The sequence below is a fragment of the Xenia sp. Carnegie-2017 genome, unplaced genomic scaffold (assembly GCF_021976095.1).
Source record: "Xenia sp. Carnegie-2017 unplaced genomic scaffold, XeniaSp_v1 HiC_scaffold_23, whole genome shotgun sequence".
Lineage (NCBI taxonomy): Eukaryota > Metazoa > Cnidaria > Anthozoa > Malacalcyonacea > Xeniidae > Xenia > Xenia sp. Carnegie-2017.
Window position 1 is genome coordinate 11715427 of NW_025813486.1, and position 72089 is coordinate 11787515.

The following is a 72089-nucleotide window of genomic DNA, read 5'->3' on the forward strand; positions in this document are numbered from 1 at the left end:
TAATCCTCATAGCAAGATCTTTAATCTGATACCAAATACGAGTATATTGCAGCGTGTTTACCGTATAAAAACCGTACTATCTTGAATCCTGTGGTACCTTCACAGTCCACTTTGCATGGCTGTAGATTCGCTCCACGAATTTGAGCCACAAAAGTAAAGATATATTTGAAATCCTCAGAAAACGTACTTTCGGATGTTACCAAACACAAGTATTTTCCAGCGTGTTTATTTCTTGAAAATTAGGCCTTTTTAGATGTCAACATTTATGCATTGTAAACATCGCGCAATTATTTAACGTAAAGAGACAAAAGCGGAAGTAGTCTTTAAAGGCTGTAGATTTGCTCCAAGACTTTCGACCAAAATAAAAATAGTATAATCCTTGTCTAAATAACTTGGTCTTTACAACGGCACCAAACACGTGTGCATCTTTTGCTTTTTTGTAGCAAAAAATACGGTTTTTTTCTATTTTGTTTCTGAAACTGATGTTATTTAATAATATTAAAATGAATGTGGTGTCAACTTCACACTTTATGCTAATTTTGAATGTTGTGGTGAATCCTGTGGTGAATGTGAGGATGAATGTGAGGATGAATGTGAGGATGAATGTCAGGATGAATCCTGTGGTACCTTCACAGTAGTCTGTACGATACTGCTCGAAAGAACCTATAAATTTCAAAAAGTAAACATAGACGCAGGCGCACAAAATAATATTTTTAGAATTTTCACAAAGAAAAAGGCTTACTCCTCTCTGGTCTTTTGACCATCTCGAAAAACGGTCGCATAACTGCGATGACCTTTGGTCTTTAAACCTAACGAAGCTGCTTGAAGAACAAATTCGTTCAGGCAAACTTCGTTAAAGCCAGGGTGATCCAAAATGCATTTTCTTTCATCGACTTCGAACTGATTCATTTTGCCACGGCATTGCTCTAATTCCATGCAGCATCGGCACTCTTGAGGGTTGACAACAAGATCCAACGAACAATGGCCACATTCACACCTTTAATATTGGCCAAATTGTATGTTTCCATAAAGTTATCATAGCTAACGGCAGACGATTCAGATCAAAGTAACACACTAAGAATGACATCTTACCATGAAGTAACATCAACACGGGCATCAAAACGATCTTGCAGCATGTCCTCAACCTGCCGTTCTTCTGCGACTGCAGCTTCGTACTCAGCAATTTCATCGGGCGAAGCAAGCGGTTCAATATTATCGGCAAATGGCAAAATTTCCGAATTAGATTCGTCCGAATTTGCCGTCATGAATTCCGATGAAGAAATTGATGCGTTTGTCTCGATCAAAGACTCAGAAAGCGAGCTAGATCTCGATGAATTTGACATTTTTTTGCTCTGTTTATATATTACTTTGTATACTTTCCAATGTGCGCTTCTTGCCGTGTTAAGACTATGACGTCACAGACCTTTGCTGATTGCAAATATTCAAAATGGCCGATTTTTATGGCGGACATGAAAATTAGACATTTCAAATGTTCATAACTCCCTCGTTATACTATTATATTTGCTTAAATTTTACTAAAGCAATAATTGATATGTGTTTAAACTATTGAATGCTAAAATCGATGATTTTTTAACGTTCAGTTTTCGTTTTAGTACCACTTTAAAGTTTTGATCGATTAAGAATTTTTGTCCCCATTTACCTCATTTTGGCTAAAACTTTTATTTTACATGACGTGCAAAAATCGACATAAAAGATCAGCTTTTGACATCAAAAGTAAATTCGAAATGAACTTATTGTTGACGGGATGTTTCAGGACACGATGGAGGATAAATAAGTGGGCTCAATTTAGCATCTTACGTTTTAATACAGGCCATTTTATACACAAGTGTAAGAGAATCACATGGAATGATTAATTAGTAGTTATATAGTAATACAGAAAGTTATAGATCATACTTCAACTTTTGTATAATGTCAAGAAAATTGATATTGTAAAATTTCGGGATTTCACCTTGTACATGCACATCGCCATAATGACCTTATATTTTTAACTCACGGATACTCCGTACGAGGATCTGGAGTTCTTTGCCAACAGTCTAGAACTAGCAGCTTTCTTTGCGCGCTCCGTAAATGGAGTCCCGGTTTTTTAATGAGAATTGAAAAAAAAAAAAATTTTCGTGTAGTGAATCTGGTTTCTGAGTAGTTCTGTTTCGTTATTTTTCACATGAGAAACTATAATTTTTAACGTACGTGGTATTTGATTTGCCCGAATTTACCCAAATTAAAGTAAGCACATGCCATCTCACATGTCAAATGTCAACATAGTTGGTTATATACTGCTATTATTATTATTCAAAGTTTATGTTGTTCCCCCCGTAATCAAGAAGAATGGAAACAATAAGTAACAGCAATAACACCTTCTTGCTTTACATCTAAAATAATATTAATTCTTTGTGTATCCGTGCTTTGTCTCATTGAGACATTAAAGTGGCTTTTCTAGTGGCGGATATAAACCAAAGTTAAGAAGTCCTTATGGCAAAAAGAGTACTTGACTAGAGAAAAGTCTTTGTTGAGTCTTTGCTCACAAAGAAAACTTATTTATCATAAGTAATACATAATTTAGAATATTCAGTTGCCAGTCTACAAATAACAGCATCTGCAAAGAAATTTCAGTCGAAGCGGGATAAGGCAAGAAGAAGTATCTACGAAAGGGTTTCCATGATAGCATTCACAAAGTCGTCCTTATAAGGTAAACTTGTGTCATTCTTTGGTCTACAGTGGAAAATTGTGGTCTTTACTCCTGAATGAGTTATGGTTGGTCATGTTTTTACCTAGAAAACGTGAAAGAATATAGAGCATCTCTCAATTAATTTTAAAGATTCCACATTTGTTTAGTCGATTTCCTTTAGAATTATCTAGCTACTCATTTTATACGACTTCAATTTTAATATAAATTCAAACTTCTTATTTTAACAGCGTAAACATGCACTTCAAAAGCTTGATCATCTTTTTGGCATTCTCCATAACCTTGGCATTTGCAGGTACGTTGCTAAAAATAAAAAGACTATTCTTTTATGTCCCGCTTTACAGAATCGATCTTGAAGAAAAGTCATATGGTTATACGGTCGTGCAAATCTACTGCATTTCTTAACGAATAGCTTCAGATTAAAGTACTTAAAAAAATTAAAGTGCAAGAATTTTTTCTTTATTTCTTAAATGTTGATGATAGACATTGGCTTTATATATATGATAGTTTTTGCCATACAACACAAATTTCCATTTGAGATTTTAATGAAACCAAACCTGAATTTGATATAAGTCGTTGACGCGATTGAATTCGACTGCATAAAGGAAAGTTATTGGTGGGCATTTATAGAAAATTATCTTATTAGTATAAAACACTCGTTTAATAGGATGGAAACAAGTTACTCCAAGAATTTGCGTTGGTGCCAGGAACAATAATTTTCGGTCTATTACATTCAGGGGACGTTCATTCATCATTGCAATGAAATTGACACATCTTAGTGGTAGAATTGGATGTCGTTCGAATTCCGGAACGAACTGGGGTTGTAGATATGGTGATAACAGAAGAACACTCAACATGATTGTCACAGGTGGAAAAAATATTAAAATTCTTTAGCAATCAGCGCATTAAGTCAACTATAGACATGCAAATTTTTACTGCAATAAGTAGTTACACTATTTATTGTTACGTATTGTATAAGTAGTTACGTACCGTAAGGTACGCTTGCAAAATATGCATAATATACCAGAAAAGCGACAGCTGATACTCCCTATAAGAATTCGCCCTTACCAAGATGTATGTTTCATGATATATTGGAGGGGTCACCAACGGTGATACGAAGAAAAGTTGGCTGATATAATAACTTGATAAGGTTTTACTGTATGTCTAGAGTAAAAAGTTCATCTACAGAAAGCTTTACATGGTAGTTTTACTTGGTTGCAAAAAAACAAAATGTCTCGCCATAATCAATCAATCAACGCATTTAACGTGTTTAAATTTGATTATCTTCAGACAATAGGAATAAACGCATTTTCCCATCACCTCTTTTGGTTCAAACTGTCAGAGGTAACTGGTACGAAATGCCTGGATACAACGAGAATTCCCGTTTACTCGTCTTCGCTCTTCCTGGTTATCAATATATGTATTATGGTCAGGTATTTAGGTTCTGGTACGGAGAAGATCTTTCAGGTCATACCGAAGGCGACAATCATGGACACACTTGTATGAAAGTGGAAGTTTTTACTAAATAGGGCTTTGGATTTTTTTTCTTCTGAATTTTTCATTTTCTAGTGATGACTTTGTAATAAATTCATTAGCATTTAAAAAGACGAAAATAAATTTCTTTTATTTTTTCTGATTTTGGTCGACGGCTGTAGTTGACGCAGTTATTCGGGATACCGAAAGTCACGGCATGTTACACAGAGCTAGAGTAATCCCAGCAGTCTACCGAGCAGGTGATCCTTAATTACCCTAGTCATGTTGTGAGATTACACAGGTGACCCGTGATTATGAGAAAATCCTTGAACCAATCAATGTCGATATATCGATTAACGCATTTAGTAATAGAACATTATAGTCAACTTGCTACTATTTGCTGGTTGCCATTAATTTGGCCGCGCAACTAAGACTGGTACCGATTTTACAGTGGGACCTTAAGCTCTATAATACACCGGAAGGGCTATATAAACTGGGGCGATGTTGTCAAAAACATTGATGTCAATTGGCCTATTTCCCCTAAAATGTTCGCTTTGCAGAACAAAATTACTCTCGTCCTCCCCCTTATGTCTATAGTAAATTATATATGATTTTTTAAAAACAAACGCGATATATTTTTGGCATTTCTTTTATGGATGTCGCGATGTGCACAAAATGAAACATCTCGCTTTCGCAGGTGAGAAAAAAAGTCTCCCGCTTAGTGGATATATAACATGAAGAAATGCCCCATACAGTAATCATAAAATGGAGAAGAAGTTGTTCTGATTTACTTACAGACAACATGAAGGAATGATCAGGTAGCAAAGTGTTTCTGGAATATGATGCAGTATCAACACTATTTCAAGAGTTGTTTGATAATGTCTAATTTTATGGACACAATTGATTTACTAAGGAATCCTTGAATGATTTGAAAGTTAAGTAAAGGTGCAAAAGAAAGATGGCAAGGCAAGTTAGTTGTGTCTGCTGGGATGCTTAATGCAATGTCACTTAACAAAACTGTAAAATGGTCATTAAGTTTGTGTTTATGTAGATATTAATACTGAGACTGATTATTGATGACGCACTTTCTTATAACTAAATGGTAAAATCATGTCATATATTTCTGTAGAGTGTTGTTTCAATGTTAATAATATCCAGGGCATGCTATATTGAAGTATTTAAGATTCAGTGGTGAAAACGTAAAAGTTGTAGTACTATATAGTTCTTCTTAATTTCAGTTATTTCCCTCAAAAAAACATTTTCACCTTTTTGCTTATTAGAATGGACATGTGCCATTTGCTTCATTTCCTGCTTTTTTAAAAACTGGAAAATTTTTTGACTTTTCCAAGTGTTTCTTCAATTTTTTGATCAAGTCTGTTCATGATATGGATGAGATACAGGTAGTACAATTTATTAACTTCTGAAAAGCATTTAAGCCTCTAGCATAAATGTATAAAAACTCTTTTGTTTCTTTTTGCCAAACTTTCATATGTCTGTCTAGTCTACATGTACTACATCATTTTTGTATGAACAACTCCGTATGTTGAATACAAAAAGGGAAAAAATCGAAAAGCAAATGGGTCTTATAAAAGGTTAATATTGGTATATGAGATTTATTATTGAAGTGAAAACTGTATTAATGATTCAAATTGTGCACTTCGTCATTAGAAAAACCATAAATAGAGAAAAAGGAGAGTAGAAATATTAAAAACACAATTTTGTATTAGTAGTAGAGAGACTACCGGTTCTTGCGCAACCCCGGTCTTGGAGGCTGCGTACTTAAATCTGAGCGCGCCCGCCCTAGTTCTTCACAGTACTTCCTACTGTGAATACATGGGTCCCGAAAAAAAAAATCGCACCGGCTCAGGCACACTTCACTGTTTGAGAAGGAGTACACACCAATCTAAGCGCCCCAGCCCTAGTTCGCGTACGAGGTTCACATAAGTAAGCACATAGTAAGCACAAAAATCACAAGACAGCGAAGACCAATCCCCAGACAACAAAAATGAAAATTCACTGGCAAGCTTTGCATTTGACTACGCAAAGGACATGGTTACATTGGTCAAAACAGAAAGCAATAATAAAAGTATCAGTCCTCAGTGGCGGATCCAGATTACGTCAAAATAAATTACTACAGCACATTTTGGCGTATATTTACGTTTCGAAACACCTATAGACTAATCCATTGGTGAAAATATATATTCTTTAGAATTTAAAAACCCAAAGTGTTTTTCTGAATGTAATTTGAGTTTAAAATTGAGGAGCTATAATTAGAAAATTGAATGTGACTTATCTGAAGTCAAAGTTTGAAATTCTATGAGTTACTGTTCAGGAACTAGGAAGTCATTGGAGATACAGCGCGTGATATCAAGATTAGTTTTTAAAAAATTTGCATGCGCAAAGAAGAATACTTTTGAAGAACACGGTACTTACAAAATAAAGAGCAAACACAACATACTCTATACGCTATTTGTTGGCATGCAATGTTTCGTTGTTCAAACAAAATCTTTTTATCAGCCATATTGACAAGGGCGTATAATAATCATGCACATACAAGAACCATTTAAAAAACGAAGAAACTTATCACATCCGTGTAGCAATATTTCAATCCTTAAATTTATTTCAAGTTCTTAGAAATCTGCGATAAAGTTTATTTTAAGGCAGAATTATTTCTGCATACACCTAAAACGATTTTAGCTCGCCATTTTTTCATTGGGAAATCAACAATACACTTATAAATGCTTTATCCACTTGCTAAACAAACCTAAAAATTGCATTTCATGAACAAAATAAGGCTATGCTCTATTTCTTTGCATCATTTATGGCTGTTTCAAACTTTAAAAGACTGTGTTATTACTGAGCATATTTTGCGATACTTCCTGCCTTATGTATATAGTTCAACTTGTATCCCATTCGGCGATGCGCAACGATGGCTAAGAATGCTAACACGAAGGTTTGATATAACTGCTCTATTTATAACACTAACCACCTTAATTGAAGTTTGTTGGTTTACCAAATTTTAGCAAATATTATTAAAAAAGTACGTTTTTCCTTAGATATGAATTGTAAAACGGACGAGGATTGCTTTAACAATGGACATTGTGTTCGTGGAACGGGCACCTGCAGTTCAGATTACACTGGAGTCTTTTGTGAAGGTAAATTGATGTAAATATCATCTGAAGTAATGAATTAAAAAGTGCTGAAGGTCGGTTCACTTTATAAAAATGAGGCTTCCTCGCAGAATGGAAAATAATCAGACAGACACCACTTTCAATTGTAGTCGCACAGAAAAATGCTGGAGACGGGCAGTGTTTTGCAATGTTATTTTAAAGTTTTCGCTATGTTTTCGAGCTGTATGAAGAGAAAATTTTAGCCCGTACACTAAAAGCTCACTCACACTCATTGAATGCGACATACAATTCACATAATCATTGACAAAGTCATTTCTTCATCTCTGGCAAGATATTCTCCCTGGATCTTTTAAATCAAGCAATTAGTTGAGTGAAACTCCAGTCTTCGAATATTTATATGAAGTGATTTTGAAGCCCCATTTAATGCACCCGTTTCGCTCATTCTAAATGGGTATTACTCAGAGTTCTAAATTTTAGAATGCGGAAGATAGCCAATTTAGATTGCTTTCTGTGCTATCTAAAGGCTATGTTTGTCTCTCCTGACCTCAATATCTCTGGACACTGTTAGTGTGAGACAGACAGAAAATGGCGCTTAGTAGGAGCGGCAATCGCATGGTAAAACCATACACTTTGACTATGAAGACATACTCTGTTTTTGTTGTTGTTGACTGACGTTTCGACAACCTTAGCGGTAGTCATCTTTAGAGTCAAATGAGGAGTAAACGTCAGGTTAGCCGTATTTGTTATCTGGTTCTTACGTCATTGTATTGTGTGTACAGGAAATGTGTATTGTCATTGTGGATTAGTGTGAAGTGAAATATTTTATTTTTAGTTGTGATGTTTGATTTAGGTGTGACGTTTTTAGTTGTAATGTGTCGGTGTCAATTGTGTATTGTCATTGTGAATTAGTTTGAAGTGTAGTGTTTTTAGTTGATCGTTTGTTTGTATTGTGAATAAGTCATTTGTAAGGTGCCGGTAATTGCTGTGATCTTTTCTGGGGGGTTTGTTCCAAGTTGGTATACCAACTTTTTAATGTAAGCCGTTGTCTATAGTCAGTACTGTAAGTAATGCATTTTGTCGAATCCCAGTCAATGTTGTGCTTTGTGATTCGGTGATGTTCGGCAATGTGATTAGTTTTGTCTTGTTTCTTAGTAGCTCGTTTGTGCTCAGTAAGTCTTATGTTTAAGTTCCTGCCAGTTTCCCCGATATAGGAGTCGTGGCAGTCGGAGCAGTTTATTTTGTAAACTGCACCTTGTCGTTCGTTGGGTTGTTCTTTGTCCTTTATGTTCGTTAGTACTTTTCGTAACGTTGTGATTGGTTTATGTGCGACACGTATGTTGTATGGTCGTAAGATACGCGAGACAGTCTCAGACGTACCTTTGATGTAAGGCATCGTTGCTGTTGTCACTGAGTTGTTCGATTCGTTGGGTTCGTTGGGTTTGTAAGTGTTGCGTTTGATAAAGTCAGAGTTATAGTTGTTTTTGTCAAAAACACGTTTGAGATAGTTGTTTTCGTTTTGTAGAGCGTCCGGTGAATCACATATGATTTGTGCACGTCTTGTTAATGTTCTGATTGTGGTGGCTTTGTGTGATGTAGGGTTGTAAGATGATTGGTCTAGTAGTCAGTCAGTATGTGTTGGATTGCGTTAAACTGTTGTTCGTAGTTTTTGATTGTCATGTTTTACCAAACAGTCGAGAAAAGTAAGAGTTCCGTTTTCTTCGACATCTTTAGTAAATGGTATGTGGCTGTTCTGTTTGTTGATGTGAGTATGAAAATCATTAATGTCGTCTGCATGTAGTGCTGTGATTGTGTCATCTACGTAGCGAAACCAAAAAGGTAGTGCATATTTGGTAGTCGTAAGCGCCCGTTCATCTATAGATTGCATTACAATTTCAGCAACTACAACAGAAACGGGCGAGCCCATTGCTGTCCCATGTAATTGTTTGTAGTGTGTTCCTTAGTATTGGAAGTAAGTCGAGGTGAGGCAGAGCTCAAGTAACTCCATAATGCCTTCTGTCGGTAATGGCAGTACGTCCGTGGTGTTTGTAATGAGGGTTTTTGTACAAGTAAGTGCCAGATTAAGTGGAATACTGGTGAACAGTGATTTCACATCAAAAGACACTAGTATATATGTTATATGTTTTTTTGTCACATATATTATCAGAACATTTAAAGTTGTTGTGAAATATGAAGTGTTAAATGTTTACCATAAAATTCGTTTCATTTTATTAAAGAACTTTGTTTGCTTTAGACTGGTGAGTTAGGTGTGGCCATTCATTCCATGGATGCTTGCTTTGGTCTAACTCGTAAAAAGTTGGCAGGGAATAGTTTTGCTGTCCAAAACCATGGCTGCCTTATATTTGCTGATCAGGATGAAGTAGATGATTTTGTTGATCATTATAGCAAGTCTAATAACAAAGTAGTAGAGGTAATTATTGCATGATGAAGGACTTTGAAGCCTATTCAAAAGTATTCTGAAGGAGGGGAGTGAATAGTTTGAAAACAAACTTTATATGTAGTCCAATGAAAAGAAATGGCAAAGCCAGCACTTTTTTACTTTTACATTGCAAATATTTTTGTATTCAATCACTGGAAAAACAATGAACGGATTTGTTTTCTAAAGAAATTATTAACAATTTTGCTGACAAATTTGCATCGTAACAGTAAAAGATTGGGCAGGCTTCGCCCCTGACAAAAGTGGGTCTATGCTTCATGCAGGTCCATGGGCCCTCATACATACGTAAGTAGCTACGTGGATTTAAAATCAAAATTACAAACAGCCAATTTTTTTCTTTTCCTTTAATTTATCATGTTTATACATGGTCAATGTCTCGATTGTGTAAACTGTCATGTTTATTTTTACAGTAATAAAACAATTGTTATGTATGCGCTAATCTATAATGTGCTCCACCTTATTTTAGAGTTGTCAGATATTTAAGGCAGGAGAAGTTACAGAAGCACTTCACTCCAAAGGAAAAAATCAACTGTTTGATGAGGTTTTAGTTACATTGTAAATAAGTCAGTTTTAGTTGGATTGAACAAGTTTTTTTAAAAGGTAATATTCTTTTATTCACATATAAGCCATGCAGAATGTCTAATTCTATAATTAAAATTTCGAAGATTAAAGTCCAAAAGTAAAAACTACATTATATAGAATAATAATTTTTTTGAGGGGGGGTTCTACCTTTCACCTACACAAAGACATGCACTATTCACTGGATGGGCAAATAAGATATCATATTTGTAAAAATAACTGTAATAGTTGAGATACTTATGCATTAGTAAAATATTTATGTTTGTGCAATATGTTTTAAACGTCTTGCTATTGACTATGCATTGCAACCAGAAGAAATAGCTTTGGACAATTGAGTTAATTTCTCTTGCTGGCGTAACGCACATGTTTCTTTTATTGCAGGGGAGTAGTTACTTTATGTAGCAAGATGCCAAAGTCTAAGCAGTCTTGCTGACTTAAGTTGTTGTCAATACTTCCACATAAAGCTTTGACTTCATTAAGATTCAGAAATACTGGCACCCAAACTTTTTTCTTTTTATTTCACAACAATAATAATATTTTGAACTGCAAGAACTCCATGAGCAAATCCACAAGAATGCAACAACTCTATGCCTTCCCATATCTTAATTAATAAAGATATCCACTCGGCAAAAGCGATTCCATGAGTATAGCACAATCCTTCCAAGGACATGTACACTCCAGTTCCTACATGACCAAACAATTTTGCTATTAAAATGAATGGCTTTTTACACAATTAACACCAAAAATTAAGCCTTTCCTCAAATTATTCTTATCGTGTGCCTCTGAAATTAATGTTAATTAGGGACTGCGCTAGCTATTTTAAACCATACCATTTTCCGTATGACATTGGATAACATTTTCAATGGCGTCGATGTGGCTAATGCCAGAATAAAAGTAGACATGATTGCTATGAATTCGCTTCACCGTAGGAAAACACTTTCGTACAATGAACCCATACTCTCGAACAGATATACTCTTATATTTATTTCTCAACACTTTTAGAACATCTGAGCATTTTACGCGACATAAGCAATCTTGATGAAACATAGTTGACAACCTATAATAAAGTCATATATAACAATTAAGGACACAAGCGACTGCGTTCACGGATTCCGGTTGACAAAAAACACCACAAGTGGAGACATTCTCACCAATTTGCACGAGCTTCTCGAAAGTGAGACGGTTTACGTTTTCTTCTTGATGCATCTTTTTTCGGCATTGCTTCAACTCAAATGACATAAATGGGCTTTAATATGGACGGGCAGTACAGTATATAAGAGTATGCAACATATGTGATTAATGTCCATTGTCCATTTATAAAATAAAAACAATAGTACCCGCTCGGTGATTGGTCTATAGCCGTGTGTGCATTTGCCTGTGCAAACCGATTTCAACTCAACCAATCAAATCAATCTATTAATCAAAAAAAAATTTGCATATCGATGTAAATTTGTCTGTTTCAATTATTGTTTCGTATCATTGTATACAAGAGGTAAAACTGTTTTTTGTGTTTGCACCATTGCACTGGCTTATGCAAACTTTGAAGCCGTTTGTGGGAACTCGAGCAGATGCAATCGTGCAACCCAAGACCTTCGGTCTCCTGCTTGCACTGATCTCCTATAAAAGTTTTCCTAAAAGTCTCATTGGTTTGCATAAGCCAAATTGTATTTCTCAGATGATATATGGGTATATGTGACGTAACCGATCTAATAAATGCCCTATATTAAATTAACACCTTATACATATTAAACGCCCCACCCCTCTCCTTGCAACGCCACTTACTAATAAAGGCCCGTCCTCGATAGACACCCACCACCTTCACAAAATTACCTTTATGATATATTAATTATAGTGGTACAATTTGGCTTATAAGAAGTTTAGTTTGTCTTAGTTTTGTTTTATTTGTTCACACAAACAACTAATATACACGTCTCTCTTTTCATTTCGCTGCACCACAACATCTAGAATTGATTAAACGCCCTGGCCGTTAATAAGTTCATTTACGGTACCAACGGACACTCAAAGTAAAGCAACATATATATCATAAATGAATTCCACTTTTAACATTTCGAAATTCGAATTCCGCTGCGTCGACATTTTCACTTTACGGTGCTTTTTGTGAAATAAACAGCACCGCATAATCCAATATCATCGAGCATATGTGATTGTTACACAAAAGCATGCAGCAGCCAGTAGCAATGTTTTGTTACAGCAAATAGTTGACAGTTGTGGCTTTAAATTTTTTTAACAAATTATGTTTCAAATAAAATATTGATTTTTTTATTTAGTACAACGACCCTTATAGCATGGACCTTATAAGTCGCAGAGTATGTAGCATCTTATAACAAAAAAAAAACCCCAAAAACGATCACGTTCTTTTCTTAACATCAGAATGTTAGTTTAGATTGTGAGTGTAGGGAGGGTTGGTATTGCGTAGAGAATATTTGAAGCTCACAGCAAGAATGCGTGATACGTAATACGTGCAATGATTACGGTAGGCGTGCAACATGACAAGAGTGTTCGATCTGTAAAATGGCTTAAGTGTTCTGTGAAATGTGCAACAGTGCTCAGTAACGTAGATTAATAATTTTGAGTTTTATATTATTTCAATCCAAACACGTATTCGGTTTCATTTCTCATTTTCCTCTTACAGCGGCAGTGCCATCAAGGGTGCCGAACCAAATCGCACTCTCTCGTCAGCATCGTTTCGTTAGCTCGAACATCGGTAAAGTTAGTCATCTGTTTTGAGTTAATCTCGAGCAAAATATGAAACATGGGAAGGCTTATAACGTTAAAAAGCAAATTGGATGATTTAGACGGACAAATCATGAAATTTGGTGTTTTCAAAAACTCGCCCCAGACCCCATTGATCAACTGACCAAGCTTTGGATACGTCTCGGCTATTTTATATATGATATGAATGCTCACAATTTTAGATGAATTGGTTTGGGCAGACAGAGCTAATGGGTTGGGATTTATGTCGCATATAAACTCTTACTTGTAAGACATTGATAAATAATAAAAAACATATTTCTCTCACAATTCAACGACGGGCCAAAACTTCCGGTGTTGTACAGAAGAAGAGAAAATGACTGTGCAGTAACATGACGTCACAAAACCAAATGTTTGCATGATATCAGTTATTATACTAGATACGTGAACAACTAAATTACATAATAAGTACATAAAAAGTAGCTATTAGTTTACGAATAGTAGCTATGTCGTATTTCAATGTCACTGTCCACTTCTGAGAGCTCTTCGATGTCTTCATCTTCAGTATCGGATTCCTCATAGGGTGAGCTTTCAGATTCATTGGGAATGTTGACATCATTGGTTAAGTTGGAAAAGAAAAGTTTCTCCAAGTGGAAGCTCAAAACTTTTCTTCAAGCTGAACAACTCATTCCGCAATTTGGTTTTAAATCTTATCAGTTCATGCTTTGAACGAAGCATGAATTCATCGCTCCTCAAATCACCATGATCAGCAAGTGCTTCCTCAATTTTTGAGCTAAGATTGGTGTAATACAATAGAAGCCTTTATCTTTCCAAGTTTAAAAGTTTCTCTTCCTCGTCACATCGTTTTAGGATTAAGTACATTTCAATAGCCTTCCTCTTTGTGTATACTGGGACCGAGGCTTCCCCTAAAATGTCATCCTCACCAGACTCAAATCCCTCATAAAGGTCTGATGTAGGATCTTTCGCTTTGTCAAATGTCAGACGATCGGGTAAATGGTTTATAAAATCACTAAGAGAATCAATGGCAGCATTGTGTTTCTCAATTGTTAAATTCATCTTGTTCGTGATCTTGGTGATTTGCCTGGACAAGCGAGTGGCAATTTTCTGACCATCTAAACAAGTAAAAGGAATACAAAATTAACATTTACAAGAACAACAAAAGACAGATATGGTAACATAGCTTAGGTTACAAGTATTCGAAATTTACAGTGTATTACAGTACCTGCATACTTCTTTCTCTTTGTTTGACTTGCAATGCAACGACGTTATAATTAGGATGACCAGGTTTCCATCTTTCTTTTACAGAATGCTTTCGTTCAATATCTTTTAAAATCTTTCGAAACCTGTTTACATAAATTTTGCGCGTATGTAAAAAAAACTTTAAAGCAAAATATTGCTTTGACACATTTATACACACTGGTATAGTTCTTTCGACATCTGATCAATTGAGTAATCTTCAGATGTTATCTGATGTTTTTCTTCAAAACATCCGAATGATGTAGCACTAAGAATTTAATAATTCACCAATTAGGCTCAAAAGAAATATTAAAACGTCAATAGGCATGTATTATAGAGAAACAGCCAGTTTAGTACATTAAAAAACCTACCTTAGTTGTTTAAAATGCAGTACCTTTTGAATGTACGTCACTTTCCAGTTCTCCGTGGTTTCTTTATGTTCTGTATTTAAAAAGTACGTCTTTAAATCCTACAGACTGAATTGTTAAGAATGAAACTATTTGCCATGAATGACATTATATACCTGGGAAGACTCTTGACATAATTTCCTTCTCTCTGGCCTTCCACTGACGAACAATTTCAGGATCGTACGTCACTAACAAACAAAATAAATTCGTATTTCCTTGGATGCAAATTGAATTGAGAGTTTGGTTAGGCAAAAAGAAATCTTAAATATTTTTCGGCCACAGAAAACATAAGAAATTTCTAACCTACAACAACTACTTACCAGGTACTTCGCTAAATAAATTCTTCATTTCTTGTTGCGTTTTGATTTTATGTTGTAGACATTTTTTAAGCTTCGACGTTAATGATTTTCCTGAAACAAATCATATACAGAAAATTAAAACAATTAAGGCGCAACAAACAAACAAAAACATTTTTATTGTGTCAACACATAGTTACACATAAAGCAATGACAATATTCAAGCACCTGCATTGCTAAAATTTCTTCGAGATAAGTGAAGAAGCGCGTCTGTCAAAAGATCTACTCTTCTACTGGCAGACATCTCCTTAGTAATTGCTGAGAACCCACGAAGGTAAGCCCAGAGCCTTTCAATAGCCTCACAATCTGTAAGACCAAAACCATCGAGCCTTCTAGGACTGAACTTGACCTATTTTTTTGAAGACATGAAAAAATAATATTTTACATACGGCGGCTTTTTATCAAGGAAGAAACCAGAGCAGGAAAGATTGTCTTTCTTCAATCGCTACATCATTACCCAGGGATGTACTTTTCTGGAGGGAGGGGGTGCTCTAGTTTGGATAAGATTCTAGTGGTTGCTTGTTGCCGTAACATGCAAGACATTTTTCGTTAAATTTTGTTACTTATATACAATGATTGGAAATTTTTGAAATTGTGCTCCATAAACCCCAATTACGATCGCTTGATGGTTTGATATACATAAATTTCTTAGGGAAACTGCCACTCGTCATCCATCTCTACTAATCAAGGTTGGAGGAGAGCACATTCCTCCGTTATCTCGCCTCTTAATCCATCCCTGTCATTACCAGGTACAAAGCTTTATTCATTACCTGGCATGAAGCCTTGTGTCCATAACAATGAAATATCGGCACCGAAAATGACACTTTTGACAAAATGTCATGCCTCTTGTTTGCCTAGAACGGTACCAATTTATTCAAAGTTTAGTTGGTGAATGAACTTGTCCCACATCATACATGCCAACATTAAGATACCTTTAAATGTGATGATAATACACATCCAATATCATACATTATTTTTAAATCAACACCAGGACTTTGGTTTGGATGTGGAGGTACATGCTACACGAATTTGCCATTTACAAATTTGCATTGTTGTGACTATATACTTTGTTAAGTATTTCGACTTGTTTAATTACATTTCGTTCATTCAGTTTTAAATTAATTTAGCGTATTCATAACTTTTTTTGTCATCAGAAGATACACAAGTGCACTTAACAACATTACATTGAGAATAACCACAAAATTAGAAATTCCTGTAAATTTTCTTTTGCATTTCAACGTTGTCGCAACTGAGTATACATACGTATGTTGGCTCTCTTTTTTAATGCAACGGCATATGTTTCAGCAATTTAACTTTTTGTTATAAACATAACGAAGAACATACCCGCCGCCATCAACAAACGTCTATCATCCCTAGCATCCGACAAAGCATCATTTGACCAAATAACTGCCCCATACCAAAAAGAACTCGACGAAAACGGATACCGATACACACTAAAATTCGACTCAGACGAGAGATACCAAGTGTGGAAGTATTCACGACAAGTCTTCATATTATGCATTTAGTAGTAAGTGCATCAGTGAGATATACATTCTCACAATGCATAGTTTAATAGTAATAAAGGAAATATATTACATGCCATGTTTCGGCTTTCAGCTGAAAGATTTATCATAGTATTACCCATTTTTGTTAATATATATATATATAGGAAGTTTATATTTGATGATTTTCCGTATAAAACAGTGCTCGATGCTCGAGAGCAGAGCGTAAATATGTGTAGTGGTGTTGAGAAAAATCACAAAACTACAGATTCATCCCGACAAGCCTGTTTCGTGATTGCTCACTCTTCAGGGGATTTAATGAATAAAATACTTAAATGCTTAAAGCTTAAATGCAAGATGACGGAAGTTAGAGTATTAAATAAGGTGTATGGTTACAAATTACATAGGAGTGTTTTGCATCTATGGCGACAAGAGGAAACAAGTTCGTTGCGTTTATTAAGGAATGATTCGGATGGTTGGTAGAGGATGAAGAATTTTTCTTTGAGGCAAAGGTTGCATCTTTTACTGGGGCTGTTGTATGGTTTGCTGTGTGCGATGATGTTCCATGAGATTTCGTGGTCAATATTGCTGTCTTTAAGGGTCCAAATGTGCTTACTGAGCTCGGTAGAGTTTCGTAGATTTTTGTGGCGGAAAGAGGCAGTGTGATTTCCATGTCTAGCCTTAAATTCGTTTTCTGTAAGTCCAATGTACGTCTCAGTTGTGTTATTGTCTTTGCGTTTTACAATAGCTTGGTAAACAACGGATTACTGTAGGCAGTTTCCGTAAAGTGGGCAGTTTTGTTTTTATCGGCAGTTGCATGTTTTTGTATGTGTCTTTTTGTTCGCGGTGTTGTCGTTAGTTTTGTGTGACGTTCTCAGTATATTTTTGTTATGGTTGTTGATTATTTGTTCGATATTGTTCATGCAGCTGTAGCTGAGTTTGATGGTGTTACGGTTGAATATTTTCCTGAGTTTATGGTCTATGGGGAAGTGTTTGTCCATTAGTGAAAGGAATTTGTGGCCAATGTTCATGTAGACGTTTTTGCTAAATGGAGGGTTGTACCAAAGTATATTTTGTCGAAGTCTGTTTTTCCGTTTGGTAGTAGCGTCCGAGTCGAATTTTAGTGTGTATCGGTATCCGTTTTCGACGAGTGCTTTTTGGTATGGGGCAGTTATTTGGTCAAATGATGCTTTGTTGGATGATAGGGATGATAGACGTTTGTTGATGGCGGCGGGTATGTTCTTCGTTATGGTTGGTGGATGGTTGCTTTCGCTGTGGACGTATGGCAGAGAAGTGTTGGGTTTTGTGTAAGGTCGATATAAAAAATTGTTAAGATTGAAGGTATTGTCAAGGAAGTCGATGATTTTTTTGTTTGCTTCGATAGTTATGCGTTCTCCATTGTTGTTGAATATCCGGCATATTTCGTTTTTGATGTTCTTTGTTTCTCGAGGCAAAATCCAGTGCTTTGTTTAGTAGGTGACGAAAATGATACAATCGATAAAGTTTAAAGACGTGAACAGCACATTCCTTAATAAAATGAAAGACAACACTACTACCATGAAACACGAAACGAAGCTACTAATCGCTGCCGACAAAACAACAAATTTCTACAAACTAGACCAGCCAGCATACTACGACCTCCTTGAACAAAACATCACAAGATCATAAAAGAAATTAAATGCCGACACAATAAAAGCTATCCACACCGAAGACAAAAATATCACATCACGACTGGGTATATCTGACAGAGTAGAAGCCACTGCCAATAAAAATGCATTCAGAACACTCAAAGACCATAAACCAAACTTTACGAATAAACCAACCTGCCGACTTATCAACCCAACAAATCCGAAGTTGGTAAAATTAGCAAGAAAATACTGGACAGAATTAACAGCAACATCATAAAAACAACTTCATGCAACCAATGGAAAAAGTCATCATCTGTGATCCAGTAGTTCAAATCTATCAAACACAAAAAAAAACGTCACCTTCATATCCTTCGACATCGTAGACTTTTATCCATCCATTAATCAAGACCTACTAAACAAAGCACTGGATTTTGCCTCAACCTACTACAACATCACAAACGCCGAAATAAACATCATTATACACGCTAAGAATTCATTCCTTATACACAACGAACAACCATGGCAAAAGAAATATAACTCAACATTCGACGTCACAATGGGTAGCTTCGACGGAGCTGAGACATGCGAACTCGTTGGAAGCTACCTCCTTTCTCAACTACAAAACATCACAACAGACATAGGACTTTATCGAGACAACGGACTTGCCATTTCAAACACCACACTACGAGAAACAAAGAATATCAAAAAGGAAATATGCCGGATATTCAACAACAATGGACTACGCATAACTATCGAAGGAAACAAAAAAATCATCGACTTCCTTGACATTACCTTCAATCTTAACAATTTTTCATATTGACCTCACACAAAACCCAACACTTCTCTGCAATACGTCCACAGCGAAAGCAACCATCCACCAACCATAACGAAGAGCATACCCGCTGCCATCAACAAACGTCTATCATCCCTATCATCCGGCAAAGCATCATTTGACGAAATAACTGCCCCATACCAAAAAGCACTCGACGAAAACGGATACCGATACACACTAAAATTCGACTCAGACGCTACTACCAAACGGAAAAACAGACTTCGACAAAATATATTTTGGTACAACCCTCCATTTAGCAAAAACGTCTACACGAGCATTGGCCACAAATTCCTTTCTTTAATCGACAAACACTTCCCCATAGACCATGAACTCAGGAAAATATTCAACCGTAACACCATCAAACTCAGCTACAGCTGCATGAACAATATCGAACAAATAATCAACAACCATAACAAACATATACTGAGAACATCAGACAAAGCTAACGACAACACCGCGAACAAAAAGACACATACAAAAACATGCAAATGCCGACAAAAACAAAACTTACCACTTAACGGAAACTGCTTACAGTCATCCGTTGTTTACCAAGCTACTGTAAAACGCAAAGACAATAGCCCAACTGAGACGTACATTGGACTTACAGAAAACGAATTTCAGACTAGACATGGAAATCACACTGCCTCTTTCCGCCACAAAAAACTACGAAACTCGACCGAGCTCAGTAAGCACACTTGTACCCTTAAAGACAGCAATATTGACCACGAAATCTCATGGAACATCATCGCACACAGCAAACCATACAACAGCACCAGTAAAAGATGCAACCTATGCCTTAAAGAAAAATTCTTCATCCTCTACCAACCATCCGAATCATTCCTTAATAAACGCAACGAACTTGTTTCCTCTTGTCGCCATAGATGCAAAACACTCCTATGTAATTTGTAACCATACACCTTATTTAATACTCTAACTTCCGTCATCTTGCATTTAAGTGTTTTATTCATTAAATCCCCTGAAGAGTGAGCAATCACGAAACAGGCTTGTCAGGATGAATCTGTAGTTTTGTGATTTTTCTCAACACCACTACACATATTTACGCTCTGCTCTCGAGCATCGAGCACTGTTTTATACGGAAAATCATCAAATATAAACTTCTTATATATACATATGTATATTAACAAAAATGGGTAATACTATGATAAATCTTTCAGTTGAAAGCCGAAACATGGCATGTAATATATTTCATTTATTACTATTAAACTATGCATTGTGGGAATGTATCTCTCACTGATGCACTTGTGAACAGTGATTTCACATCAAAAGACACTTGTACATAATTGTCACGATGTTTAAAAGATGAATTTATTTGTTTTAATATCATCTTCTTTATGCGCAAGATGCAACTTTTTCATGCACAAGACTTCACTCTCGCAAAAATCTCGCGGGTTACGTTGTTTCGCGGGAAATCCCAATGGCTAAATTATGCTATTAAAAACGACGAATTTACCATTTTAATGTTGGTTTTAAAAGGTTATTTGGTAAACAAAACAGAAAACATAATTACATCTTTCTGTTTAGTAATACAGAAAGATCACAAAAGATTTTGGAAAACTCAAAATTGCTTGGAAGTACTTGCACTTTGTGCTCGTGCTTGCCCCGTAGTTTCTGATTTCTCACAAAATTTCTTGCGCGTTTCTAGAATAGCTATAACTCTATAGAAACTCGAGAGATGTTTTCTATTTCTTAATTATAATAGGCAACTTATAAGGCTACTTAGCTTTAAACGATTCTCGCGAAATTTAGAGAATAATTTAGAAAACAAATGAAGAGTAATTAAAGAAAGATATATGCCTTGAAAAATTTGCTATTTTTGTCAGGTGAATCTTCATTTCACTTAAAAAAATTAGCCATCAGATTTCTGCATTAAGTGCTTTTAACTTGATCTATGTACAATTTTCTTGTAACAACGAGCAATTTTTTCTATACTTTTATAGAGCGCTTACGATCACATTAACCATTTTGATGTAGAAGAAATCAAGGTAAAAATGCCTTACATTTAGGAAGTATGGACATGTAAATATGGGAGACCATTTAACAGTTTGATAAGAAGCAGAACCTAATTTAGATTCCATTTTTCTGCGTCTATTGTGAACATTTTATTAAAAAAAATACGATTGATTTGGTGTTTTTAGTTGTGCGATATTGATGTACTAGCCCTAACCTTATCCTAACTTCTAACCTTTTTCTTCCCAATTTTTTTTGGCCTATGAGTTTTGGATTGTTTCATTGATGCTGTTCTATGGCAACGCTGAGAGACAAAGGATTAAAAGACTGACTCCATGGCAAAATCTTTAGTTATTTTCAGTCATAGAAATGTTGGCCAAAAATTTGTTGCAACCACCCGTTTCGCTCATTCTAAATGGGTATTACTCAGAGTTCTAAATTTTAGAATGCGGAAGATAGCCAATTTAGATTGCTTTCTATGCTATCTAAAGGCTATTTTTGTCTGTCCTGACCTCAATATCTCTGGACACTGTTAGTGTAAGACAGACAGAAAATGGCCCTTAGTAGGAGCGGCAATCGCAGGGTAAAACCATACTCTTTGACTATGAAGACATACTCTGCGGCTGGGAAACTTAGTAGGAAAAATATTTCTCTCTCTCCTAATGTTGTTCTTCCAGTTCGTACGATCGATACATTTGAAGGCTTTCAAGAAAACCTTAACGAACGTACAAATAATTTACGTGGAATTGGATCTCGATATGACAGGAGGAGAGTGAATGAAAGCGAATCCTGGAAGTGTTTGTAAAATAATTTAGTAAAGTCGTACATCGAAAATTGTGCCATGTTACCAGGACAACTCTGCGTAAAATGTGTAGAAGATGGGATACCAGCAAAAAAAGCCGAAATTAGATGTCGTGATTGCGGTCACGGATAGTTCCACTGTTTTGAGTATGCGGAATCCCTTCATCGAACAAGAAATGTTTTCCAGTGGAAGGTAAGTTTAATTCTTTCTGGTGGCACAGATGAATCCCTATAAAATTTTCCTGCCAGCAAAACATAAACAAGTTAAGTCGTCTATTAGAAGGCAATTATAGGTGATTATTTCCAAAAGTCAATTCTTCAGATGAAATATTTTTGCTTTTTACATTTGGAATTTAGCTTGTTAAGCTCTAGTATTCATCAAATGCTGGCAATTTTTTACAACCATGTCTTAACTCTAAAGTAACTTAATCTGTAGTATTTTGTTAAAACTATCAATCATTTTCAAGAAGGATATGCTGCTATATGCTGTGCATGGTGCCTTATGTAATGTATACATGTTCTGATGCTTAAATAACTACTCTTTAGACTGATTGTGAAATGTTTGTTCCATTAATTTTTGGTGGTATATTACGTGAGAGTCAGCATGCTAACTGCTCTTCAACACAATCACGTACTATAATATGTGTGGATGGAAAAGGTACAGTATGGCAACAATGACAGTTATTTTGACTTTGACTACATGTAAATGTGTATATGTTAGTAATACTGTTAAGTATTAGCTTCATTTAGGCCAATAATTTCTATTTAATTATTTGCATATCAATTAATCCAATTTTAATCTCATACAAAATTTAGGTTGGCAGCATTTAAAATTGTTGAATTCTGTCAGTGTATTAAGGATGCTGAAAAACTAATTAAACTCCAGCTGTTTCCAGGCTCATCTTCTAAACCCAAAATTGCATTTCACTTTGACTTCATGGATTTTGCTGAAAATTCTTGCTCGAGCCATGTATCCTTGCACAAATTTTGCAGCACTGTTGAAATTGAATATCCTGAAATGCTACCTGACTGGTATGTATTTCTCATAAACCTGAATTGTGCACCCATATGATAGTCTACCCATCAAATAGTGGAAATAGATGGGTTGTACTTTGCAAAAATTTTATTGAATCACTGTTATTTACAAACAACATAAATAATGCGTATTTGCCTCAAATAAAGTAAGAGCACATTCAAATTGTACATGAAGTTTCCTTTGCTGTTATGACTTTGTGTATTCAACCTTATTTTATTTTTGAAACAAATGCACAAGTTTACTAGGTGTTCATTTTATTCTTGTTAAGGTCAAAAACATGTATGTGTTAAACAATGGATCATTCGATGAATACAGGAATGTTATGTGTTATAAAACAAAATTCTATTTACAGTTATTGTAGACCTAATAGTTAGATTATATGTGTAGATTAGTACAGTCTAACCTGTTTTAAGCACACACCATTGGACAACAGACTAGTGTCAGCTTAATGAAAGTGTCAGCTTGATTGAGGTTTCATCATTATACTTTCATCATTATTAGCTATATGAGATTAAGTTTTGGATTTTAGACAGTATCTGCTTAGTACAGGGTCATTTGATACAAGAGGTTTGACTGTATATATTATATCATTTAAAAATTTGATTTTTATGTCAGATCTTTTAAACACCAAGTCAGATCATTAAAGTGGCCATTCATTCCATAGATGCTTGCTTTGGTCTAACTCGCAAAAAGTTGGCAGGGAATAGTTTTGCTGTCCAAAACCATGGCTGCCTTATATTTGCTGATCAGGATGAAGTAGATGATTTTGTTGATCATTATAGCAAATCTAATAACAAAGTAGTAGAGGTAATTATTGCATGATGAAGGACTTTGAAGCCTATTCAAAAGTATTCTGTGAAGGGGGAGTGAATAGTTTGAAAACAAACTTTATATGTAGTCCAATGAAAAGAAATGACAAAGCCAGCACTTTTTTACTTTTACATTGCAAATAGTTTTGTATTCAATCACTGGAAAAACAATGAATGGATTTGATTTTGTAAAGAAATTATTAACAATTTTGCTGACAAATTTGCATCGTAACAGTAAAAGATTGGGCAGGCTTCGCCCCTGAGAAAAGTGGGTCTATGCTTCATGCAGGTCCATGGGCCCTCATACATACGTAAGTAGCTACGTGGATTTAAAATCAAAATTACAAACAGCTAATTTTTTTCTTTTCCTTTAATTTATCATGTTTATACATGGTCTATGTCTCGATTGTGTAAACTGTCATATTTATTTTTACAGTAATAAAACAATTGTTATGTATGCGCTAATGTATAATGTGCTCCACCTTATTTTAGAGTTGTCAGATATTTAAGGCAGGAGAAGTTACAGAAGCACTTCACTCCAAAGGAAAAAGTCAACTGTTTGATGAAAAAGGAGTGTTTGGTAGTTGTTGCATTAGGCATTCACACGCTGGACGATTTTTCAGCACTAAATATGGGGAAAGGTTAGTGTCTTAGCCTTTGTTTGCACGTAATTATCAATATTGTTGATCTTTGATGAGGTGGTATGGACAACAAATCGTCGGGTTATAATTTCTTTTCCTGTGTCAATTTTAAAATAAAGGGACAAAGGACAAAACGATTCTGTGCTAACGAGATCTATTATTATTCTTTAATAATATTTAGTGTCTTATTATTAATATTCAGAATTTCGTATTCGCTGTTCCTAATCCAAAGCATTTTAAAAGATGCTGACCAAAGTCCTGGTGTTGATTTAAAAATAATGTATGATATTGGATGTGTATTATCATCACATTTAAAGGTATCTTAATGTTGGCATGTATGATGTGGGACAAGTTCATTCACCAACTAAACTTTGAATAAATTGGTACCATTCTAGGCAAACAAGAGGCATGACATTTTGTCAAAAGTGTCATTTTCGGTGCCGATATTTTATTGTTATGGACACAAGGCTTCATGCCAGGTAATGAATAAAGCTTTGTACCTGGTAATGACAGGGATGGATTAAGAGGCGGGATAACGGAGGAATGTGCTCTCCTCCAACCTTGATTAGTAGAGATGGATGACGAGTGGCAGTTTCCCTAAGAAATTTATGTATATCAAACCATCAAGCGATCGTAATTGGGGTTTATGGAGCACAATTTCAAAAATTTCCAATCATTGTATATAAGTAACAAAATTTAACGAAAAATGTCTTGCATGTTACGGCAACAAGCAACCACTAGAATCTTATCCAAACTAGAGCACCCCCTCCCTCCAGAAAAGTACATCCCTGGGTAATGTTGTAGCGATTGAAGAAAGACAATCTTTCCTGCTCTGGCGTCTTCCTTGATAAAAAGCCGCCGTATGTAAAATATTATTTTTTAATGTCTTCAAAAAAACAGGTCAAGTTCAGTCCTAGAAGGCTCGATGGTTTTGGTCTTACAGATTGTGAGGCTATTGAAAGGCTCTGGGCTTACCTTCGTGGGTTCTCAGCAATTACTAAGGAGATGTCTGCCAGTAGAAGAGTAGATCTTTTGAAAGACGCGCTTCTTCACTTATCTCGAAGAAATTTTAGCAATGCAGGTGCTTGAATATTGTCATTGCTTTATGTGTAACTATATGTTGACACAATGAAAATATTTTTATTTGTTTGTTGCGCCTTAATTGTTTTAATTTTTTGTATATGATTTGTTTCAGGAAAATCATTAACGTCGAAGCTTAAAAAATGTCTACAACATAAAATCAAAACGCAACAAGAAATGAAGAATTTATTTAGCGAACTACCTGGTAAGTAGTTGTTGTGGGTTAGAAATTTCTTATGTTTTCTGTGGCCGAAAAATATTTAAGATTTCTTTTTGCCTAACCAAACTCTCAATTCAATTTGCATCCAAGGAAATACGAATTTATTTTGTTTGTTAGTGACGTACGATCCTGAAATTGTTCGTCAGTGGAAGGCCAGAGAGAAGGAAATTATGTCAAGAGTCTACCCAGGTATATAATGTCATTCATGGCAAATAGTTTCATTCTTGACAATTCAGTCTGTAGGATTTAAAGACGTACTTTTTAAATACAGAACATAAAGAAACCACGGAGAACTGGAAAGTGACGTACGTTCAAAAGGTACTGCATTTTAAACAACTAAGGTAGGTTTTTTAATGTACTAAACTGGCTGTTTCTCTATAATACATGCCTATTGACGTTTTAATATTTCTTTTGAGCCTAATTGGTGAATTATTAAATTCTTAGTGCTACATCATTCGGATGTTTTGAAGAAAAACATCAGATAACATCTGAAGATTACTCAATTGATCAGATGTCGAAAGAACTATACCAGTATTTATAAATGTGTCAAAGCAATATTTTGCTTTAAAGTTTTTTTTACATACGCGCAAAATTTATGTAAACAGGTTTCGAAAGATTTTAAAAGATATTGAACGAAAGCATTCTGTAAAAGAAAGATGGAAACCTGGTCATCCTAATTTTAACGTCGTTGCATTGCAAGTCATACAAAGAGAAAGAAGTATGCAGGTATTGTAATACACTGTAAATTTCGAATACTTGTAACCTAAGCTATGTTACCATATCTGTCTTCTGTTGTTCTTGTAAATGTTAATTTTGTATTCCTTTTACTTGTTTAGATGGTCAGAAAATTGCCAATCGCTTGTCCAGGCAAATCACCAAAATCACGAACAAGATGAATTTAACAATTGAGAAACACAATGCTGCCATTGATTCTCTTAGTGATTTTATAAACCATTTACCCGATCGTCTGACATTTGACAAAGCGAAAGATCCTACATCAGACGTTTATGAGGGATTTGAGTCTGGTGATGATGACATTCTAGGGGAAGCCTCGATCCCAGTATACACAAAGAGGAAGGCTATTGAAATGTACTTAATCCTAAAACGATGTGACGAGGAAGAGAAACTTTTAAACTTGGAAAGATAAAGGCTTCTTTTGTATTACACCAATCTTAGCTCAAAAATTGAGGAAGCACTTGCTGATCATGGTGATTTGAGGAGCGATGAATTCATGCTTGGTTCAAAGCATGAACTGATAAGATTTAAAACCAAATTGCGGAATGAGTTGTTCAGCTTGAAGAAAAGTTTTGAGCTTCCACTTGGAGAAACTTTTCTTCTCCAGGCTGAGATTGTCAACCTAACCAATGATGTCAACATTCCCAATGAATTTGAAAGCTCACCGTATGAGGAATCCGATACTGAAGATGAAAACATCGAAGAGCTCTCAGAAGTGGACAGTGATATTGAATAGACGACATAGCTACTATTCGTAAACTAATAGCTACTTTTTATGTACTTATTATGTAATTTAGTTGTTCACGCATCTAGTATAATAACTGATATCACGCAAACATTTGGTTTTTTGACGTCATGTTAGTGCACAGTCATTTTCTCTTCTTCTGAACAACACCGGAAGTTTTGGCCCGTCGTTGAATTGTAAGAGAAATATGTTTTTTATTATTTATCAATGTCTTACAAGTAAGAGTTTATATGCGACATATATCCCAAACCATTAGCTCTGTCTGCCCAAACCAATTCATCTAAAATTGTGAGCATTCATATCATATATAAAATAGCCGAGACGTATCCAAAGCTTGGTCAGTTGATCAACGGGGTCTGGGGCGAGTTTTTGAAAACACCGAATTTCATGATTTGTCCGTCTAAATCATCCAATTTGTTTTTTAACGTAATAAGCCTTCCCATGTTTCATATTTTGCTCGAGATTAACTCAAAACAGATGACTAACTTTACCGATGTTCAAGCTAACGAAACGATGCTGACGAGAGAGTGCGATTTGGTTCGGCACCCTTGATGGCACTGCCGCTGTAAGAGGAAAATGAGAAATGAAACCGAATACGTGTTTGGATTGAAATAATATAAAACTCAAAATTATTAATCTACGTTACTGAGCACTGTTGCACATTTCACAGAACACTTAAGCCATTTTACAGATCGAACACTCTTGTCATGTTGCACGCCTACCGTAATCATTGCACGTATTACGTATCACGCATTCTTGCTGTGAGCTTCAAATATTCTCTACGCAATACCAACCCTCCCTACACTCACAATCTAAACTAACATTCTGATGTTAAGAAAAGAGCATGATCGGTTTTGGGGTTTTTTTTTTATTATAAGATGCTACATACTCTGCTACTTATAAGGTCCATGCTATAAGGGTCGTTGTACTAAATAAAAAAATCAATATTTTATTTGAAACATAATTTGTTAAAAAAATTTAAAGCCACAACTGTCAACTATTTGCTGTAACAAAACATTGCTACTGGCTACTGCATGCTTTTGTGTAACAATCACATATGCTCGATGATATTGGATCATGCGGTGCTGTTTATTTCACAAAAAGCACCGTAAAGTGAAAATGTCGACGCAGCGGAATTCGAATTTCGAAATGTTAAAAGTGGAATTCATTTATGATATATATGTTGCTTTACTTTGAGTGTTCGTTGGTACCGTAAATGAACTTATTAACGGCCAGGGCGTTTAATCAATTCTAGATGTTGTGGTGCAGCGAAATGAAAAGAGAGACGTGTATATTAGTTGTTTGTGTGAACAAATATGACAAAACTAAGACAAACTAAACTTCTTATAAGCCAAATTGTACCACTATAATTAATATATCATAAAGGTAATGTTATGAAGGTGGTGGGTGTCTATCGAGGACGGGACTTTATTAGTAAGTGGCGTTGCAAGGAGAGGGGTGGGGCGTTTAATATGTATAAGGTGTTAATTTAATATAAGGCATTTATTAGATCGTTTACGTCACATATGCCCTTATATCATCTGAGAAATACAATTTGGCTTATGCAAACCAATGAGACCTTTAGGAAAACTTTTATAGGAGATCAGTGCAAGCAGGAGACCGAAGGTCTTGGGTTGCACGATTGCATCTGCTCGAGTTCCCACAAACGGCTTCAAAGTTTGCATAAGCCAGTGCAATGGTGCAAACACAAAAAACAGTTTTACCTCTTGTATACAATGATACGAAACAATAATTCGAAACAGACAAATTTACATCGATATGCAAATTTTTTTTTGATTAATAGATTGATTTGATTGGTTGAGTTGAAATCGGTTTGCACAGGCAAATGCACACACGGCTATAGACCAATCACCGAGCGGGTACTATTGTTTTTATTTTATAAATGGACAATGGACATTAATCACATATGTTGCATACTCTTATATACTGTACTGCCCGTCCATATTAAAGCCCATTTATGTCATTTGAGTTGAAGCAATGCCGAAAAAAGATGCATCAAGAAGAAAACGTAAACCGTCTCACTTTCGAGAAGCTCGTGCAAATTGGTGAGAATGTCTCCACTTGTGGTGTTTTTTGTCAACCGGAATCCGTGAACGCAGTCGCTTGTGTCCTTAATTGTTATATATGACTTTATTATAGGTTGTCAACTATGTTTCATCAAGATTGCTTATGTCGCGTAAAATGCTCAGATGTTCTAAAAGTGTTGAGAAATAAATATAAGAGTATATCTGTTCGAGAGTATGGGTTCATTGTACGAAAGTGTTTTCCTACGGTGAAGCGAATTCATAGCAATCATGTCTACTTTTATTCTGGCATTAGCCACATCGACGCCATTGAAAATGTTATCCAATGTCATACGGAAAATGGTATGGTTTAAAATAGCTAGCGCAGTCCTTAATTAACATTAATTTCAGAGGCACACGATAAGAATAATTTGAGGAAAGGCTTAATTTTTGGTGTTAATTGTATATAATATTGAGAACCATTTTTTGGTGGGGAATGATTTTCCATCTTGAGAAGAACTATCTTGGACATGGAGCAAACTTTATTTTCTTGTCTCATTTCATAGATTGCTCAACTGAGAATAAAATGCTATGTGGATTACCTGATTGCGTGAGTATCAATCGTTCGGAATTGCTACGTTCCTTATCAAAGAAGCCTACATATTCATTCCCAATTGGGAATTTTGATAGCATGGAGTTCTGTTGGTTTAGAGGAATGGCAGTTGCAGTGAGGAAATCTGAGTTTGATGTCATTGATGAAGCAAGAACTGTTCTTAGCTTACCATCTCATTCATGTTTTCCAATCTTAATTTGTATTTGTCGGGATAAAAAGCCATTCATTTTAATAGCAAAATTGTATGGTCATGTAGGAACTGGAGTGTACATGTCCTTGGAAGGATTGTGCTATACTCATGGAATCACTTTTGCCGAGTGGATATCTTTATTAATTAAGATATGGGAAGGCATAGAGTTGTTGCATTCTTGTGGATTTGCTCATGGAGGTCTTGGAGTTCAAAACATTATTGTTGTGAAACAAAAAGAAAAAAGTTTTGGTGCCAGTATTTCTGAATCTTAATGAAGTCAAAGCTTTATGTGGAAGTATTGACAACAACTTAAGTCAGCAAGACTGCTTAGACTTTGGCATCTTGCTACATAAAGTAACTACTCTCCCTGCAATAAAAGAAACATGTGCGTTACGCCAGCAAGAGAAATTAACTCAATTGTCCAAAGCTATTTCTTCTGGTTGCAATGCATAGTCAATAGCAAGACGTTTAAAACATATTGCACAAACATAAATATTTTTTACTAATGCATAAGTATCTCAATTATTACAGTTATTTTTACAAGTATGATATTTTATTTGCCCATCCAGTGAATAGTGCATGTCTTTGTGTAGGTGAAAGGTAGAACCCCCCCTCAAAAAAAATTATTATTCTATATAATGTAGTTTTTACTTTTGGGCTTTAATCTTCGAAATTTTAATTATAGAATTAAACATTCTGCATGGCTTATATGTGAATAAAAGAATATTACTTTTTAAAAAAACATGTTCAATCCAACTAAAACTGACTTGTTTACAATCTAACTAAAACTTCATCAAACAGTTGATTTTTACCTTTGGAGTGAAGTGCTTCTGTAACTTCTCCTGCCTTAAATATCTGACAACTATAAAATAAGGTGGAGCACATTATAGATTAGCGCATACATAGCAATTGTTTTATTACTGTAAAAATAAACATGACAGTTTACACAATATAGACATTGACCATGTATAAACATGATAAATTAAAGGAAAAAAAAAAATTGGCTGTTTGTAATTTTGATTTTAAATCCACGTAGTTACTTACGTATGTATGAGGGCCCATGGACCTGCATGACGCATAGACCCACTTTTCTCAGGGGCGAAGCCTGCTCAATCTTTTACTGTTACGATGCAAATTTGTCATCAAAATTGTTAATAATTTCTTTAGAAAATCAAATCCGTTCATTGTTTTTCCAGTGATTGAATACAAAACTATTTGCAATGTAAAAGTAAAAAAGTGCTGGCTTTGCCATTTCTTTTCATTGGACTACATATAAAGTTTGTTTTCAAACTATTCACTCCCCCCCCTCCCTCCCATAACACAGAATACTTTTGAATAGGCTTCAAAGTCCTTCATCATGCAATAATTACCTCTACTACTTTGTTATTAGACTTGCTATAATGATCAAAAAAATCATCTACTTCATCCTGATCAGCAAATATAAGGCAGCCATGGTTTTGGACAGCAAAACTATTATCTGCCAACTTTTTGCGAGTTAGACCAAAGCAAGCATCCATGGAATGAATGGCCACACCTAACTCCCCAGTCTAAAGCAAACAAAGCTCTTTAATAAAATGAAACGAATTTTATGGTAAACATGTAACACTTCATATTTCACAACAACTTTAAATGTTCTGATAATATATGTGACAAAAAAACATATAACATATATACTAGTGTCTTTTGATGTGAAATCACTGTTCACCAGTATTCCACTTAATCTGGCACATACTTGTACAAAAACCCTCATCACAAACACCACGGACGTACTGCCATTACCGACAGAAGACATTATGGAGTTACTGGAGCTCTACCTCACCTCGACTTACTTCCAATACAATGGAACACACTACAAACAATTACATGGGACAGCAATGGGCTCGCCCGTTTCTGTTGTAGTTGCTGAAATTGTAATGCAATCTATAGAGGAACGGGCGCTCACGACTTACAAACATGCACTACCTTTTTGGTTTCCCTACGTAGATGACACAATCACAGCACTACATGCAGACGACATTAATGATTTTCATACTCACATCAACAAACAGAACAGCCACATACAATTTACCAAAGATGTCGAAGAAAACGGAACTCTTCCTTTTCTCGACTGTTTGGTAAAACATGATAATCAAAAACTACGAACAACAGTTTATCGCAAGCCAACACATACTGACTACTAGATCAATCATCTTACAACCCTACATCACACAAAGCCACCACAATCAGAACATTAACAAGACGTGCACAAATCATATGTGATTCACCGGGCGGTCTACAAAACGAAAACAACTATCTCAAACGTGTTTTTGACAAAAACAACTATAACTCTGACTTTATCAAACGCAAAACTTACAAACCCAACGAACCCAACGAAACGAACAACTCAGTGACAACAGCAACGATACTTTACAAAAAAGGTACGTCTGAGACTATCTCGCGTATCTTACGACCCTACAACATACGTGTCGCACATAAACCAATCACAACGTTACGACAAGTACTAACGAACATAAAGGACAAAGAACAACCCAACGAACGACAAGGTGCAGTTTACAAAATAAACTGCTCCGACTGCCACGCCTCCTATATCGGGGAAAATGGCAGGAACTTAAACATAAGACTTACTGAACACAAACGAGCAAGTAAGAAACAAGACAAAACTAATCACATTGCCGAACATCACCGAATCACAAAGCACAACATTGACTGGGATTCGGCAAAATACATCACTTACAGTACTGACTATAGACAACGGCTTACATTAGAAAGTTCGTATACCAACTTGGAACAAACCCCCCTGAACAGATCACAGCAATTACCGGCACCTTACAAACGACTTATTCACAATACAAACAAACGATCAACAAAAAACTTTACACTTCAAACTAATTCACAATGACAATACACAATTGACACCCACACATTACAACTAAAAACGTCACACCTAAATCACACGTCACAACTTAGGGCCTGTTCATATGGGGTGGGATAGCCCACCTAGCCGGGATAATGACGATGTAGCGAGATCCGACCTTGTAGAGTATTTTATAGGTTTTGCATCTTGTGTTCATATGGAAAGTGAGCCAGCCCGGTTAGGTGACATCTCGGTATGAGGAAGCCGAGATCTCTGTCAAGTGGGATGAAAATATTCCATATGAACACAAATTAGTTAGCGTAGCCCAGTGAGCCGGGATAAAAACAACACTTTGGAAAACACGTGACACGAGGCACGAGTCCTATAAACAAAAATGGCGGAAAATAGTGAGCTTGCTGTGAGTAAACAGACGAAGAAAAGAGCATTTCGTTGGAATTCTGAAATGATTCACAACTTTATATCATGCTTAAATGCTTACAAATCGCGGATGGAATATCAAGCGATTAATTTTGACACGGACAGACCGGCTCAATATAAAAAATTAAGGAAAGAAATGGCTAAATTGTACGAGGTCGAAGACATTTCGTTGTTTGGTCCAGTGTCGTTAACCTCTCCAATTAATCCATCTGAACACAACGAAAAGAATAGAAAGGAGTTTTTCGCGATGCAAAAGAAGGAGAATTCTCAAATACAAAAGGGTCATCAAAGGATCCAAGAGAAAGTTAAAGAAATTCGACAAAACTTCGCAAAAGCTGTAACTGCTGGCACGAGGAGTGGAAGCGGAAAAATTGTATTTGAGTTTTACGATGAATTGGCTCGTATTTGGGGAGGATATCCCTCCACAGAACCTCTTCCTTTTGGTATCGATGCCGAAAGTTTTATTGACGAGGAAACATCAGAAAATGTTACCTTGTCAGAACCATTGGAGAATTTAACCAGTCCATCTACCCAAGATATTTGCTTAGAAAATGAAAATAACGGAGACAAAGAACCCCCAAATATTTTGAAAAGAAAAGCAGAGAGTCATGTTCCAAAATTAATCGACAACAAGCGGAAACATCTTGAAAAGACATTGTCTGCAGCCCAACGTGACAAGATGTTATTAGATGAGGCCAGAGAAGATATGAAATTCCGCAAAGATCTGGCAGCTAGTATGGAGCGTTCCACTGAATCTTTCGCCAATGCTTTGGAAGGAATAAACTCTATGATGTTGCAACTTGGCAAGAGTATATCTCAGTCAGTTGAAATGTTAGCACAAGCAATGGTACAACAGCAGTATGTGCCACAACAACAGCAATATGTGCCACAACAACAGCAGTATGTGCCACAACAACAGCAGTATGTGCCACAACAACAGCCTAGTGGTGTTAATCACAACATATTTTACCAAAACCAAAGTATGTACCAAACAATGGGGATTCCCCAACCTGTATTTCTACCAAACAACGAGACACAAAATGGAGAAGGAAATCCACAAATTCAAATGAACAACAAAGGTTTTAATAATTAATATGCACTATTTAATATTTTACAGGTCTGGTATTAAACATAAAGTTTTTTTCCTGTTTTTAAATGTCAGACTTCTGTACCAGGTAGAATGGCATGTATATAATTAGTCAATAAACGTCTGACAATTTCACCTTCTCCATTATTGCAAGAATACACATGGTCTGGGATGTTGATATTTTCTTCTTCATTTCTTTTTGCATGATCAATTTGCATGGTTACTAGGTTATCATTTATATAAGATGAGTGTTTCTCGCAATAGTTATGAGCAAGCATAAACTAATATTGGTACCTTTTCTAATTTAAGGTCAACCTTTTTTGTTAAAACTGCCCATCGTGCTTTCAGGCGGCCAAAAGCACATTCAATAGGATTCCTAGCTGATCTTAACAAATTGTTGAAAATGACTTGCTCATTATTTTCACATGAATCATATTCCTTCATACAAAAGGGGGTTAGTGAGTAGGCTGGGTCACCAATTAGATAATTCGGAACTTTCTCATACCCTTGCAAAACTGATTGAAAGACTGCTGGCAATTTTCCTTTTCGTAGTTTGTCATTTATTGATGAATTGGCAAACACTTTGGCATCATGAACACTGCCTGGCCAGCGACATTCAACATCCATGAATGTTCCTCTGTAGTCACATACTGCTTGGACGTTCAAAGAATGAAAACCATTGTAATTATGATAGTCTTGTGGATTGTTTGATGGGCAAATGATTGGTATGTGTGTGCCATCAATGCAACCAAATGCTTGTTGCATGCCAAATTTACACTCAAACTCTGCTACTTTCATTCTCATCTCATCTATGTTTTTTGGAAGATATACATAACTAGGGCCTAGCAATGTTACAATAGCTTTGCATGTTTCAAATACTATGTCTGATGTTGTATTTAATCCAATACCAAAAGCATTCGCCGTCATACGTAGAGAACCGCTGTCTTTCAAGAAGTATAACGTAACTGCTAATTTCTTTTCGGCACTTATAGCCCTTTTGTTTGGACCATTTAGATTTGGAGCAATTGATTGATGCAACACTTCGGTTAGTTCTGTAAAGGCTTCCTTGGACATTCGAAAGTTCTTTTTCCATGTCTCCTGGGGGGCTATACCATACAGCATGTTTTGCCACCATTGATCAGTACGGCCAGGCTTGAACCAGCAACTTCGCTTGGCACGTCGTATTCTTCTTTCTTTCAATCTCTTCAGTCTATTAAGGAAATAGCTCTGCCTTTGAAGATTAGCTCCACAAATTACTTCATGTTGCCGCTTTTCGTTCAATTTGTGAAGCAAAATCAAACCGCACAATTCAATAAACAAAGCTGTGAGAGATATCAATTGAGTGCAAAGGAAGAGCAATAGCTTGTTTTTGTTCGTCATTTTGAATTATTCGCGCGTTTTAGAGGCTTGGTCCCAGTCTTCAACGAGTGCTTGCTCGGTAAAAGCGGGCTTGTTAGCGGGATAGTTTTTGGGACGGTCTCATATAAAACGAATTTAACACTCAACTCAACAAGCATAGCCATCCCGGCTAGGTGGGCTATCCCACCCCATATGAACAGGCCATAAAAATAAAATATTTCACTTCACACTAATCCACAATGACAATACACATTTCCTGTACACACAATACAATGACGTAAGAACCAGATAACAAATACGGCTAACCCGACATTTACTCCTCATTTGACTCTGAAGATGACTACCGCTAAGGTTGTCAAAACGTCGGTCAACAACAACAAAAACAGAGTATGTCTTCATAGTCAAAGAGTATGGTTTTACCATGCGATTGCCGCTCCTACTAAGCGCCATTTTCTGTCTGTCTCACACTAACAGTGTCCAGAGATATTGAGGTCAGGAGAGACAAACATAGCCTTTAGATAGCACAGAAAGCAATCTAAATTGGCTATCTTCCGCATTCTAAAATTTAGAACTCTGAGTAATACCCATTTAGAATGAGCGAAACGGGTGCATTAAATGGGGCTTCAAAATCACTTCATATAAATATTCGAAGACTGGAGTTTCACTCAACTAATTGCTTGATTTAAAAGATCCAGGGAGAATATCTTGCCAGAGATGAAGAAATGACTTTGTCAATGATTATGTGAATTGTATGTCGCATTCAATGAGTGTGAGTGAGCTTTTAGTGTACGGGCTAAAATTTTCTCTCCATACAGCTCGAAAACATAGCGAAAACTTTAAAATAACATTGCAAAACACTGCCCGTCTCCAGCATTTTTCTGTGCGACTACAATTGAAAGTGGTGTCTGTCTGATTATTTTCCATTCTGCGAGGAAGCCTCATTTTTATAAAGTGAACCGACCTTCAGCACTTTTTAATTCATTACTTCAGATGATATTTACATCAATTTACCTTCACAAAAGACTCCAGTGTAATCTGAACTGCAGGTGCCCGTTCCACGAACACAATGTCCATTGTAAAAGCAATCGTCGTCCGTTTTACAATCAGAGGGCCACAGGTTTGTCAGCTTTTCAGCTGTTACGTGTCCCCCTCTTCAAATAAAGTCCTTATTATTATTATTATATCTAAGGAAAAACGTACTTTTTTAATAATATTTGCTAAAATTTGGTAAACCAACAAACTTCAATTAAGGTGGTTAGTGTTATAAATAGAGCAGTTATATCAAACCTTCGTGTTAGCAGTCTTAGCCATCGTTGCGCATCGCCGAATGGGATACAAGTTTAACTATATACATACGGCAGGAAGTATCGCAAAATATGCTCAGTAATAACACAGTCTTTAAAAGTTTGAAACAGCCATAAATGATGCAAAGAAATAGAGCATAGCCTTATTTTGTTGATGAAACTCAATTTTTAGGTTTGTTTAGCAAGTGGATAAAGCATTTATAAGTGTATTGTTGATTTCCTAATGAGAAAATGGCGAGCTAAAATCGTTTTAGGTGTATGCAGAAATAATTCTGCCTTAAAATAAACTTTATCGCAGATTTCTAAGAACTTGAAATAAATTTAAGGATTGAAATATTGCTACACGGATGTGATAAGTTTCTTCGTTTTTTAAATGGTTCTCTAATGTGCATGATTATTATACGCCCATGTCAATATGGCTGATAAAAAGATTTTGTTTAAACAACGAAACATTGCATGCCAACAAATAGCGTGTAGAGTATGTTGTGTTTGCTCTTTATTTTGTAAGTACCGTGTTCTTCAAAAGTATTCTTCTTTGCGCATGCAAATTTTTTAAAAACTAATCTTGATATCACGCGCTGTATCTCACAAGACTTTCTATTTCCTGAACAGCAACTCATAGAATTTCAAACTTTGACTTCAGATAAGTCACATTTAATTTTCTAATTATAGCTCCTCAATTTTAAACTCAAATTACATTCAGAAAAACACTTTGGGTTTTTAAATTCTAAAGAATATATATTTTCACCAATGGATTAGCCTATAAGGTGTTTCGAAACGTAAATATACGCCAAAATGTGCTGTAGTAATTTATTTTGACGTAGTCTGGATCCGCCACTGAGGACTGATACTTTTATTATTGCTTTCTGTTTTGACCAATGTAACCATGTCCTTTGCGTAGTCAAATGCAAAGCTTGCATTTGTCTAGTATCCTGAGCTGTCTAGATATGACTATTTTCATGACATGTTTGCAAGGTTTTGTGAAGACTGTGCCTCCGATGATTCGCGAGTCAATTGCAATTTGCAAATACGCACGGATTTAATTAGTATAACCAGTGAATTTTCATTTTTGTTGTCTGGGGATTGGCCTTCGCTATCTTGTGGTTTTTGTGCTTACTATGTGCTTACTTATGTGAACCACGTACGCGAACTAGGGCTGGGGCGCTTAGATTTGTGTATACTCCTTCTCAAACAGTGAAGTGCGCCAGAGCCGGTGCGATTTTTTTTTCGGGACCCATGTATACACAGTACGAAGTACTGTGAAGAACTAGGGCGGGGGCGCTCAGATTTATGTACGCAGCCTCTCAGACCGGGGTTGCGCGAGAACCGGTAGTCTCTTTACTACTAATACAAGATTGTGTTTTTAATATTTCTACTCTCCTTTTTCTCTATTTATGGTTTTTCTAATGACAAAGTGCACAATTTGAATCATTAATACAGTTTTCACTTCAATAATAAATCTCATATACCAATAATAACCTTTAATAAGACCCATTTGCTTTTCGATTTTTTCGCTTTGATTATTCAACATACGGAGTTGTTCATACAAAAATGATGTAGTACATGTAGACTAGACAGACATATGAAAGTTTGGCAAAAAGAAACAAATGAGTTTTTATACATTTATGCTAGAAGCTTAAATGCTTTTCAGAAGTTAATAAATTGTACTACCTGTATCTCATCCATATCATGAACAGACTTGATCAAAAAATTGAAGAAACACTTGGAAAAGTCAAAAAATTTTCCAGTTTTTAAAAAAGCAGGAAATGAAGCAAATGACACATGTCCATTCTAATAAGCAAAAAGGCGAAAATGTTTTTTTAAGGGAAATAACTAAAATTAACAAGAACTATTTAGTACTAAAACTTTTATGTTTTCACCACTGAATCTTAAGTGCTTCAATATAGCTTGCCTTGGATATTATAAACATTAAAAGAACACTCTACTGAAAAGTTTTGATAAATATATGACATGATTTTACCATTTAGTTATAAGAAAGTGCGTCATCAATAATCAATCTCAGTCTTAATATCTACATAAACAAACTTAATGACCATTTTACAGTTTTGTTAAGTGACACTGCATTAAGCATCCAAGCAGACACAACTAACTTGCCTTGCCATCTTTCTTTGCACCTTTACTTAACTTTCAAATCATTAAAGGAATCCTTGGTAAATCAATTGTGTCCATAAAATTAGACATTATCAAACAACTCTTGAAATAGTGTTGATACTGCATCATATTCCAGAAACACTTTGCTACCTGATCATTCCTTCCTGTTGTCTGTAAGTAAATCAGAACAGCTTCTGCTCCATTTTATGATTACTGTATGGGGCATTTCTTCACGTTATATATCCACTAAGCGGGAGACTTTTTTTCTCACCTGCGAAAGCGAGATGTTTCATTTTGTGCACATCGCGACATCCATAAAAGAAATGCCAAAAATATATCGCGTTTGTTTTTAAAAAATTATATATAATTTACTATAGACATAAGGGGGAGGACGAGAGTAATTTTGTTCTGCAAAGCGAACATTTTAGGGGAAATAGGCCAATTGACATCCATGTTTTTGATAACATCGCCCCAGTTCATATAGCCCTTTCGGTGTATTATAGAGCTTAAGAGTCCCACTCTAATAGAAAATCTGTAAAATCGGTACCAGTCTTAGTTGCGCGGCCAAATTAATGGCAGCCAGTAAATAGTAGCAAGTTGACTATGTTCTATTACTAAATGCGTTAATCGATATATCGACATTGGTTGGTTAAAGGATTTTCTCATAATCACGCGTGACCTGTGTAATCTCACAACATGACTAGGGTAATTAAGGATCACCTGCTCGGTAGACTGCTGGGATTACTCTAGCTCTGTGTAAAGATGCCCTGACTTTCGGTATCCCGAATAATAACTGCGTCAACTACAGCAGTCGACCAAAATCAGAAAAAATAAAAGAAATTTATTTTCGTCTTTTTAAATGCTAATGAATTTATTACAAAGTCATCACTAGAAAATGAAAAATTCAGAAGAAAAATAATCCAAAGCCCTATTTAGTAAAAACTTCCACTTTCATACAAGTGTGTCCATGATTGTCGCTTTCGGTATGACCTGAAAGATCTTCTCCGTACCAGAACCTAAATACCTGACCATGATACATATATTGATAACCAGGAAGAGCGAAGACGAGTAAACCGGAATTCTCGTTGTATCCAGGCATTTCGTACCAGTTACCTCTGACAGGTTTAACCAAAAGAGGTGAGGGGAAAATGCGTTTATTTCTATTGTCTGTAGAAAATCAAAATAAAACACGTTAAATGCGTTGATTGATTGATTATGGCGAGACATTTTATTTTTTTGCAACCAAGTAAAACTACCATGTGAAGCGTTCTGTAGATGAACTTTTTACTCTAGACATACAGTAAAACCTTATCAAGTTATTATATCAGCCAACTTTTCTTCGTATCACCGTTGGTGACCCCTCCAATATATCATGAAACATACATCTTGGTAAGGGCGAATTCTTATAGGGAGTATCAGCTGTCGCTTTTCTGGTATATTATGCATACTTTGCAAGCGTAACTTACGGTACGTAACTACTTATACAATACGTAACAATAAATAGTGTAACTACTTATTGCAGTAAAAATTTGCATGTCTATAGTTGACTTAATGCGCTGATTGCTAAAGAATTTTAATATTTTTTCCACCTGTGACAATCATGTTGAGTGTTCTTCTGTTATCACCATATCTACAACCCCAGTTCGTTCTGGAACCCGAACGACATCCAATTTTACCACTAAGATGTGTCAATTTCATTGCAATGACGAATGAATTTCCCCTCAATGTAATCGACCGAAAATGATTGTTCCTGGCACCAACGCAAATTCTTGGAGTAACTTGTTTCCATCCTATTAAACGAGTGTTTTATACTAATAAGATAATTTTCTATAAATGCCCACCAATAACTTTCCTTTATGCAGTCGAATTCAATCGCGTCAACGACTTATATCAAATTCAGGTTTGGTTTCATTAAAATCTCAAATGGAAATTTGTGTTGTATGGCAAAAACTATCATATATATAAAGCCAATGTCTATCATCAACATTTAAGAAATAAAGAAAAAATTCTTGCACTTTAATTTTTTTAAGTACTTTAATCTGAAGCTATTCGTTAAGAAATGCAGTAGATTTGCACGACCGTACAACCATATGACTTTTCTTCAAGATCGATTCTGTAAAGCGGGACATAAAAGAATAGTCTTTTTATTTTTAGCAACGTACCTGCAAATGCCAGGGTTATGGAGAATGCCAAAAAGATGATCAAGCTTTTGAAGTGCATGTTTACGCTGTTAAAATAAGAAGTTTGAATTTATATTAAAATTGAAGTCGTATAAAATGAGTAGCTAGATAATTCTAAAGGAAATCGACTAAACAAATGTGGAATCTTTAAAATTAATTGAGAGATGCTCTATATTCTTTCAGGTTTTCTAGGTAAACACATAACCAACCATAACTCATTCAGGAGTAAAGACTACAATTTTCCACTGTAGACCAAAGAATTACACAAGTTTACCTTATAAGGACGACTTTGTGAATGCTATCATGCAAAACCTTTCGTAGATACTTCTTCTTGCCTTGTCCCGCTTCGACTGAAATTTCTTTGCAGATGCTGTTATTTGTAGACTGGCAACTGAATATTTAAAATTATGTATTACTTATGATAAATAAATTTTCTTTGTGATGAAAGACTCAACAAAGACTTTTCTCTAGTCAAGTACTCTTTTTTCCATAAGGAATTCTTGACTTTGGTTTATATCCGCCACTAGAAATGTCACTTTAATGTCTCAATGAGACAAAGCACGGATACACAAAGAATTAATAATATTTTAGATGTAAAGCAAGAAGATGTTATTGCTGTTACTTATTGTTTCCATTCTTCTTGATTACGGGGGAAACAACATAAACTTTGAATAATAATAATAGCAGTATATAACTAACTATGTTGACATTTGACATGTGAGACGGCATGTGCTTACTTTAATTTGGGTAAATTCGGGCAAATCAAATACCACGTACGTTAAAAATTATAGTTTCTCATGTGAAAAATAACGAGACAGAACTACTCAGAAACCAGATTTACTACACGAAAATTTTTTTTTTTCAATTCTCATTAAAAAACCGGGACTCCATTTACGGAGCGCGCAAAGAAAGCTGCTAGTTCTAGACTGTTTGCAAAGAACTCCAGATTCTCGTCCGGAGTATCCTTGAGTTAAAAATATAAGGTCATTATGGCGATGCGCATGTACAAGGTGAAATCCCGAAATTTTCTACAAAAGTTGGAGTATGATCTATAACTTTCTGTATTACTATATAACTACTAATTAACCATTCCATGTGATTCTCTTACACTTGTCTATAAAATGGCCTGTATTAAAACGTAAGATGCTGAATTGAGCCCACTTATTTATCCTCCATCGTGTCTTGAAACGTCCCCTCAACAATAAGTTCATTTCGAATTTACTTTTGATGTCAAAAGTTGATCTTCCATCTCCATTTTTGCACGTCATGTGAAATAAACGTTTCAGCCAAAATGAGGTAAATGGGGGCAAAAATTCAAAGAAGATAAAAACATTAATGAATATAATACTAAGCTAATTTCAATTGCAGGCGTGTGCTAATGAGCATATTATCATCACAGTACATGCAAGTGCCAATTGTGGTATTTGATATTGCTTAATACGTACATCCTTCCTTAGATAACTACTTGACTTTTCAAAGATTAGCTATAAGCATGTTGTTTTATAGCAAACAGGGGAAACTATCCTTGTTTTAAAATTCATAGTTAACGTTCTGTTATATTTAACTGAGTTACGCTTGAAAGTCTGGATTTATATTCGTCTGTAAGAATAATTACAATAATACACTATATCTACTTATTGCTGCTACTTATTGTTTCCATTCTTGATTACGGGGGAAACAACAGAAACTTTGAATAATAATATCAGTATGTAATTAACTATGTTGATATTTGACATTTGAGACAGCATGTGCCTACTTTAATTTGGGTAAATTAGGGCAAATCAAATACCACGTACGTTAAAAATTATTGTTTTTTTTATGGAAAAATAGTGAGACGGAATTACTAAAAAACAATATTCACTACACGAACATTAATTATTTTTCAATTCTCGGTAAAAACCTGTACTCCATTTACGGAGCGCGCAAAGAAAGCTGCTAGTTATTCGACTAAAATTTCTTTGCAGATGCTGTTATTTGTAGACTGGCAACTGATTAATTTAAATTATGTGTTACTTATGAAAAATAAGTTTACTTTCTGAGCAGACTCTAAAAGAAGTTTTCTAATATTACTCTTATATATATTCATCACATACATAATATTCCTTATAATACTGAAGATGGCATCATGAGATGTTGAAACGTGTTTATTTAAAAAAACTTGTCGTTTTTATTAAATGCGCAAACACTTTTCTCTAGTCAAGTACTTTGTTTGTCATAAGGACTTCTTGACTTTGGTTTATATCCGCCACTAGAAATGCTACGTTAATGTCTCAACGAGACAACGCACGGATACACAAAGAATTAATAATAGTTTAGATGTAAAGCAAGAATGTAAATTTTAGAAGTTTACAAAAAAAATTTGAAGCAGAGTTAGTTTATGAAAACTATTAAAAAAATAGTATAGTTTTTTTCGCTTGTTTAGAATAATTTACTCTATCTACTTATTGCTGCTACTTAATGTTTCCATTCTTTTTTATTACGGGGGAAACAACATAAACTTTGAATAACATGAATAAATTATAATTAATTATGTTGACAATTGGCATGTGAGACGGCATGTGCTTACTTTAATTTGGGTAAATTCGGGCAAATTAAATACCACGTACGTTAAAAATTATAGTTATTCTTCTGGAAAAATAACGAGACGGAATTACTCAAAAACCAGATTCACTACACGAACATTAATTATTTTTTAAATTCTCATTAAAAACTGGGACTCCATTTACGGAGCGCGCGTAGAAAGCTGCTAGCTCTAGACCGTTTGCAAAGACCTCCAGATCCTCGTACGGAGTATCCGTAAGTCAAAAAGATAAGGTGTTAATGGCGATGTGCATGTACATGGTGAAATCCCGAAATTTTACAATTTCAATTTTCTTGACAATATACAAAAGTTGGAGTATGATCTATAACTTTCTGTATTAATATGTAACTCTTAGTTAATCATTCCATGTGATTCTCTTACATTTGTCTATAAAATAGCCTTTATTAAAACTTAAGATGCTGAATTGAGCCCACTTATTTGTCCTCCATCGTGTCCTGAAACATCCCGTCAACAATAAGTTCATTTCGAGTTTACTTTTGATTTCAAAATCTGATCTTGCATGTCGATTTTTGCACGTCATGTGAAATAAACCTTTTAGCCAAAATGAGGTAAATGGGGACAAAAATTCAAAGAAGATAAAAACATTAATGAATATAAAACTAAGCTAATTTCAATTGCAGGCGTGTGCTAATGAGCATATTATCATCACAGTAGATGCAAGTGCCAATTGTGGTATTTGATATTGTTTAATACGTACATCCTTCCTTAGATAACTACTTGACTTTTCAGTGATTCGCTATAAGCATTTTTTTTATAGCAAACAGGGGAAACTATCCTTGGTTTGAAATTCATCGTTAACGTTCTGTTATATTTAACTGAGGTGCGCTTGCAAGCCTGGATTAATATTCGTCAGTAAAGACTTTGTCTTTTTTTCTACTTAAGAGTTTTGCCAATATTTCTTATACACCTAATGGGAACCTAAATTTTGAAGAAAAGACTTTTTATTCCTTTTGGACTTGCAGTGGCTTTAGTACTCTTTCAATTTCTGAGCAACATAAGTTCATTTGTAAGCTAAGTTAGAGCTTATGTCATGAAATGATGGACGTTTTTAATATACAAGAGGCTTAAATTAGTCGTGTTTTTGAAAGCATTTTAATGATGACTCGATTTTCCTGTTTTCTTGAGTGCTTTTATAAAGAGGGCAAGAATCTCAAAGAGGAGAAATACACGTCCTGATGAGATGCAGGGAGTCCTATATGGCACAACGAACAACATTGTTATATCAGATAAAATAATTCTATGCACGCAAATAAATGGTAAAGATGCGATTTCTATTTACGATGTATAGCTGTACGTGTACAACAAATCGTTGACATCGAAAAACATAAGACAAACTATAGCTTTGGTTGGTATTATGGTCAATTGCTGAGCTGTTAAGATTAATATTCAGCGAAACCTGATATTTAAGAAGATGTAGGGCTTGTTTATGTAGTTATACTTTCACAGGCTCGGAAAACGAAAAATGCTGCAAGGGAAAGTAAATGTCAATATGAGCAAAATTGAGTACACACTGGAATTGTTTCTTAATTCTTATGGCAATGCATACAAGGCAAAATACCAAAACTTTACTATTTCGATAATTTTGGCAGTATTAGTTCATTTGTATATTTAAAGCTGATCTTGGAGCCTATGTGATGTAATTTGATAAACATTTAAGCCACAAGTACACAAATTTAACAGCATACAATGATTACTTATTGCCAGAATTTGAAGGAATTTCTTGCTTCGTTGAATATACATTTTCAACTCACAATGTTCTGCCAATTTTTACCAGACCAACATTAAAAGTTTAAACAGCTTTTAATCATAAAATTTTAAGGGGGAAATACAGAGTTAATGTTAAATCAATATCAACCACGTGTCTTCGCTGTTATTTCATGCATACCCTACGTTATGGAGGTTTACGCAATATTCGAAGATTCCACACGCAAAAGCATGAGTAGAAAATCTTTATGAATTTCAAAACTGGTTTGAGTTCCATCGTATTTTTGCAACACTGAAAGATTCTTCTGTAAAAGAAAATGTCGACTTTTCTCAGTGTTGCTTGTATTTGTTTAGTTGAAGACGTTAAACTTGTTAACTTATTGCTTATGTTTGTAAGTCATACCATTTCAATACCTTTTGAAGAAAGAGATTTGATCTGCAATATCGATCTTTCGTGCTTCGATGGTTTGATTTCACTTTTTCATTTTAACATAAGGATTAATACTTGTTTTATTTATTATCGTTTTAACGCATGGGAACCGTGTCGTTTCTGGAATCAAATACGGCAATATGGTTGGTATTGAGAAAAACTGCAAGAATTAACTTACATTTTTGTAAACGGAATCTATCCGATAAATTACTAAATGCGGTAACGCCAACCAACTATGTTACAAGACTAAACATTGGAATTAAACCAATATAGAATGCACTATAACCAAGTTGCTTTAAACAAATGAACACAAAATCCTCTGCGGTGTTAGCACTTGCACGACAGACAAAAAATCTACCGATAAAATGAATCCATTTGCAGTAAACAAAGACAATTTCAATGTTTTAATGTACCATTCTTATTGGCGTAGGAAGAACTAGGTTTGTTCAAAACAAGAGACAGCAATAATTAAGACACGCTTGAATGTAATAGCCCAATTTATTCCATTTGAAACAGATGCAAAATGTTTTGGTCGTGTTCAACAATTGTCGAATTAGTCAAATTGGATAAGATTATTTGCTTCTTTTCTGAAGGTTAATCATCTAATTTATATTTGCGAAAGTTGGCAGTTGAAATAAAACATGAGAGTCTGTGTTTTGTTAAGTTTAATCTAAAATCTACTGTGAAAGAGTAAATTTAGGTAGGAGTGTTAATGCTATCATGCGTTAAAACATGCAAACAGCGTTACATTGAAAGAAGTTTGTTTTAAAGTTTAAAGTAGGCTAAAGTCCTTGATCCTAGAGTTGATACCAAGCATAGGCTGGCAAGAGCTATACAACTACCCTATGTGTGAAGAAAATGTACTCCCCCTTCGGTCAAATTTTTGTGGGGAATGTAGCGCATGCGCGATTAACCATTTTGCTACATTAAAAAGTGTCCAAGGCGACGTCTGAGACTCGTAATCCTCGGTGATAGTCGGACTTACGAACGATGACGAAGAATACTTTTTTAGCTTTGTAGGAAAAATATCGTAAATTGTTTTGCGAACAATAAATCGTTTCACATAATCCATTGACTCAAAGCGAATCTTATGAGAAAAAATTAATTTTTTTTGTTAAAGTAAATTAAAGTGAATTTTATCATTAAATGATTAAGCTTGCTCAATATTACTTTATAATCGAACGTTTACGGTAAAATTGTACTTTGCGTATGGCCATTTTGAAAAATGACATGAATCCAAGCGCACATACATATCATATGAATGTAGTACGACTGAGTGATATAAAGACTGGATAACGCAAACTAATTATGGTGCATACAAAATTTTGAAGCCAATTTTTGACAGCGGCGGCCATATTGGACTATCCTCTTCTAGTATATATATTTGTAATGATTTTTTCTTGGAATATGTATTTTTGTAATTTTCTCTTTCCGAAATCATGTCAAATCTTTTATTATGATTTTTTAAGAACGTGAGAAAATTTGCATATGAAATTTAGCGAGCTTTAGTTTTCGCCAAAAAACCGTTCTGTTACAGTCTTTTTTTGTCCCAGGACTAAAACATATGATCCAAAATAAATGCGAAAGTAGCAGTTTGTTATATAAAACGTAAACAAAAACTAAAACAGTGCATAGTCCAATATGTCCGCCGCCCAGCTTCAAGTGAAGCACTCAGTTGCGTTATCCAGTTTTATACATATCAGTGTGTAATACGTTAGCTATGTGTCAACTGTGAAGTGTCTGTCCACGTACAAAGATAAAGCAATAGTTGTATGCACTTAGCAAAGAATCATAAGTGCCAGAATCCAATGAGCATGTTCTTGACATGAACTCGATTCATGCACTGTACAAATAAATAGTTTATTCTTCACAAAACTTCATAAAAACCAATAGATAAAAGTCAAGATACTCTTTAAATAAAGGCTCGCAAGCGATCACAAATATCAATTATATGACATTCAATCAAAAAGGTATTTGTAACTCTTTCTTTGTACTATCACTACTATAAACTGTCAGGTATATAGCCCAATTCAGTATTAATAACAATGTTTATGAATTGTTCGTTGTACTCATGCAGAATTACAGTACTCTGGCTATTTAAGTCAAACGCAGAAAAAAATGAATCCCCTACTGTAGAATCTACTCGTAAAAGCAAAGTAAGTGCTTTAGTCACGGCATGACGCAGATTGTGAAATCTTGTTGCCTCAAAACGAAGAACCTGCGACTAAGCGCAATTCTGAAGTAGAACAATTCGAAGTGGGCCCGTTGCTAGAAGAAATTTCGCAGACACTGGACGAAACTGAAAAGACTTCAGCAATCGTCAACCGAGAAGCTCACCTCAATTATCAACCAGCGTTGGCTGAATAAGCTGAGCGACGAGAAATTAAAAGAAAAGCAGGCTAAATATTTTAGGAAATTAGACCGCGCAGCTGGAGAGCGTGATTTACAATTGAGTGCCATTCAATCACCCCTGACCATGCCGGTCATATAGCAGCACACACCCCCAATGAACTGTTAGTTGCTCGCAATAACAGCAGCAAACGGAATAATGATAATCTTGTTCGTATGAACGCTGATGTTATAGCGATCCAGGGACATGTAAGTTTTGCATTTTCTCAACGACAACGTCACGCCATACGTCCCAATCTCCATCAAGAATTTGATACTTTATGCGCATCGCATATTCCCATTACGAAATATTTGTTTGGAGATGAATTGCAAACCCCAAATTAATCACATTCGCACATCCAACAAGATTGGCAACGCGACAACAAGTTCTTGTAATCGCACTTGGCAGCAACATTCCAAACAAGAGAAACAACGACAATGGTGTCCTTTTTTATCCCGTCATCAGAGAAACACCCTCTATCGGTCGAAGAGGACCGATTCCGGAAGAAACGATCGGGCACAATGAACGATCGCAAGTAGAAAACACTGAATTTTTAAGAAATTTTAAGATTTTACAGAAAAACCAGTATCCTTCTTTGGTACCCACGCTAATAGCGTATTTGAATAAAAGCTTGGAGACCTGTCAGGCTGCCAGCATATAAAATTTTTTAAGTGCATGATAAAGACTCACCTCTGATAAAGAAAACTTGGAGAGAGTGTTTTTGCAAAAAAATTTAATTTGACACAATTCCGATTCAAAGAGATTTACCCAAACAAATACAGCTACCGGAGGTTGAAATGAAAAAATTGATTTAGAAATAAATAAATTACACAAAAAAGTTTTGCAGATATCTCACCCTGATTCAGGGGAATTTGTATCTCCAATTTTCACTTGCCCCAAAAAAGGCGGCTGTTATCACACGATTCTTAATCTGAAATCCTTAAACAGGCATGTCAGATATCACCATTTTAAAATGGAGTTTGTTTGGTCAGCTATTAAGCTTATGAAACCAAATTGTTTAATGGCATCCATCGATCTCAAAGATGCTTACTTTTCGGTACCTATTCACCCAACAAATCAAAAATTCCTTAAATTTTGGTGGAGAGGGCAACTATAAAAATTTGTCTGTTTTTCTAACGGCCTAGCCATCTGCCTAAGAATATTTACAAAACTCTACAAACCTCTTTTTTCATATTTACGTCAAAAAGGACATATTTCGGTATGATTTATTGATGATACTTGGCTGACGTTCAACACATATTCTTCATGTGTTCGAAATATTTGCGATACCATCTGTTTATTTAGTGAAGTGGGCTTTTACGTACATCCAGATAAGTCAGTTTTAGTTCTCAAACATGTAATTACATTTTTGGGTTTCCGACACAACTTAGTTCTTATTCAAATATCTGTCAAGACAGAATGAGCTGAGAAAATAAAACTCATGTGTCATGAACTGCTACAAGCTTCTCAGCCAAAACTAATGGATGTTTCTCGGGTTTTGGGCTGTCTAACTTCTAGTCTCCTGGTCGTAATGTACGGTCAGTTGCATTATCGCTGGCTGAAAATGGATAAAAGCGATGCCCTTAAGTCAAACCGGGGTAAATTTTTTAGGACAATGACCTTGTCTTCAGGATGACCTGCTGCATTTTGTATGATATTTGGTTGACAGCAGCGCACTTTCGAGGAATACAAATTGTTACTGCAGATTAGAATCTCGAATATCACGCACAGAAACAGAATGGTAGTTAAACAAGACTCTGTTTACGTGTGCCATTCAAAAACTAGACTTAATCCCGAACATTGAATAATTAAGTAGAGTAATTAAGTGAAACCCCATGTTTCATACAAATATGTTTGGTACACATCCACTCGTTGCTAGGTTTGTTAAAGGTTAATTTGTTGCAAGAGCAGCTCTTCCTTGATATGCCATGGTTTGGGACGTTTCAGTGGTATACAAATATTTTCAAGATCTCCACCCTCCGAAAGATCTCAATTTGAAATCATTTACCCTGAAAACTGTAATGTTTTTAGCTTTATTATCAAATCAGCGATGCCAAACACTTCATTCATTTGATGTTTCTCATATGGAGAAGAAAGAAGATCGGATAGCTTTTCATGTGCACCAACTGCTAAAAACATCTAAGCCTGGTAAGCATGTTGCTTCTTTAGAGGTTTAGGCTTATCCACCAGAGCCTGGGTTATGTGTATTCAATTACTTGTCTCATTATCTAAATGCCACTGCACCTATACGAAATGGTTCAAGGCAACTCCCATTGAGCTAGCAAAAACCTTATCATTTGGTCACTTTAGCGACCATTTCCTGGTGTTTAAAATACGTGTTAAAGGATGCTGGTATAAATACTGAAGTTTACAGTGCACACAGTACTAGAACTGCATCAACTTCTAGGGCAAACGCATTGAATAGTTCTATGGACACTATTATGAATGCAGCTACATGGCGTAATGAACAAACTTTTCAAATCTTTTATAGTAAACCAATCGAGACGAAGAACTTTGGCAATGATCTACTTTCAGCCAACACTTTCTGTCATCAGAACAGTGACGAAATACAATTAGCAAATAAACGAGACTTAACTGAAGTCGATTCTTCTTTCGATCCAACAAACGCCTCTCCAGCTGGTTTCCTTTCAAGGACAAAGTGCCCAAAACTCTGAAATCAAATGTTGTCTACTCTTTTAAGTGTCGATGCTACTCTGCATCATACGTGGGTCAAACCACTCGCCATCTACACGCTCGAATTTCAGAGCATTTGGGCATCACCCCTTTGACTGGTAAACCTTCTAAACATCCCTGTCATTCCTCCATACTATCACATCTTAAATCCACAGGACACACCACCACCTTCGAGGTTTTTAAAATACTCTCTTCATGTTCAGACTCACAAGAACTTCTTATTCACGAAAGCCTCTTAATCAACAAAATGAAACCATCTCTTAACGTCCAAGGAAACTCCGTTGTCCTTCAGTTGCTTTAATCTAATTTAGTCCGTCCTCATGTCTGTATACTTTATGATTGTTTGTGTTTGTTTTGGTTTTTTTTGTTCGTTTTTCTTTGTTTGTTTTTTGTTTTTTTGTTTCTTTCGTGTTTCTACTCATCCCACGTCATACCATCTTATCCAATATTTACTAGCACGTTTTCATCTCACCATGTAATTTAATATTATGTAAATAGGTATTATATTTATATCCCTTAATACTTGTAATTCAATATTGTCTGATGATGTCTTGAGAGTCAAGACGAAACGTTACACTTTTAAATAAATATTTCTTTTTATGCATTAAATGGCTCTTTTAAAAGCAAATTGCTGGGCTTTGATATTTATAGCTAAAGTTTATAGTGAAATTTGTATCAAAGTCAAGAAATTTCAGAGAAGTTTATGCGTGCAAGCCGCATAAACTCATTCAAAACATTTCTTTGATCAATTTCTCTAGAACTTCGTAAAGATTGCATCAATGATGCTAAATGCAGCAAAGATCAGGGATGTTCAAATAGCGGCAACTGTGTTTGTGAGAATGGAATGAAGCTATATAACTACGAAGTTTGCCAGGAAGGTAATAATCAGAAACGTAATTTAGAAATTAAAGTGTACGAAAAAGTAATCATTGTGCTGTGTAGCGATATTTTTTACAAACAGGAATTTTCTAACAAGATGCAAATATTAAAACATAGGTTTTGGAAAAGTCAAACTATGTATTAAAAATATAGTCCTTTGAAAATAGCAACATACAACTTCAACACCGCTGTCTAAATGATATTCTTGATCAATACTACACAATACGTCTACATAAAAATATTGCATGGTTTGGACCTGTTTAGAACTGTCAATCACTTTTATCCATTTTAATTGATCGTATACACCTCTTCTCCATAATGAGAAAACAAGGCAATACAAATTTTTAAACGGCTTAACCAAGATTTGAAATTATACAGTGAATGTTGCGAATGATAATCTAAGCTTTTATGTTCCATGTAAGCAAAATGAGATCCCCAAACAAAAATATTTGTATTATCATAGATATGCCGACATTTGACATCCTATAAGTGGCAAAGTTTAATATATGAAGCAATTATTAATATATTCACAAACCTAACAGTTTTATAATCACGCATATCAAAATGCAGTCTCACTGTACGTGTTATTTAAAATTACGTATAAAAATTTATTGCGTGTGTGTGTTTTTTTAAGGAACATTTGTACTTGAGTATATTTAATTTTTAGAATGCGAGAATAACAATGATTGCAGCTCAACACTACTGGAATGTAAAAAAAGTAAATGCGTCTGCAGAAAAGACTCAAGACTTGTTTGAGACTGGAGACATCAAAAAATGTCGAGGTGAGAAAAGGCATATAATTTTCTACTACTTTGGATTTGTGGTAAACTTGTAAATTTGGGTTAAAAGCACCATACCTGGCGTTTTCTTATATTTGGTAAAGTTTTTCATTTTTACACGAACCAAACTAGCTATGGCGTAATTGTATTCATAAACTGAAAAAACACTGCCTTATGACATCGCATGACGTCACCAAAAATTACCGGCCTGGCATATATCTAGTATAGAGACGTATTCATTGATGAAAAAAACGCGTTGTAACCAGCAAGATATAAACTTTGTTCGCACTTGCTTAGTATGAATAGAGACAACCACATGAGCGTAATGCAGTGCACAGCGGTCAGAATACAGTTCCTGACACTATTTTAAAGAAAGAATGAGTATAGGGTCATGCTTTGCGCGCTTAGTGCTTATGTTTTCATACGGGACCATTCGAGCACTTTCGTGGGATAAGCAATCAGATGCGTATTCAACACGCGTTTTGTTTTGTTCGATTTATGTGATCATTTTTATTTATAGGAAGCATATGTGGTTGATAGTTTGACTGTTGCTACGATATTCACGCCGTATTTATATGCTGTGCTTATGTACTCGAATAAATTATATTACAGCTGTGATTTTCGAGATGCCTTAAAATGGCCAACCAAGCGCGCAAAGCATGGCTCTGATACTCTTTCTTTAAAGCTTCTGGTTAAGTTGCTGCACATAGATTACCAACTATTTCAATGAATCCATCTTCCAACCAGGTAGTTGATGTATGTACACTTACATAGTCATCTTAGGACACAGTTTATGAAACATGCTTTGAAGGAGAATCATTTGTTCATTGAATGTCTTTGTTACATATATCATGACATTCAGTTTGCTTTATAAACGTAATTGTCACCTTTTCTTTTCAATTGGGATGTGCACTGCTATAGAGGGACAGTTTTGTCTTCTTGGCAGGCTTTACCTTAAGAATGCTTATTTTGTAGTTGTTTAGCAACAAAATATTGTATTGCTCTCATCTCACAATCTTCGTATTACTTTATGTTTCCAAAACACTTAGGTCATCTATGTCTTTTAATACTATTAAACTTGAGTGGTGCCTCGCTTCCTTAAAGAGATTACCCATTTTCTTCACCATCATAGGCGTAGAGTTTTGTTTTTGTCTCGGAGGGCTGAAGTTTCAGACGCAAGGTCTCTTATTTACTCTTGCATTTTCTTAAAATACTCGGAATGCCTCGGAGATTACCGGTAAACATCGGATGATCTTGAAAATCGCTACTGTTTTAAAAGAATTATTGAACAATGAAGATTACCATTATCATTGTGCTATGATTTACTTATACTTTCTTTATCGTTATGATGAAAACACAAAAGTCGTAAGAATTTGAAAATTCACATGAAGTTCACAAATTTTTAATGTTCATGAATTGTTTACGAAGAGAGCATAAAGTTCGTAAATCTATGAACTTTGCTCTCGATCGGGCGACACTGTAAAAAAAAACATGTTTTCATCAGATTAATACCACGTCTAAATCGGATTCATTGATTTCGCAGCCAGTCAGATGTGTTTCTTATTTTAATTAGCCTATTGTTTTTTATGTTGATAATCGTATTAAAAGTTCATTTTAGCATTTACCATTCAGGCCGTATTCTGTTGCACAAAAAGTCGGTAAGAAAATTATTTACGATGCCCCCCCCATCGGGCACTATCATTTAACACGATAAACAAGTAGGATATAACATAGAAATTGAAAATTCACTTGTTTGCACCTTCAAAATACAGCAGTGTTAGAGTATTTCAACATTTAAAATTCAATTATTTGATGTCTTTCACAATCGATCGACGCCGTTTTGATAACGTAGTTATGGGAATACTTCATGCAAGATACATTGAATTATAAGTATACTTGTATGACAACTCAGGGAGTGGGATTGAAGCCGTCTTTATTAGGTAATGCCAGTCCTTCGTAACTTTAGTTTTTAAAAAAATACACTATTATATCGCTAAATTTCACCCCTTTCTGTTTGTTTATTATGTTCAATATTTAGCGTTGACTATACTAGAGACATTAAATTTTTCACTCAAGTAACTACATTGAACAAAGATCATTTAGTTTCTGAAATATTATCAGACAAAAACAAAAGTTGGCATAAAACCACGCGAAAATATTCGCTTTTTCTGAGTTATAAGAAGTTATAAATATACCTACCTGTTTCAACTGCCAAACAGGGGCGGATCTAGGATTTTTCAAACATCAGTCATAAAACGTCGAAGGCGCTCCGCACCTGGGGGGGTCTGAGGCATTCTCCCCTGAGAAATTTTGAATTTCAGAGCCTTGAAAATGCCATTTTCAGCGTTTTAGAGCAATACAAAATGTATTTTGTGGGCATCGTTTTTGCGTAAAAACAACACATTTTGCTTACGTTTTTTTCAAAAAAAGAAAAATGAAGTGAACAATACTTGAATGTTTTGCCAAATATTTAGGCTCATTATCATGCCAAATATATGGCTCATTAGCATGTCTAGGAACGTAAAATTTATTTTACAATAATGCTATTCAAAAACAGATATAGTCTTTAAAAATTTCTACCAAGTTGTCAGGCATAGACCCCCCTAGAGACCCCCATTCAAACCTCTATGTAATGAGTTTAGTTAAGTTAGAAATTTGGTACTACAAGTGACAGTTCATAGATATAGAAAAGCTCAGACTTCAAACCATGCAAGTTTATTGTAACCCTTTACCCATCTCCACATCAGTGCCAGCAAATTCACCTTTTGAGAAAAAACTCAAAATTTTTTCTGCCAAAGGTTAAGCAAAAATTATCAGAGTGAAAATTTGCAGTTAAGGACAGCTTAATGCCATAAATGTTTATTAGGCATTTCACTAGACTTTTATCTCCTGTAAGTATATGCAAGGTGTGCTATATAGCAATCACTAGTAGCATTCTATTTGCAAATACAAAAAGAATGTAACCAACATGTCTTTAATTATATAATTACATGAATATTAAAATTGGTTCATGTGTCATGCTTACTGGTTATGATAAATATCTTTTCATATGATCAAAGCTTGTTTAAATGTAAATCAGAAATAATTTAATTTAGAAATTATAATGATCATCAGAAAAATACTTTGCTGTTTTGCCAAATTTCAAGGTTTATCTGCATACATAGAAAGACATTTTTACTTTATAGAAAATGCTTTTCATACATCAATAGCCCTTTGGAATTTATGGCAAACAATCTGGTATGAGCCGTAGATTAACACACCTTTACATCTCTACTTGAGGTGTTAAGTTAGAAAAGGGGACAATATGTGACATGGGACAACATTCCATGTATGTGAAATACTCAGGTTTAATACCATTCCAGTCAAATTGTCAAAATAAAAAGCTTCATGGATCAGAAGACTCAAAATCACAGGTTATAGTAAACAGCTTCTCATGTAATCAATGTTAGTTTTCTCAAATCTTAAACAATATGTAGTATAACTGTCCGATGATTGAATGATCAATGATCATAAACTGAAAAACCCCAAACATTTGTTTATGATAAAGTAAATAATAGTATGGCGCCTTATGGCTACAGATTTTTTGTCCATTGAAATATATTTTCAGGAATGTAGGATTTCGCTGCCGTATAACGGCCACGATTCCCCAAGCATTAAAGAAATCATAGCTAAAAGTCCTTCGTCAACAACAATTTTAGAAGCATCGATCTGCTTACCATACGCCATATTGACATAAATCGCATCACACACTCGCATAATTGACTTTGATATATTACATTCATGCATACACTTCACTTGTCCTTTACTTGCGATTTTGGATGTAAATTTCTGCTGATAAAACTCAAAATAATGTTGGCTTTCTTTTGAACATCAATGACTGAAATGTCGCTCGCGAGATCGTCTTTGCCAAGCATTTAAAATTTATCCATAAATTTCCACCCTCTTGAAAAAATTCACATTTTGGACAGCAGCATTCATGTCAATATTTGAATTTGTAAAAGATTTCCATAAATTCCATCTGATTGTAGTTTAGTTTCTATCATGCTTATAAAAATTACTATGAAACGATCAAACATTCAATTCAGACAGTGAGCTTGACTATGTTAGTTCAGTTGGCTATCAGTCGAAATCCGTCAAACCAATCACAATAAAGCAAAAATTCAAATGAACCAATTCTAAGATAGCAATTGGACTCCCTTATACGTCCGGCCACCCGTATTATCAGTCGAGACCATTCCAGACTGTCCACTGATCTGGCTATTGACCAATAAAATAAGCGTTTTTGACGTTCATAGACTCCTTTATCCGTCGAACCAGTCAAGCCACCCCGATTATCAGTCGGTTATTCCAGGTCAATTAAAATGCAACTGATCTGGTTACCAACGAGATATTCATTGGATTAGTCATTAGTTTTCAATAATAAATAATGCAGGATTTTTATCACGAAGTAAATGCGATAAGAAAATAAGAATAATTAATGATTTTTAATTAATATGAATAGGTAATTTTTGAATTTCAAACATCAGTCGCGCGACGGATTTGACATACTCTAGATCCGCCCCTGCTGCCAAATTATTGTAGTCACCTGTTAAACACACAAACTATGAAAGTTTACAAAAATTTGAATGATCAATAAAGAGAGAAAAAACCTATTTAAACAGCTTTATCCATGTCATGTATAAATACAAATAACATATTTCATGTAAACAATGTCCTATTTTTGTGATGTTGTACGTAAAAAGCCCGATAAAAAGGAAAAGAAAATCAACACATAGCATATCACGAATAAGCTTGATGCGTAATATTTTAATATAAAACCAAAAATGAAATAAACACTGGGAAACTGAAATATATATCTTCAATTAAAAAGACCCAATGAAAATTTTTTTTTACGTAAAAACACATCAATGATGCACATAAAAGATGTATTCATAAAAAAAAGTGTGCATAATACAGAAAATATTCAAATAAACTATTTTATACATATTTTTTAACATTTTCTGTCTTGTAGCAGTTTGTCGGACATCCTCGATTCTTGCCGATTATGTTTCACACGTATAAATCTTACTAGGTGAAAGCTAAGCATAGTACAATGCAAAAAATTGCGGAAAAAACGATAACAAAAGGAAATTCTGGTTGCCAACTTCAGGGGCGAGAGTAGACAAATTTTAGACGTATGTTGATTTCATCCAATCATAGGGCATTCTTAATGGAGTTATCATTCCAGTTCAACACACTAAAGGGGTGTTTACATGGGCCGGAATGACTTTCGATCCGGAATGGGCTCATTCCATTTTGTAAGAAATCATACTGTATGTTTACATGAATTCAGAATAAGTCACAACTCGATCCGGATCGAGTTCATTCCTATTTTCATTCAGGAACGAAATTTAGTTTTAATCTTATGTAAACGCGAATTGAGTTTCATTCTGGAATGAGATTGTGATTAGTGACAAAGCGTCATGCGTAGTGTCTTATGGGAAATGGAAGATCGTAAGCAACTAAGGCGACTAAATGGGCTAAAATGAGTGCAAAGAAAAACAACAGTTCGTTTCATGCAAGTGTAAAGCTGTATGAACGCAGAAACAACAGAAAAGGAAAGGTTGCTGTAATGTTTATGTTTGCCTTCTTCAAATTTTAACATTCCCGCGAAATGTCAATCCTTGTGTTGATTTCCCATGTAAACACGGATAGACATCACGTTTCGATTGGGATAGAAAATCATTCCGAATTCATGTAAACACCCCCTTAAAATTTAATGGTAGTATATGACGCAAAATGCAGATTCTCCGGGTTTACACTCTTTTCTAAATAAACATTCCACCATTCGCTGTTCTTGCAAACTTCGACCAGGAAGCTTTGGATAGCGTTTGAAAGTGTTTTGAGCAGGAATTTAACAGTTTTCACAATGTACTAAATAGAAAACATGAACTTAAATTCATTTGAGATATTTTAGATTATTTCTACTTTAGAAAGAAAGAATTTTGGTAAAATCTGGAACGTGTTGTCTCTCATTTTACGGCATTGATCGCCCTAATTTCTAGAGTAAAGCACAGACTTGTGTTGGTTCTGAACACTGTATTCAGTTCTGAACACTGGATTCTACAAATCTTTGATTTTTTTGTTTATTTAAGCTGTAAAAGATGCAAATTTTTGCAGACGTCAACAAAGTATTGATCTAATTCGACATTATAAGCCTTCTAAAACCTTACAAATAGCCAATTATGGTATGTTCTGCCATTATCTCCTTTATAAATGTAAAACACAGGCGCACATTGAAAATCATACACTAATACCTACCTAATATTAATTTACTGGATATGTATACATAACAAAACAGAACATACTTTAAGGTATATGACCCTACTCTTAGCCATTTATTAAAAAGTAGGTAGTGGGTTCTGAGAAGGATGTTACTGGGGACCAACACTTTCCACTTAAAATGCCCCCCTCCTTACAAAAATAATACTTTAGAAATGAGGGAGAAACGATAAAACCACGCGTGGAAAGGGGCTGATGGAAAGCTCCCCTAGAAAAATCTTAAACTAAGAAGCAATAAAATGTCATTTTATAGACTTTCGCAGGTAAAAGTTATGTGCCATTTCAATTAAGTTTTATTTAGCCATTATCAAAATTTTATGCCCATATTCCCTTCTTTGTCCCCCAAAAAACAATATATAGGGGCGCAATAATTAACTGCTCCATTGCCAGCATGCCAGTGGGAGTAGATTAACATCTCAGTCCTTTCCAAGATGCAGATTAAATGCACTAAAAGATTTTCATCGTCATCATAACGTTTTTGCAGCCCTTCTTAACAGTAGCGTATCAAGGGTTAGGCAAAATAAATTATAATTGCTAATTTTAATAAAATACATTTATAAGAAAGTCATTGGTATAAATTTAATATTAATTTCATTATATAAATACGTATTTTATTTATTTCATTCTGAAAGCGTAAATGAAATTTAAAAACAATTTCTATGGGTGGCCGCTATTACCACTGATCTGATAATAGTCTGGATATAGTTTTGTTGTTAGCAAAAAGTGAAGCCTAACTACATATGCAAAATTCATTTCTGGGTACCACAGGAGATACAAACAAATTATAAACATAGTTTTCGAATATTTAAGGCATTTCACGACCTTTTACTAATCTCAAATTTCCGTAATGGATAAAACAAATTTTGTAAAACAATTTAACATCGAAATGATCGTGATAGCTGTATAATATCGGCTTTCTTGCTCATTTGACACTATTCTGTGCAGGAATAGGCCCCATGGTTGCCAAAGCATGATAATTCAACAGCTTGCTCTCCAAGTTCAGAGGCAGTTATGATCCAGAATAAATTTCAATGCTTGCAAAATAAGTACCTTTATTTTACCATTCTTTATACTCTAGAGAGATTGTTGTACGTTACTTTTGCCGTGACTTTGTGAGTTAGGTACTATAGATGTAGGAATAAGACAAGTTCACAAAGCTTTTTTCTTTACTTTTTTTGTTAGATTTATTTATAAAGATATTATAATCACCACGCCTTGCTATAGCAATTGTATATGGCCTTCATCAATGATTAAGTATGGTTGTTATTGACAAAAGTATCCAACATATGTATCAATTGCAGTCTGTGCAACTAATACTGCAGTACTAATACTGCAGTACTGTCAGAGGTTGCAACTCTATACGTGGCTGATTACATTGCCAGATGCTACAAAGCAAAACAGACTACGCCCTACATTTTTGCTAAAAGTTGTTAAAAAAATTACAAATGTGAATTTGCTTTCCTGTCTTTAACGGCAGAAGTATTTTGTTTCAAACTAACAGCTATTTGTTTATCAGTATGCAATAAAGAAATATCTTCATAAAGAAATCTAACAAAAAGTAAGGAAAACCTTTGTGAATTTGTCTTATTCCTACATCAATACTACCTAACTCACAAAGTCACGGCAAAAGTAAGGTACAACAATCTCTATAGAGTGTCAAGAATGATAAAATAAAGGTACTGATTTTGCAAGCATTGAAACTTATTCTGGATCATAACTGCCTCTGAACTTAGAAAGCGAGCTGTGAATTATCTTGCCTAAGCAGTTGGCAGCAATGGGGCCTATTCTTGCACAGATTATTTTCAAATGAGCACGAACGCCTATATTATACAGCTATCGAGAGCATTTCGATGTCAAATTATATTATAAAATTTCTTTTATCCATTACGGATATTTGAGATTAGTAAAAGGTCGTAAAATGTCTTAAATATTCGTAAACTATATTTGTGATTTTTTTGTTTCTCCTGTGTTACCTGGAAATGAAATTTGCATATATAATTCGGCTTCACTTTTTTGCTAACTATAAAAAATATATCCAGACTATTATCAGATCAGTGGTGACAGCACTGAGCCAAGGGGGAGGGGGAGTGCATTTAAATTTCATTTACGCTTTTAGAATGAAAATAAATAAAATACGTATTGAAAATACAACTGAAATTAAAATTGACACATGGAAAATAGTGATGATAGTGATGGACCACCATAGTCAAGTATTCAGATGATGTATTGATGATTATAAACTTCCTGGATCTGATCGGCACCTTTGAAATGACAATTAATGATGATTTTAGTGCTAGATGTGGCGAACAACTCGATTAGATTGACTCGATGCAGATCAAAAAAGCCGGGATCGATAATTTATATTTGACTGTTCATCTCTGTACTATACCATATTTAGAGTTTCTCTCGTGTTTTATGTAGATAAAAGACATAACTCAGAAAACATACTAGATTTGGGTATTTGTAAGGTTTTACGAAGCATATAATGTGGAGTTAGAATAATTCTTTTCGGGGGTAACTTTCCATACTTTGTTGTCTGCTAAGTTTTGCATCTTTTTTAGGTTAAATAAAAACAAAAAAATCAATTGCTCGAAGAATTTCCGAAATACAGTGCAGAGCTAACATAAGTGTCCGCTTTACCCTCAGCAGCTGTTGCCGTAAAATAAGAGACAACACGTTCCAGATTATCCAAAAAATTCTTTTCCTAAAGCATAAATAGTCTAAATCATTTCAAATAGGCTTAAGTGCATGTTTTTTTTTAGTCCAGTTTCAAGACTTTAAAATTTTTGCTCAAAATATTGTCAAACGCCATTTACAAATTTGCATTGTTGTGACTATATACTTTGTTAAGTATTTCGACTTGTTTAATTACATTTCGTTCATTCAGTTTTAAATTAATTTAGCGTATTCATAACTTTTTTTGTCATCAGAAGATACACAAGTGCACTTAACAACATTACATTGAGCATAACCACAAAATTAGAAATTCCTGTAAATTTTCTTTTGCATTTCAACGTTGTCGCAACTGAGTATACATACGTATGTTGGCTCTCTTTTTTAATGCAACGGCATATGTTTCAGCAATTTAACTTTTTGTTATAAACATAACGAAGAACATACCCGCCGCCATCAACAAACGTCTATCATCCCTAGCATCCAACAAAGCATCATTTGACCAAATAACTGCCCCATACCAAAAAGAACTCGACGAAAACGGATACCGATACACACTAAAATTCGACTCAGACGAGAGATACCAAGTGTGGAAGTATTCACGACAAGTCTTCATATTATGCATTTAGTGGTAAGTGCATCAGTGAGAGATACATTCCCACAATGCATAGTTTAATAGTAATAAATGAAATATATTACATGCCATGTTTCGGCTTTCAACTGAATGATTTATCATAGTATTACCCATTTTTGTTAAAATATATATGTATATATAGGAAGTTTATATTTGATGATTTTCCGTATAAAACAGTGCTCGATGCTCGAGAGTAGAGCGTAAATATGTGCAGTGGTGTTGAGAAAAATCACAAAACTACAGATTCATCCCGACAAGCCTGTTTCGTGATTGCTCACTCTTCAGGGGATTTAATGAATAAAATACTTAAATGCTTAAAGCTTAAATGCAAGATGACGGAAGTTAGAGTATTAAATAAGGTGTATGGTTACAAATTACATAGGAGTGTTTTGCATCTATGGCGACAAGAGGAAACAAGTTCGTTGCGTTTATTGAGGGATGATTTGGATGGTTGGTAGAGGATGAAGAATTTTTCTTTGAGGCAAAGGTTGCATCTTTTACTGGTGCTGTTCTATGGTTTGATGTGTGCGATGATGTTCCATGAGATGTCGTAGTCAATATTGCTGTCTTTAAGGGTCCAAATGTGCTTACTGAGCTCGGTCGAGTTTCGTAGTTTTTTGTTGCGAAAAGAGGCAGTGTGATTCCATGTCTAGTCTTAAATTCGTTTTATGTAAGTCCAATGTACGTCTCAGTTGTGTTATTGTCTTTGCGTTTTTTAGTAGCTTGGTAAACAACGGATGACTGTAGGCAGTTTCCGTTAAGTGGGCAGTTTTGTTTTTGTCGGCAGTTGCATGTTTTTGTATGTGTCTTTTTGTTCGCGGTGTTGTCGTTAGTTTTGTCTGATTTTCACATTATATGTTTGTTATGGTTGTTGATTATTTGTTCGATATTGTTCATGCAGCTGTAGCTGAGTTTGATGGTGTTACGGTTGAATAGTTTCCTGAGTTTATGGTCTATGGGGAAGTGTTTGTCGATTAATGAAAGGAATTTGTGGCCAATGTTCGTGTAGACGTTTTTGCTAAATGGAGGGTTGTACCAAAGTATATTTTGTCGAAGTCTGTTTTTCCGTTTGGTAGTAGCGTCCGAGTCGAATTTTAGTGTGTATCGGTATCCGTTTTCGACGAGTGCTTTTTGGTATGGGGCAGTTATTTGGTCAAATGATGCTTTGTCGGATGATAGGGATGATAGACGTTTGTTGATGGCGGCGGGTATGTTCTTCGTTATGGTTGGTGGATGGTTGCTTTCGCTGTGGACGTATTGCAGAGAAGTGTTGGGTTTCGTGTAAGGTCGATATAAAAAATTGTTAGGATTGAAGGTATTGTCAAGGAAGTCGATGATTTTTTTGTTTGCTTCGATATAGTTATGTCCATTGTTGTTGAATATCTGGCATATTTCCTTTTTGATGTTCTTTGTTTCTCGAGGCAAAATCCAGTACTTTGTTTAGTAGGTGACGAAAATGATACAATCGATAAAGTTTAAAGACGTGAACAGCACATTCCTTAACAAAATGAAAGACAACACCACTACCATGAAACTCGAAATGAAGTTACTAATCGCTGCCGACAAAACAACAAATTTCTACAAACTAAACAAGCCAGCATACTACGATCTCCTTGAACAAAACATCACAAAATCATACAAGAAATCAAATGCCGACACAATAAAAGCTATCCACACCGAAGACAAAAATATCACATCACGACTGGGTATATCTGACAGAGTAGAAGACACTGCCAATAAAAATGCATTCATAACACTCAAAGACCATAAACCAAACTTTACGAGTAAACCAACCTGCCGACTTATCAACCCAACAAAATCCGAAGTTTTGTAAAATTAGCAAGAAAATACTGGACAGAATTAACAGCAACATCATAAAAACACACTGTTATTTTTGGGGTGTTGAACTAGCACTTTCTCTAGTGCTAAACTGACACCCACCGGTGGTGTTAAATAAAAGGTGTTGTTATAACACCAATATTGGTGTTGATTTAACAACATATGACCTTAAACATATTGTAGCGTGTTAAATTAACACCTCAACACTTTAACACCCAATTAATGGTGCTGAACTAGCACCTTCTTCTGCCACAAAGGTGCTAAAGTAACACTGTTTTTTGGTGTTAAGTGGTTGGTGTTAAATTAACGCCATTAGCAAGAGTTACAATAATTTATAAAGGGCGGTATTTCTGCATCACTTTCCTTGTAAAATCATGGGTGTCAAAATAACACTTATTTCAACTGGTTTTTTTTAACTTATTTTTATACTTATATAGAACAGTTGTAACAACGGATAATAGAACAGTTGACTTATGCGTTCATTTAAACAGTTTAAAAACTTCGTAAAAAATAGCGGCAATACATATGTTATATTAACCAGAGGTGGATTAAGCATGGATTTTATAGGGGGAACCTTGGCTTTGTGAGTTCATTAAAACTTAAAAGTAACTCTTCTTCCTGTTCAGGGTCTGTATTATCAATCTCATGATTTTGATTAGCATCGTCGTTTCCCCTATCAGTATTCAACTCTGCGCTGTTCCTCGTATTGCGCACGATGTTATGTTTTCGAATAAGGTGATTTCTCAATGATAAAAATTTCTGAAACGTCCTGGCACAGCCATCGACGCCACAAACAACATGAAAATTTGGTTCATCACGATGAACACGTGAGCGTCTATATCGATGTTATTAGTAATTGAAGAGAATCTGAAACGAATTCTAGGCAAATATTACATCGATATAGACGCTCAATGACATAATTCACTTCAAGAATACAATTCACTTCTGAAGAGAGTGCCGGCTCAACTCTGCTACCATATATGGTGTGAAACGTGATATTAGCGACTATATGCAAAAACGCGGTAAAATTTTTTATCCGATTATCTCGCAATCTTTTCCGATTCCGTTTTAATATTGCATTTTGCAACAAGATTTTTCTGTATACATTTTCCTTCAGAAACCAATTTATCAATTTTACCTTGCTCCCAGAGGCTCAACCTACGTTCTAAGCATTGTATATGTTCCTTTGTTTTACTTTTTGCATGTGGTTTTTGTAACAATACGCACTGCATGACTGAACAGGCCTTCAAAGCCACTCTTTCACAAGCTGATTTATTTGCATAAGCTGAATATAATCTTGCAAGTTCCGAAATGAATGCTTTCCCCACTTTTCCAGATGGTAAAAGGAAGATATTTCGCTTCCACTGAATGGTTTCTTCATATGCTTTGTTGATGCACTCAGTAAACTCTTCTCCAGTGAGATCCGCCCATTTAAACTTACTGGGTTTGTCAACATGCTCAGCCGACAAATCATAATTTGCATTATTTACTTCCCCATTTCTGTTAGTTTCTGAAGCAGTATTGACGTTTTCATCATGAATTCTCTCTTGAACATCGATTGTAGTTGTTTCGTTAACTTCAGTGCGATCGCTGAATCTACTTTGACCATTTTCCTGTCGAGCTTTTATCATTTGAGCGGCTTTATCTCGAAGATTTTGTGCTGTTAAACCCAAGGATGTATATCCCATTTCTTCCCATAAAATTCTCATTATTTCCATATAACCCGGTCCTTGCTTTCGGTTTTTCTGACAATTTCGTTTTTCTATGGCTCTTTCTCGACATGATAAGAGATCTTTTACCATTTCATTTGTCCATTTTATTCTTCTTGATGATATATTCTTTAAACTTTTGGATGACATTTTGCAGTCGCGATAAAATGCTTATAGCCAACTGTCACTGTCACACTGATCATATTTCATTTCATGATTTTCATCGTGATTTCACATGTTTGTGCAGCGTTGTCAAATTATATTTTATTGTGATCTAAACGTAAAAGTCAATATTACCAGGCTTAAAGAGCCATTGGATTTAAGTTATTTGCTTTCGACGTTCTCCCTTCTTTTAAAAAGGTAAATACAAAGCTTTTTTGAATGTATTTTCTTATGAAATTTCTTGTGACACATATTTCAAACGCGGTAAAATGCTTATAGCCAACTGTCACTGTCACACTGATCATATTTCATTTCATGATTTTCATCGTGATTTCACATGTTTGTGCAGCGTTGTCAAATTATATTTTATTGTGATCTAAACGTAAAAGTCAATATTACCAGGCTTAAAGAGCCATTGGATTTAAGTTATTTGCTTTCGACGTTCTCCCTTCTTTTAAAAAGGTAAATACAAAGCTTTTTTGAATGTATTTTCTTATGAAATTTCTTGTGACACATATTTCTCCTCGTGCTTATATTTCATGTAGAAATTTTTGTATTTGTGTTTTACAAATTTTTATACGTTTAAGGTCGGATGGATTCCACGTTGCTTGATAATCTTAAGAAGGCAGGGGTAAAGGACAGTGTAATTTCTATTCTTGAAGATGAAGAGGTATGTGTATAAAATTAAATTTAGCACGAGTGCATGAATTTTGCGTGTTGACGTTGTGACTAGACGACTTTTGTTGCTTTTGTTAACACTGCTTGGTAAATATGGACTCCATACCGAAAAAACAATACTTGAATTTAGTAGGGAAAATTATTGAGGGAAATAAAATGTAAAGATAAGAAATGACTAAGTAATCTAAGACGTCAAGCATTATGAGTGAAAGTTCAACTGCTGTGGTTCCAAACTACATTAGACTATGAAGTAAAAATACCAAATCATTATTATTGCAGCATGCTAAGTTGATGTTCGAATAAATTACTTCATTTTTTTTACTCCGGTCCGCGGAATCCTGGCAAATGTTAAAGCCAATAAATTAAGCTGTTTTAGTAATTTAAAAAAGATATTTGGAAAACGTTTTTAACAAAGGATTTGAATACTCCCGGGTTCAAACCATTTACTTTAAAGGATTTGAATGATAGTTTGAAACTCGGAAAGCGAGTTTTACTATGCCGACGAGCTTGGAAATATCGTGGAAAATGCTAGCGAAAATATAGCAGAAAACGTAAACATGGATGAAAGGGACGAAAGTTTTACGCATGAAATTCAAGATTACATTATGGCACAACTGCCATAACCGCTTGACAAAAAATAAATACGTTATTTACCGTTTATATTTCGGTCCGAATAGAAAAATAGTTCCTCTCGACATAAAAAACGGCCTTTGGCCTCTGGCCGTTTGGGACATCTGGAAAACATTTTTACATTTATTTTACGCGCGTTCTGATTGGTCAAAGCCCAATCCAAACATCAAATGGCTGTTCTTTTTTCGCTTGAATGGACCTCCCCAAAGTCTCGGTCAGTACAAGCGAAAAAACAACTCGACCAGTATCCTCCTGTACGAACCTCTCGCTCAGTCATTAACATATATATACCTTTTTAATTTAATTTTGATTTTTTATACTTGAATAGTTTGATTCAGCTGGTATTTTAAACAATACATCTGTTGAGCTGTTGAAGGCATGTGGCATAAAAGGAGGGCAAGTTATACGAATCAAAAATGCATTGGCAACGATTAACAACTTGGACAAATTTCTACCATTAAGAAATGTTCCATCCACCATTGAACCATCCACCCAGAAGATCGCTTTATCCACTAGTCATTCCTTTGCCATAAATGACAATGTCAGCAATTCTTCAGCGTCAATTGAAGAAGCTCATTTGTCAACAGGCACACCGTCACCTACAACATCCAGTACACCTCGACATACCATAGCATCTGAAAAGAGTGATCAACCTTCACCAAGCTTTGTACTTGTGGAAGAAAGAAAACCGAACAAGAACTGGATAAAAGATTTTAAACTTCCTATTTCTGTATGTTAAATAATATACCTCATAATAGGTCACATTCTGATGTTAAAATTTATCTTTTGTATTTTACAGTTTTCTCCAAGAGTGCATGAAGCACTGCAAGCAGGAAAACTTAATGGAAACCTTAGGGATGAGTTTACTAGGGACATTTGTTCTTCTATTAAAGCTCATACAATGTTTCCATTCAGAAAAGAAAAACAAAGAGTGGCGTCCATGATTGTAGAAAAATATACTTTTCTTGTCGATTCTCTTGGAGCTGGTACAGTAAGTCATATTCATATTATTTAATGCATAAGATAATCTTTAGAAGAAATCCTATAGCTTTTCTCGCTATCTCTTATAATGTACAGCATGAACTTTTTTCGTTACAGAGGTCATGGTTGAAAGCAATCACTAATCGATTCAAAAACATGCGTAGAAAGAAGACAAATTCAACAACAAGATCTGTTTGTGTGTCTCAAACTACACAAAAGCAGCCAGAAGCAAAAATGAAAAGACGTAAGCTGTATGATGTTTAAGATATGGATAATGGTGAGACTGCAGAAACGTGCGAAGAACATAAAAAAGCCATGGTAACCGAGATGACGAAAACAAACAAAAGATATAGACTAATTAAAGAGCTCATGGAGTTGACCTACCCCTACCGGCGCCAACAATTTATAAATGAACCAAAAGTGTTGAATGAGCTACTGACTGAGTATCCAGCTCTTCAGTTTGTTTCAGAGGTAAGAATAAATATTTTTTGAACAGAACTATTGCATAGAACTATCCTAAAAATCATGGGGGCAGCTAATTTTACCAGTTGTAGTTGACATCTTTTGCAGTAAACTTGCTTTTTTTTGTAACTTGTATTTTTGCAACTGGAATAGGTAAAAGCAGAATTTGGTCGAATTTTGGCAGACCAAAATGCAGCCAGCAACATGGTTATCCATTACAATAATATGGTTCAAAATGTAATGAGATGGGCAGGCAATAGTGACAACAAACACATAAAAATGTTGATGTCAGAAATGGAGGCCATGCTGTTGCAAAAACCTAATAAGGAAGCTGGTATGTGTATTCAATGAAGTCTGACCATTTACAGAGTTCCAGCGTTGGATTTATGGGAGGGGTGCACAGGGGTACTTCTCTAAGCTCTCGCCAACAGCGTGGTGCATAGAGGGATAAAAATGGCATTTTTCATGACTTTTGAGTTTTAATTAACGCTGAACATTTATTATTATTATATATAAAATATTTAGCAAATTTATTTGTTTCTAGCATTCGGATTTTAGTTGCTCACAAAACCAAGCCCCCCCTAAAAACTCTATGCTTGATCCACATCTGTAGAGTTTCATCTTAAAGCATGAGCACTTAAATCTACAATGGAAAAATGCGTATACTGTAAATATTAATCAGTTGGTTGTATATTTTGCAGATATAAGGAAAGCAGTTACAGCATTGATTATTCAGGTTGTGTTGAATGAAAAATCCACGGCAAATTGCTTAGTTTTCAAGATCTGCTGCGTAAGTAATAGATACCGAAATTATATAAAAACTGCATGGATAAAATTTTATGTATGCTTTAATAAAAATACAATTATATTACTGTCATGACATGACAATATTGTGTCTCACTTTCAATGACCTAATAATTCTAATTGTGTTTATGTTTATGCTGTTGTTTAGGAAGATGACTCTTTTGATGATGAAATAGCAAACACCACCTACCCACGACTAATTGGATCGGGAGAATTAGGGAGTCTGGACCCCCTTGTAATTGCTACAGAATGGCAAATTTTTTTAAATCTGTCAAAAAAGAATATAGAAATATTATTGTCTATAGTACTACTTCTAGGTACATTTTACCTACTTAATATGGAGTATACACCAAAGGCCTGTAACATTTATGCCCTTTTGGAAGTAGTTTTGATGGGTAAGCCCGCAAATGCAAAGAAAAGGGTTTCAGTTCAAAAGTTTGTGAAAAGTTTGGGGCTTTAGAGATTATAATATAATAGTATTTCTAAGATGTTTTATATATTTAGTTATATACATATACATTTAACTTTACTTGTTTCATATATTGACTTGTTTATAGTATGTTTTATGTTTTTTATATATTTATATGTGTAAATACATGCATATAAATCATTTGATTTTTTTAAATATATTTAATGCTCAGCATTTTTTTGTCGCGTGTTTAACTGGCCTTACAAAAAACAATAAGAAAAGGGGTTACAAAATAACTCCGAATTTAAGTGTCATTTTGACACCGGACGTTAAGGGCTAAATTAGCACTTTAACAAGTGCTATAATAACACCAAGAATAGGCGCTATTTTAGCACCAAACTCGGTGTTAATTTAACACCAGTAAGAAAATAACACCCGAAATGGTGTTATTCTGTACCTTTTAATTTAACACGACTTTTTAGTGTTAAATTAACACCTTAAAATTTACAGTGCAACCTCATTCAACCAATGGAAAAACTCATCATCTGTGATCCAGTAGTTCAAATCTATCAAACACAAAAAAAACGTTACCTTCATATCCTTCGACATCGTAGACTTTTATCCATCCAGTAATTAAGACCTACTAAACAAAGCACTGGATTTTGCTTCAACCTAATAAAACATCACAAACACCGAAATAAACATCATTATACACGCTAAGAATTCATTCCTTATACACAACCAACAACCCTGGCAAAAGAAATATAACTCAACATTCGACGTCACAATGGGTAGCTTCGACGGAGCTGAGACATGCGAACTTGTTGGAAGCTACCTCCTTTCTCAACTACAAAACATCACAACAGACATAGGACTTTATCGAGACGACGGACTTGCCATTTCAAACACCACACCACGAGAAACAAAGAACATCAAAAAGGAAATATGCCGGATATTCAACAACAATGGACTACGCATAAATATCGAAGGAAACAAAAAAATCATCGACTTCCTTGACATTACCTTCAATCTTAACAATTTTTCATATTGACCTCACACAAAACCCAACACTTCTCTGCAATACGTCCACAGCGAAAGCAACCATCCACCAACCATAACGAAGAACATACCCGCCGCCATCAACAAACGTCTATCATTCCTATCATCCGACAAAGCATCATTTGACCAAATAACTGCCCCATACCAAAAAGCACTCGACGAAAACGGATACCGATACACACTAAAATTCGACTCAGACGCTACTACCAAACGGAAAAACAGACTTCGACAAAATATACTTTGGTACAACCCTCCATTTACCAAAAACGTCTACACGAACCTTTGCCACAAATTCCTTTCATTAATCGACAAACACTTCCCCATTGACCATAAACCCAGAAAAATATTCAACCGTAACACCAATAAACTCAGCTACAGCTGCATGAACAATATCGAGCAAATAATCAACAACCATAACAAACATATACTGAGAACGTCACACAAAACTAACGACAACACCGCAAACAAAAAGACATATACAAAAACATGCAACTGCCGACAAAAACAAAACTGCCTACTTAACGGAAACTGCCTACAGTCATCCGTTGTTTACCAAGCTACTGTAAAACGTAAAGACAATAACACCACTGAGACGTACATTGGACTTACAGAAAACGAATTTAAGACTAGACATGGAAATCACACTGACTCTTTCCGCCACAAAAAACTACGAAACTCGACCGAGCTCAGTAAGCACATTTGGACCCTTAAAGACAGCAATATTGACCACGAAATCTCATGGAACATCATCGCACACAGCAAACCATACAACAGCCCCAGTAAAAGATGCAACCTTTGCCTCAAAGAAAAATTCTTCATCCTCTACCAACCATCCAAATCATCCCTTAATAAACGCAACGAACTTGTTTCCTCTTGTCGCCATAGATGCAAAACACTCCTATGTAATTTGTAACCATACAGCTTATTTAATAATCTAACTTCCGTCATCTTGCATTTAAGCTTTAAGAATTTAAGTATTTTGTTCATTAAATCCCCTGAAGAGTGAGCAATCACGAAAC

The 72089-nt window shown here is 35.1% G+C and overlaps 7 protein-coding genes and 1 long non-coding RNA gene across 8 annotated transcripts; 4 read left to right on the forward strand and 4 right to left on the reverse strand.

The window, feature by feature from the left end:
• Positions 1-465: 465 nt before the first annotated feature.
• LOC124448297 lies at positions 466-1375 on the reverse strand. The gene is made up of 3 exons (XM_046999313.1): positions 1093-1375; positions 743-997; positions 466-663 (listed from the first exon to the last, which is right to left on the reverse strand). The coding sequence occupies exons 1-3, from the start codon at positions 1341-1343 to the stop codon at positions 630-632; spliced, it is 540 nt and encodes a 179-aa protein (XP_046855269.1). The 5' UTR covers positions 1344-1375; the 3' UTR covers positions 466-629.
• Positions 1376-2646: 1271 nt separating this feature from the next.
• LOC124449572 lies at positions 2647-4340 on the forward strand. The gene is made up of 4 exons (XM_047000509.1): positions 2647-2707; positions 2935-2999; positions 3372-3572; positions 3995-4340. The coding sequence occupies exons 2-4, from the start codon at positions 2942-2944 to the stop codon at positions 4231-4233; spliced, it is 498 nt and encodes a 165-aa protein (XP_046856465.1). The 5' UTR covers positions 2647-2707; positions 2935-2941; the 3' UTR covers positions 4234-4340.
• A 5212-nt stretch (positions 4341-9552) lies between these two features.
• Positions 9553-27162, forward strand: LOC124449382. The gene is made up of 12 exons (XM_047000306.1): positions 9553-9605; positions 23518-23648; positions 24143-24291; positions 24494-24608; positions 24687-24770; positions 25192-25372; positions 25487-25576; positions 25709-25780; positions 25863-25932; positions 26036-26122; positions 26197-26317; positions 26428-27162. The coding sequence occupies exons 1-12, from the start codon at positions 9590-9592 to the stop codon at positions 26485-26487; spliced, it is 1176 nt and encodes a 391-aa protein (XP_046856262.1). The 5' UTR covers positions 9553-9589; the 3' UTR covers positions 26488-27162.
• Positions 14894-16067, reverse strand: LOC124449383. Its single transcript, XM_047000307.1, has 4 exons — positions 16007-16067; positions 15845-15928; positions 15243-15423; positions 14894-15128 (listed from the first exon to the last, which is right to left on the reverse strand). Exons 1-4 carry the CDS (start codon positions 16043-16045, stop codon positions 15031-15033), a joined length of 402 nt encoding a protein of 133 aa, XP_046856263.1. The 5' UTR covers positions 16046-16067; the 3' UTR covers positions 14894-15030.
• On the forward strand, positions 21570-22638 carry LOC124449384. The gene is made up of 3 exons (XR_006949375.1): positions 21570-21998; positions 22352-22463; positions 22622-22638. It is a non-coding gene; the product is annotated as an uncharacterized LOC124449384 (long non-coding RNA).
• A 7379-nt stretch (positions 27163-34541) lies between the features above and the next one.
• Positions 34542-35657, reverse strand: LOC124449119 (putative nuclease HARBI1). The gene has a single exon (XM_047000066.1). The coding sequence runs from the start codon at positions 35655-35657 to the stop codon at positions 34542-34544; it is 1116 nt and encodes a 371-aa protein (XP_046856022.1).
• A 4216-nt stretch (positions 35658-39873) lies between these two features.
• Positions 39874-41623, reverse strand: LOC124448803. The gene is made up of 4 exons (XM_046999779.1): positions 41507-41623; positions 41215-41279; positions 40642-40842; positions 39874-40219 (listed from the first exon to the last, which is right to left on the reverse strand). Exons 2-4 carry the CDS (start codon positions 41270-41272, stop codon positions 39981-39983), a joined length of 498 nt encoding a protein of 165 aa, XP_046855735.1. The 5' UTR covers positions 41273-41279; positions 41507-41623; the 3' UTR covers positions 39874-39980.
• Positions 41624-66639: 25016 nt separating this feature from the next.
• On the forward strand, positions 66640-68600 carry LOC124449120. The gene is made up of 4 exons (XM_047000067.1): positions 66640-66717; positions 67684-68085; positions 68155-68346; positions 68454-68600. Exons 1-4 carry the CDS (start codon positions 66640-66642, stop codon positions 68598-68600), a joined length of 819 nt encoding a protein of 272 aa, XP_046856023.1.
• The last annotated feature ends 3489 nt before the right edge of the window (positions 68601-72089 follow it).

Bases quoted from the DNA above. Each gene is read 5' to 3' on its own strand.
- LOC124448297 (XM_046999313.1), bottom strand. From the start codon at position 1,343: ATGTCAAATTCATCGAGATCTAGCTCGCTTTCTGAGTCTTTGATCGAG. The intron at 998-1,092 runs GTAAGATGTCAT...CCAATATTAAAG, and splicing joins CGTGTTGATGTTACTTCATG to GTGTGAATGTGGCCATTGTT. The intron at 664-742 runs GTAAGCCTTTTT...TGAAATTTATAG, and splicing joins GGTCAAAAGACCAGAGAGGA to GTTCTTTCGAGCAGTATCGT.
- LOC124449572 (XM_047000509.1), top strand. From the start codon at position 2,942: ATGCACTTCAAAAGCTTGATCATCTTTTTGGCATTCTCCATAACCTTG. The intron at 3,000-3,371 runs GTACGTTGCTAA...CTCGTTTAATAG, and splicing joins CATAACCTTGGCATTTGCAG to GATGGAAACAAGTTACTCCA. The intron at 3,573-3,994 runs GTGGAAAAAATA...GATTATCTTCAG, and splicing joins ACTCAACATGATTGTCACAG to ACAATAGGAATAAACGCATT.
- LOC124449382 (XM_047000306.1), top strand. The intron at 25,373-25,486 runs GTGCTTGAATAT...GATTTGTTTCAG, and splicing joins AAGAAATTTTAGCAATGCAG to GAAAATCATTAACGTCGAAG. The intron at 26,123-26,196 runs GTATTTATAAAT...TTATGTAAACAG, and splicing joins ATGTCGAAAGAACTATACCA to GTTTCGAAAGATTTTAAAAG.
- LOC124449383 (XM_047000307.1), bottom strand. From the start codon at position 16,045: ATGTATGATATTGGATGTGTATTATCATCACATTTAAAG. The intron at 15,929-16,006 runs GTATCTTAATGT...GTACCGTTCTAG, and splicing joins TATTATCATCACATTTAAAG to GCAAACAAGAGGCATGACAT. The intron at 15,129-15,242 runs GTGCTTGAATAT...GATTTGTTTCAG, and splicing joins AAGAAATTTTAGCAATGCAG to GAAAATCATTAACGTCGAAG.
- LOC124449119 (XM_047000066.1), bottom strand. From the start codon at position 35,657: ATGACGAACAAAAACAAGCTATTGCTCTTCCTTTGCACTCAATTGATA.
- LOC124448803 (XM_046999779.1), bottom strand. From the start codon at position 41,272: ATGCACTTCAAAAGCTTGATCATCTTTTTGGCATTCTCCATAACCCTG. The intron at 40,843-41,214 runs GTACGTTGCTAA...CTCGTTTAATAG, and splicing joins CATAACCCTGGCATTTGCAG to GATGGAAACAAGTTACTCCA. The intron at 40,220-40,641 runs GTGGAAAAAATA...GATTTTCTACAG, and splicing joins ACTCAACATGATTGTCACAG to ACAATAGAAATAAACGCATT.
- LOC124449120 (XM_047000067.1), top strand. From the start codon at position 66,640: ATGGATTCCACGTTGCTTGATAATCTTAAGAAGGCAGGGGTAAAGGAC. The intron at 68,086-68,154 runs GTATGTTAAATA...TGTATTTTACAG, and splicing joins ATTTTAAACTTCCTATTTCT to TTTTCTCCAAGAGTGCATGA. The intron at 68,347-68,453 runs GTAAGTCATATT...TTTTCGTTACAG, and splicing joins ATTCTCTTGGAGCTGGTACA to AGGTCATGGTTGAAAGCAAT.